Source organism: Anomalospiza imberbis, chromosome 5 (genome assembly GCF_031753505.1).
Source record: "Anomalospiza imberbis isolate Cuckoo-Finch-1a 21T00152 chromosome 5, ASM3175350v1, whole genome shotgun sequence".
NCBI lineage: Eukaryota > Metazoa > Chordata > Aves > Passeriformes > Viduidae > Anomalospiza > Anomalospiza imberbis.
Genome location: NC_089685.1, coordinates 40,315,386 through 40,387,474, shown reverse-complemented (window position 1 = coordinate 40,387,474; position 72,089 = coordinate 40,315,386). Strand labels below are relative to the sequence as shown.

At 37.0% G+C, this 72,089-nt stretch overlaps 1 protein-coding gene across 1 annotated transcript; it reads left to right on the top strand.

The window, feature by feature from the left end:
* Nucleotides 1–30,523: 30,523 nt before the first annotated feature.
* On the top strand, nucleotides 30,524–56,779 carry SLC6A15 (solute carrier family 6 member 15). Its single transcript, XM_068190329.1, has 11 exons — nucleotides 30,524–30,969; nucleotides 39,551–39,708; nucleotides 40,197–40,323; nucleotides 41,854–42,035; nucleotides 43,273–43,383; nucleotides 46,779–47,020; nucleotides 47,128–47,320; nucleotides 48,504–48,696; nucleotides 51,137–51,296; nucleotides 53,870–54,032; nucleotides 55,410–56,779. Exons 1-11 carry the CDS (start codon nucleotides 30,681–30,683, stop codon nucleotides 55,779–55,781), a joined length of 2,190 nt encoding a protein of 729 aa, XP_068046430.1. The 5' UTR covers nucleotides 30,524–30,680; the 3' UTR covers nucleotides 55,782–56,779.
* The last annotated feature ends 15,310 nt before the right edge of the window (nucleotides 56,780–72,089 follow it).

Sequence of the window (72,089 nt, the reverse complement as noted above, 5' to 3'; positions counted from 1 at the left end):
TCTGTTATCAGTCAGAAACAGATGGAAAAAATGTGGCTGTGGTGCAGAATGCATTAAACTGTGTATTGTTGGGATTTTTTGAGCATGTTTTCCCTCAGTTTTGTCTCATTGATTTGATTGTTTCATCTGCTATTTATGTCCTATCCTTCAGACTGAAAGCTTTTAGCGACACAGGCTTTCTCATCAGTTATGTTCATGCAATGTTTAGCACAAAGAGACCAAGACTTGTTTTTAAGTGGTAACAAAGTAAAAATGACTGGCAAATCATCATCATCATCATCAATAATAATAATGCAAAACATTGGCTTCTTTGTCTTGAAGAGGCCTTATTTATAGTTGACAAGATGAGATCAAGTGGGATGTCTGGAGGGACGGTTCATCTTTCCTGTGGAAACTACAGAGGGGAAACAGCAACAGTAAGAGCTGCTCAGTCTCACTTAGACACTAAAGAGAGTGCAGTGGGCAGCAAGGACAGACAGTCTTCAACCTTGCCAGACTGTGCTTCCAGGGACCAGCCAGAGGTGGTGTCACTGAGAAAGTCACTGACATTCAATAAAAAACACTGAAGGATCAAGAGCAAGGTCTGACCTTCAAGAACATAGATGGCAGAAAGAGAGGAGTGTGAAAGCCCCTAATTTCAATTTTCTCCAATTGAAAGCAGCACATCTAGTTTCAAAATGGAATTTCTATAGTCACTTTAACCAAATAAAACTGATCTCAGAAATTCTTACGTCCTTGTGGAGAAAGGTACGTACCTCTAGATCTAGCTTTATGAGCCTATTGCAAAATACATAAAATTTGTAAAAAATATGAATCTGTTATTAAGGCTATGTGAAATGTATAAATAACAAATTTAAAATGTTATAGGACAAATTTCTTACATAGAAAACCACATAGAACTAGTCAAATCTTCACTCTGTCTTGCACCTTAATTATCATCAACACTACAGCTTGCACTTACTTGGTTTAAGAAATACATGCTGGCTCATGTGCACCCTGGCTGTGAAATAGTCTAAGAATGAACAGAGAAACCATTGTTTTCCCCTTAGAACATAAGTAATTAGTAGTAATAAAAATATTTTAACAGGACAAGAACCTGCATGATACTGTTATTAAAATAACCCATCTTCTTTTTGCTTGAACACTTTGAGAGACCTTTTTCTTCAACTCTGTGTAGAAGGACATATTAATTTGTACAATTTGATGCCACATTCTGCTGCTTATTACTAATTTTATATAGCTAGGGGAAAAACTCACCTTAGTCTGTGTAGTCAAGACATTTTATAAAATGTCCTGCAATTTGTGCTCATGCTGCTTTATGCTGTGAAAGAGCATAGTGCTTTACCATGGTCCTTTCCTCACCATGTGTCTCCAAATTTCCATTCCCATTCTATGCACATGCCACCTTTGCAGCAAATTGGAGAGGAAGCGGTGAACTGAAAGCACTTTGATAAAGGATAACAGGGCTGCTGAGCAAATGCTTGGATTGCGTTGACTGCCCTTTGTAATAATGGCTCTGAACAAAGAAGGGGAAATATGGTTAGCCTTCTTTAGATGCTAATGTGGATATTGTCCTGAACTTTGCAAGATTCAGTACTTTTGCAGTCCTGCAGTCCAGATAGACCTGATCAGCAGCATCCTGAAAGAGGTCAAGGAGGTGTTTGGAGCTATGGTGCTGTCCTCCCAGCTGCCCAGGGTCTTCTGACCAAGCAAACATGTAGCAGAGTGTATAGTGCCTCATGATTTAGTGAAGGAGAAAGTCAAGGGACATGGACTACACTGAAGAAATCTGCATTAAAAGGTGCTTATTTATCACATCCCGATGTTTGATCAAAACAATAATAAACCCTGACTCAAAATGTGTCTTACTTTAATGTTATTGTAATGTTCAGGTCAGAGTAAGTTTTCGCAGTCACATAAGGAAGCCAAATGAGATTGGAGGAGTAAACAAAGAGGAGGATCACTTTAACTTTTAAACAAAGTCAGCACCAGCATAATTGCTGATCTTCACAGAGGAAAAAAATGTGTAAGTTACAGATGAATATTTATCTGCATTCAATTGTGGAATAGTTTTAACAGTTCAAAATATAGCCTGTAGTCATATATTCATATTGAAATGGGCCTCTTTAACCTGTCAGCAAGATTCTGAAATCTCTGTAGCTGACCAGATAAAACACTGAAATACTGAAGGATTCTTCTATTTCTGTGAGCTTCCCATTTTTTCCAAGCACTTACCTTGTTGCACAATCTCTACCTTCCCCTCACAAAAGAAGCTGTAGCAAGCTTCTGCACTGAAAGAGAAGTTTGGATACTGGATCTGAAGCTATGTTCATGAGCAACAGAGCACAAGGGAATAAAGTTAAGTTAGTGTCATTGTTTCTGACAAAATCTCTGTCTCAGACCTAGGGCTTTTAGCATGAAAGCAAAATTACATTGGAGGTGTGATACTGCCTCTGTTTGCTCATTCCTTTCTCTTAACTATTTTTTCCTTGAAGAGCAGAATAGAATTCCAAAAATAAGTTGATCTCAAATTGGATTTTTTCTCTGCCTTTCTTGCTGTAGTTATTAGGGCACATGATATAAGCCTTAGCTGCACAACAGAAAAATAGATTCTTTGGAATGTGTCAGGCTATTGTCTGAAATTGGTGTTGACTTTGACATTTCCGCACCCCTTCAAGTTACTATTCTGTAGTTTGGCTTTTTATTTTTGGCATGATCAATATCTGTTCATGTTTTTCATTTTAGCAATAGGATGCTAATGGGATATTAAATGTTTCAGAAATTACATTACAAAGCCACCTATAATACCCATAGTAGAAAACCTATAACATTAGTTTGAGTGTCTGACCATGTACAGTGAAACACTACCTTATTTGCATTTTCAGCAAAGGAATTTAGAATAGATTACGCTTTGGACAGTGAAACCTTTAGCTCTGATTCTCATACCTAGATTGAGATAAATCTCTCTGATTGTTGGAAACTCATATTTGCTCATTGGAACAATGAGAGAAGATAATATTGTTGTGACTCAAAAAAAATAAAACTGTAGAAATGCTTAACATATTTCATGATCAAAATTAGACAACAATTTTGATATTGTCTTTAAAATGCTTGACATGCATATATAGTAAAAATGAGAATGATTTGCTTGTTTAATATACAAGAGAATGAGTGCTTTATTACTAATCTTTCAGAGCCGCAACTTCATCTACCTTTGACTGATTAGTTCACTTGTTTCGATTACATCTCTCACACAGGATTGGATAATGAGCAGTAGTATTGGCTTTGTAATCCTACACTGAAGGGAAAGATTAGAAATTATAGTGCTCATATCAGAGATATAAAAGTAACTTTGAAGACAAGATATTTCAGTTTAAAATGGTGTTTTGTTTGATGTAGAATTTTATTCATCTTATTCAGGTTAACCCCCCACCCCCCAAACCTATGGCTTATATTAGTTTAAACTACTAAAGCAGGTGAAGCTTTCAGAGCCGATCCTTTAATCACTATCCAACATCTTCCTAGTTTGAAGAGCTTTTAAATTGAACATGAGTTACAATTTCTCACTTAATACCGTTGCAACACCTAATAAGAATAGAATAAGGCCTTTTTAATTTGATATTTCACATGTACCTGAAATTCATAAAATGCTAATTAATTCAAATGTTTTATTTTTTAGCCTGTATAAAACTTATAATCCTTTCATTCTATGATCTGATGATTATAGCTCCAAGACTTCATTTTTTTTGTTACCTGCAAGGTAAAGGTTATATTACAAGAAAAATAATAATGCACTGTTCCAGATTCAGAGTCTCAAAGCAAAACTTAATTAAAGTTGAATGGAGTCTTGTAAAGAAAATATGTCATGGAAAGCAAAAGAAAAAATCTATGTTATTTCTTAATTATCCTCTGAGGTTATACTTCAATTGTTTCCCTCCACTGCCAAGCAATATTACTCAGAGTGAGTACTGGTGTGTTGTAAATGAGCTAGAAGTAGCACACTTTAGGTTGTATATTGAGATTTGTTTTTCATATGTACTATCATCACCTTGGTAGGGAAATCTCTCTGAGCAACAAAAGGGGTGCCTGCACGAGTGTGTGTACGAACACATGTGCAAACAGAGGAGCAGACTGCAGCAGCAAGCTCACTGCTGGAGGCAGGTGAGTCACAGCAGCTGCTCCCCCTGCCCTTGGCCCGATTGTCTGCAGGTAACCGTGCCACGGGTGGCTGTGGGCAGGCTGGTGGTCACACTGGTGGCCGCGGTGTGTGAGTGCCACGGTGCAACAGGCAGAGCAGTCATGAGGAATGGTGTGTGAACACGCTCCACATGCTCTGTCCATGCAAAAGGCAAGCATTTAGGTTCTGAGTTTAGCCATACTTTGACATTCTATATCCATCTCCCTCGATGAAGATCTTTAGAATTCATGAAATTCTGTTAAGTAGCAGCAATAATTGATTGTCCTTCAGTGCTTGAAATAGCTTGAAGTAGATGTCTAAACAACACTTTTCTTGATCCCAAAATTCTGTTACTAATGGAAAACTAGTTTTCTAGGAGTACTCTATACCTGTGTGTCTGTAGTAACTGTTTAGCCAGTTGGTATCTTTGGTATTTTAATATGTTTTTAAAAGTGAAATTAAAAAAGTAGAATTTCTATACTGTTAAACCAGTGTCCAAAATTCAGGGTGACATGGTTTGGTGTTATTTCTAGACCTCAGATCTCTCCCTTTCTTTAAACCCCCTAAACTTGCAAACTTTTATTCTAGTAACATTTTGGGCATCATTTCTCAATACACACTTAGTATCACTTGGCAGAAAGTGCTGTAACTACTCATTTTGATTTGAACATCAGAGGTTGAACATCAAGATAGGTCTTCGAAAAACAAATTGTGTAATAAGCAGAGAAAAAAAGAATAAAAGAGAGGAGGATGAGACAGGAGGAACACACATCCATGTGGTATTGTACTAATAATGGAGATGTAAAAGAAACCAGTTTACTCTTGCTGACAAAATGCACAGCACCAGCCAAACATAAACAAACTTTCAGTTATGGAAAAGAGGAGCCAGGGCAATTTCCCTTAGCTGGGAGGGAAAAAATGTAGACTAAAAGCTTTTTCAGCCAAGCTAAGACATGCAGAGTAACATGTGATGCTGCCCAGAGCTTTGAACATGATGAAATACTCCTAACAAGATGTTAAAGCAGAAAAAAACCCCAACCAACTAAAACACAAAGCACTGGTGACTTTGCCCACTTTTAACTGATCCCTAAAGACATGTTATGAGCCAGTGGTGGGTGAGTAAACAGGTGAGGAAGGTGACTACCTTCTTTAGTACCACAAAGGGAACCTTGGTCTTGCGATCGCTGCACAATGGGTGTACCCTGCCAGAGTCCTTGCTCAGGATCTTGAACCTGGCAGCTGAAATTTAAATTCTGCACCTCCTTTCTGGTTATTTTATGTCTAAAGGATGATGTATCCACTTTGTTGATGCTTTTCCATTCCCCCAATATTGTCACTCACAGAAGAGAATAAAACTGAGCTCTGAGTAATAATTGTTTTGTTGTAGAGTATATGTGAAATAATCAGGGAGACAAACTGCTTTGTCTAGTCTATGCTTCCAAGGTTTCCCAAAACCTTGTGGATTGCCTTATTCATCCCTAAGACAGTCCCTCATTGCCCATTTTTTCAGCATATGCAGTTTATTTTTCCATTTCATAGCCCAGTGATCAACTTAAAAATAAGAGAGAAGAAAAAAGATTGAATTATATAAAAATAAAATATAGTATATTCAAGCTGACATATAAAATATTTCCTACTCCCCATACCCTGAATGCTGAATTAATTTTGAATTTGAATTAATTTTGAAATTGATTGTTATAATAAAAGCAAGTTTAGATGTTTCTGTGGTCAGAAACCTTTGTCTGTTTTAAATCATATATGCAACCTGCTTTTAGGTTATTGGACAATTCAGTCATTTAAATAAGGGGTTGAGTAATATTTTCATTCTACTGTTATCACTGTTTTATCTGAAATGTGACAAAAAGTATATTTTGTCCTATGGGTGAGTTGGAATATTCTCTACACTGTCATCTGACATGAAAGGAAACTAATTTTAAAGTATATCTATAATTCAGAAGCATACCTCCATTTCAGACTGATAAAAATCATACTTTGAAGTAACTTACTTATGATTTTAGAAATCATAGCCAGAAGCAAATACCTATTGTCAGGAGAACAAGGTTATATCCTAAGGGAAAGGATTATTATCTGTATACCAAAATATGGCAGAGGAATGTACAACTTTCCTGGTTGTTTCAAATGATTTTATTTCAGATTTAATTTGACACTAATCTTGATGCCCAGTAGTTTTCAGAATTACTTTCTTCTACTCCTCGGGAAAAGAAATAACTGGATAATTAAAAATAAATGTTACGGTTTATATTTAGTCTAACAAGATGCAAAAAAGCAAATAATTTTTACATATTTGCAAGTTAGGGCAACATTTTAAATCTGAGATTTGTGTTGTCAGAAGACAAATTTTATGGTTTACAACTGGGAAGCTGGCAGGATATCATTCTTTTGATTATATACAACAGACATAATGTCATCTGATATATGGTCTAGAATCTGGCATTAGCTGCTGAATTATTTCAATCAAATAAAATTAGAAAATATATTAATTAAGTAGATTTTCCGCATGCTGTTTTACCATTACCCTCCTTTGACCCGTTTTTAAGTAATTCCCACAGGAATTTACTCACAGAGATATAGAAAGCAAATAGCATTTCTACCATGCACTTCTTTATCCTGATGCCCTTTTTTGGAGGCACATTCTCTCCCTGTAGTTATGGATGTAAAGGTGTTAATCCAGGAGACACAAAGTTCCAGATTTGATGCCACCCTTGGACTAACTCTCTCCACTGATCACACTTTCAGGCCTGGCTGGTCTCCTGTCACCACTGAGTGTCAGCACATAATTCCTGAAGCAAATCCATTCTCTGCTTAGAAACAGCAGCTTGTCAGCCCCAGTCTTCACAAGCAAACAGTGCTGAGCTGTGGGAGTTGGTGGACCTGACAGATGGATATGCATCTGTCTCTGCCTCCCCACTACTCCCTTTCTCTCATTCTATCTCTCTAATATATGGTTTATCCATAGGTTAGTGTATGTATGTACACCCCCCCACAGATATCCATGTATATATATCTGAAAATGCATATGTACAGGTGTATCTATGGGTGAACAGTTTATGTATGCATTCTTTCAGAAAGAGAATATATGTCAGCTCCAGTAGAAATATGCATAATTTTATATGTACTTTATATCTGATAAGAACACCCGTTGATCAAAAAGAGTTAAATTTTGAAGCTGTTTTCATGTTAGTCCATCATTTGTAGGATGATTGATCTTATTTTTGCCAGACGTGCAATAAAAAAGCAAATGGTACAATGATGAGTAACATAAGCACTATCCGTCTAAGTACCACAAATGTAGAGTCATACTCTTTCTTTCCTGATGGTAAAACAAAATCCTTTTGCTAAATTAAAACACTACATGTTTACTAGCTCATTTGTTTTCCATGAACTTGAATGTGAGCCATAGGTATTTTATTTTATACAGAAGCATTTAGTAACAATGCTTTCTTTCTATTTTTCCCTTTACCACTAATCTGTATAAAACTATGGCTAGGTCTTTCCCACCAAGCATTCTGCACAAAATAGCTATCTATCCTCCTTTGGCTGGTATGAGGTAGTGAGTGCTATCTTTTTTTCTTCTGACAACAAAAGCTGTTTTAGTTTGAGTTTCACGGTGGTTTATCCAAATTAATTTACACAATTTTTCCAAGGGACTTAGTAGATTCTGTTTGCAGGGATTTTGTGATTTATAATCCTTCTATTTCTCACATCAAAGGAGATGACATAGAAGAGATTTCAGTGTTTTGGCTCAGATATAAGACAGAAAATTTTAAAGAAACCAAACATAAAATCTGCTAAATCACTGCAAAGCAAAAACAAGAATATCTGTTTGTCTTTATTTTTTAAAATAAACTTTCTAAATATGCAAAGCTAAAATTTCTGAAGCCATCTTTCTCGCCTTTGACCCCATTTTAGTTTCTAATGCCAATCCCTCAAGTATGTACTGTACTGTATCCCTAGCCAAATTCAAACTGCATGAACAAGAGAGCTGGCTTAATGAAGTTATACAACAGATAATTTGCTCTTTTAAATACAAAGTTAAATTGTCAAATATATAAATATTCTACTGGTTCAGAAAATAATTAGGCTAAAATAGTAACAGTTTTAAATTATCTAAGATTTTTAAAGCTTTGTCTTTATATTTTTGTTTTTAACAAGTCTCTGTTTTCAAAAAATGAGCATGTAATTTCTATTGAATAAAAACTTAACATTTTCCCACTCCTAACAGATCATAAAAGACATGTTATGAGCCAGTGGTGAGAAAACAGGTGAGGGAGGTGACTATCTTCTTTGGTACGACAAAGTGAACCTTCTACTTGCTATCATGGCACTGCAGAATGGGTGTACCCTGCCAGAGTCCTTGTTCAGGACTCTGTACCTGGCAGCTTAAAATTAAATTCTGGACCTCATTTCTGGTCTAAAGGATGATGTATCCACTTTGTTGGTGCATTTCTATTCCTCCAGTATTGTCACAGAAGAGAATAAAACTGGGATCTGAGTAGTGACCTTATACTTACACAAAAGTGGAAACACATAAACATGTATTTGAAGAACTTTACTTGCTACACTAAATCACCTTTCTCAGCATAGTCCAGTCTTGACTCTTTCAATACATGCTGAACTGAACTCTTGGTGCTGCTGCTTCTCCAAATCCATGATTTGCGCCAATGCTCCAACAAACACCAAAGTTCTTATGCATATGTGAATGTGGCTGCCAAAATTACACAACACTCAAGTTGCCACCATGAAGTATATACCCAACCTCATCCTCCCAGCTTTTGGCTTATCAATGAGCTTATTTATTTAGCAAGACAGTCTGTCGTCTCTTAACTTTTTTCCAGATTTTGACAGATTTATGAAAAGCTTTTGAAAACATAATCCTCTGTAAAACAGCTGGGAAAATACTCAGTTGAATTCAGTAGCATTTATCAGTTCTATTGGGTAAACATGATTGTAACTCTCTGCCCCCAATATGAATAAGCCTTTCCCATAATTAAAAACTAAAGTTTAATTGTTTGTATTCAGTTTACTTTTACAGGTTAAATAATAATATTACATGCATGCTTTTTCACTGGGATCCCTTAGGAAATCCATTATATATTTTCACTTTTTAAAACAAAATCCATCATTTTCATTGATTAAACAATGATATCAGCACTACGAACTAGACAAGGCTTGTTTTGCAGGGTTTTGTCCTTATTTGTCATGTTTAAATAGGGCCACTGCATTTTAAAGATAAGACACCAGGAAAATCAGCTTTCTAACTGGTGCTTTTATGTAATGCATCCAGTATTAATTGTCACTTTGTACATATTTGCAAGAGATTCATTACTTTGAACATACTATTTTTGTGAATAAAACGTGTAAATATGAGGAAGCTTTCTGTCTTTTTAATCATATACTTCACCCGAGGTATATGATTCACCTGTGTATGATTATATAGACATCAACCTTGACAAACTTTCTCAATCAGTTACCACTTGAAATGTTGGTTACATGTGCTGACTTCCTGAGATCTTTCAGCTTCAAGCAAGTCTGGTGCACAAAGCAGCAGAACTTACAAGTACTGTGTCTGTCTGCCCTGAAGCACTCATTCCTGCCTACTTCTCTTACTCTGGGGAGTTATTTCTTGCTAGTTCATACCTGCAGCAGAGTAAAGCTTTTGTTCATGTGTATTTTAACATTGTCAAGGATTGGGAAACTCTAATTGTTACTTACCATGGAAATTTTGCCATTGACTTTGCTAAGAAAAGGATCAATCCCATCTGTCATAGGCCTGAACACTGTAAACCAAATAGTATCATAAGAAAAGCACATGTACAGAGAATGAAGTTAACAATCTACTCTATAGTTTGTGATTTCAAATCCACAGTAGAACACCCCATACTGCTCCCAGGTGCAGAGTAGTGTCCAAGCTAAAGCAACAGCCCTGAAAAAAGAACTAACCTAACAAGGTCTCCATAGATACCAAACCTTGGTCTGGCATCCCAGTCCCTACAGATTTCACTATCACCTCCGAAAATTGCATTTAAGGTTTCCTTTTGAGTCACAAGCTCTGTATAGCTGAATGCCTCTCATTTTGAAAGTCTAAACTGCATTGCTAAAATGACTCTTCAAGGTCTAGGTAAAAGAAAATTCTTACCATAACAACATAAATTCCTTGATACATCATTAGTCTAGCAGTAGGTGAAACTAAATTAGAATATTCTGTAAAGAAAGCATTCTACAATATCATCAGTGTAACTATTGCTTATGTTGATTTCTGTGTACAGAAAATAGTGCTTATTTTCAGGCAAATAAGAGTTAAAAATTTCTAGCATTTGTACATGCATATTCAGAAAAATATAATTTGAGAAAGTTTTATGCCCAAATTGAATCATAATAGTCTTTTTCTAATATTCATATACTACTTAGGATGCAAAGTAATATCTATAATCCAAAGTCAATTTTTCTACAGCATGTTATTTTTAAACTAGCATTTTTACATAGCCTAGCAGTAAGTTGTCATTCAAATGCTGTCATTTTCAAGCCTTTCTTCATCACAAATTCTAATAATATGGATTTAGTCAAAGTGTACAACTAGTTAGCTTGAATCTCAAACTCACGTCAAAATATTTCTGTCATAATGAGACCAATTTAACGACTTGGGATCTCATATCTCTACCTTTGTAAAATGCTTGCGTGAGAAACAGAATTTTTTCAGCTGCTGCAAAATTAGGAGTCTGGATTAAACTAAGGTTCTTCACCTTGTTTTCAGATGCTGGACAGAACAGGTATCCACAACCAAACTTATCACATCCCCCCAGAGGAATTTAAATAACAGTGATGTTGGGCTGGATGACACTGTGTTGGGTAAATCACGTCTGTGAAGTAATTGTGATACACCAATATGTATTTTTGCATTTAGTAGCAAAACCAACCAACAAACCAAACCCCCCTAAAACCAAACCTAATAAAAAAAACCCAAACCAACAGCTGAATTTAATGAGTGAGCTAGTTTGATATTTGAAGGAATTATGAATTTTTCTAGTCCAAACGAAAGGCACCACTGCAAATTTGAACTTGGTCTACATAAACACAGAGGTTAAGCAATTCTGTAACTAACATTTTTGGTTTCAGAGGAGCCAAGAGTAAGAAGTTAGGAAACTTATTACAGAAGTTTGTGGACTTATGCAATAAGTACAGAGTGTCCTTAAGAAAAATATGCAAACATTTAAATAGCTTGCTAGAGTCTTCAAGCAAAATTGGTGGTGTATCTCTTGGTGGCAAAGGCAGCTTTGCTAATGAGAATGATTAAAATTGAGCACATCTCAACAATAAAACTTCAATTTCTGGAAGTGTAGCTGGAGACAGCTAAGGGAGGAAAAAGCCAAATTATTTCCATCCCAGAATGCCAAGAAGTACTATGCATGATAGATTCTAATACATGTTTCTAAGACTTTCTTCAGTAATTTTTGACAATGAATAAATTAAGAATAGTAAATATGTCTGAAAATAAATATATTTAAGATAAATAGTGAGATTACTCATTTGACTTCAGTCATATGCTGATTTTTCAATCAAATTGAAAGAAAAAGTAGTCAAAGAGAAATAAACATTGGTAAGCTCTGTATGGATTTGCTAAGGATAATTCATACATACTAGCTTCATATTTTTATTGAATAAACTAGTATTTTAATTATAGGAAATGCCATCGGAAATTTATTAAACATTTGCTATAATATCAGGAAGTCATACTTGCACTATTCCTCGTGCTTTTCTGTAAACATCTAGCATATAGCACTGCTGAAGACAGATACTGTCCAGGTGGACCTTTGTTCTGGTCCTGTATTTACATGGGCACTGTACTACATGGGAGCTACTTGTTGTTTCACACAGAGGTAATAGAACACCTCAGGAGTAACACTATCACAATATTGGAGTTGCATGCCTGCTCCTTTTAAGACTCAAGCTAATATCTTTTCATGATATGCATGACTAATATGCTATGAGGTTAGTTTTGTATCATCTTCCATTGCTGTAAAAACCCTCTGGTTTTTACCCTACTAAAACAAAAGGAGGGAACAATGGAGTGACCCTCCAAAAATACATAATGATACAAAAAATTGAAAGGCAGAGAGTAGTTAAAAAACCTTTTGGCATGAGAAAAAATAATGATGAAAAATAAAAATAACAGCTGTGACTGTTCAAAGAAGGTATCAAACCATCACAGGAGACAAGTTCTAGAGAAACTTCAGCAAGATGCAGCAGTGCTGCTAAAAACTAAAACTAAGTTTTAAGAATTTAAGTTTTAAGAATTTAAGAATAAAAAACTAAGTAGTTTTAAGAATTAACATGATAAATATAGGGGCAGGTTTATACAGGCAGGTTAACTAGGATATCACAGAACTAGATTTGCTAATGCCAGTTGTCCCCTCCAGTCTCTTAGTCCTGTGAATGAAACACACATCCTGATCCTCACTCCCTCGCTTTAATTGATGGTCAGCAATTAAATTCTAATTCTGTTAATGTACTATAGGTTTACATATCCTCATTGTTTTATGACTACAATGCACTAAAATAAAATTATTTCACATGAATTACTTGTGCCTTTTGACACAAGGGTCAAGTTGTGCTTGATTCAGAGGGGCTTCACCTTGAGGCATATGGAAAACATCAGTCACTCGTACACAGATTTTAAACAAAATTCCATGCAGGAGAAAAAAGTTATTTCCACCCTTGCCCATCAATAACTAAAAATGACACAGTGTGTGTAAGACATGGGCAAAATCTAACATGGATTTTATATTATTATAGAATAACCCAGTTATTAGGCTGGAAGTAGAGAACGGTAACTTCTGTGGGCAGTGATGACTCACAGGATTGCACACATTAGTGGAGCTTTACATTTGCCCTTGCCAGTCCTGGGATTAAGAAACATCCTTGGGTTTTCTAAGCTCAGAAGCCTGTCATCACAGGACATATGCTAAAATATACTGGCAAACTGGCTTGGTCTGAAATGTCATAAGACAAGAGACATTTTGCAACTTTTCTTTAAACCACTTTTCTTCATGCAATATCCAGATTAACACAGCTCACGTTATCCTAGATCCATGAATTTTAGAATTCATTTGGAGGAGACTAGGATTCCATTCTGGCTCACCTTCTTGTGCAATGATAAAAAACCCCAAAGCATAGCAAAACTTTATATTTAAAAAAAAATTACCTCATTCAAACACAAGGAACAATTCTGAGTATCATGTGCAATTTTAGGCAGGAACTTAATATGAAGGCCATTCTGAACTGAGACCTGAGTATAATATTAAAAATGTGACACATTTATCTACAAGCAAAAATAATTTTTAGATGACTACTCTCTAAGCTTTAAAAAAAAGAACAAACTTCCTGACATCATTTTACCTTCATTCAGGACATAGTACATCTATGAACAGATATGCTCAGCTGTATGTTGAAGTATTACGTGATGCCTATGTGTGCGTACATATAATGGTTTATATTAATGGCTTATATTAATTTAAAATGTGCTAAAGCTGAGTATATGACAATTTGAAAATATTAGACTTCTATGTAAACATTTTATTTTTTTGAATTCAGTGTTGCAATACAGATCTATTTTTGATGTAAAGAAAACAATTCAGTAATCTGCTGGCTTCTTAATTTTCAAAGTAAGTACTTTAACACAGCTGTAGCAGTGACACCCATGGCTGAGATCTATCTTCGATTTTCTGGAGCAGAGCACTTGTTATTTTCCCTGTGTCCTGGAGGGCACATGGAACAACCCTTCTTATGTTGGGGACTGCAAAGCTGGATGCAGCAGTCCAGGTGGGGTCTCATGAGAACTGACTAGTGGGTCAGAGCCACCTCTCTCACCCTACTGGCCACACTGTTTTTGATACAGCCTGGGATGCAGTTGGCCTTCTGGGCTGCAAACTCACTTTGCCAATTTATGTCACTCTCCTCATCCACAAACACCCCCAAGTCCTTTCTCTGGGGCTCATCTTGATCCATTCTCCACCCAGACCGTATTTGTGCTTCGGATTGCCCTGACCCTGGTGCAAGACCTTGCACCTGGCCTTGTTGAACTTCACAAGGTTTGCATTGGCCCACTTGTCACACCTGCCCAGGTCCCTCTGGATGGCATCCCTTCCCTCCAGCATGTCCATCACACCACACAGCTTGCTGTCAACCTGCAAACTTGCCAAGGGTGCCCTTGTTCCCATTGTCCATGCCAACCAGCAAAGATGTCATGCAGTGCCAGTCCCAATACCAATCCCTGAGGGGAACCCCACTTGTCACTGGTCTCCCCTTGGACATCAAGTTGTTGACTGCAGCTCTAGGCAGCCAATTCCTTATCCACTGAGTGTCCCATCAGCAAATCTGTCTCTCCAGCTTGGAGAGTAGAATTCATGCAGGACAGTGTCAAATACTTTGTACAGTCCCAGAAGGAATACTAGTTACAGGCAGGTGATGTCAGGCACAATTTGCCCTTAGTGAAGTCAGGTTGGCCTTTACCATAATCTCCTTATTTTCCATGTGCCTTAGCACAGTTTCAGAGGTTCCTTTGAAGGTCTCAAATGCACTATAAAAACATTTACATGCCTAAATACATTTAAGTATCTCTCATGGATGGCTTGCAATTGAACATCCTATGCTTTTTATTCCTTGCTGCCACAGAAATTATTTTATCATTGATTAAATCTGTAAAAGTCTTTTGAGGATTTCTGAAAATAAATGTGCTTGTTTTGTCTTCATACTAGTTTCTGCTATTTACATGGTATTCTGAATTGTAGTAATTGAAATAATAGTTTCTACTTGTTTCATTCTATCATAGAAGTAGTAATTTATTTAAAAAATACATTCCTAACAATTTTCTGGAAAATGGATCATCTCAGATAGAACACATCATGAGAGGAAATTATTTTTAACTCATGCAGAGTTTTGAGTTGCTATAATCTTTTTCTTTAGTCTCAGTGAATTTTGGGGAGCAGAAAGAACTTCTCCTGGGTATGATTTTATTGCTATGACTTTATGGTAATCTGTGGATCTCAGAGGAGAATATAGCTTCTGAGGGTCTCATAATGTGTTACATAAATGAACAAAACACAGGAAGCATTCCTTAGTAAGCAGTACAATTTCAAAACCAAAATTCATAAGTTTATGGCTGCACTTACACTTTATGTGATACTTTGTATCTATCTAAATATTTTGATTGCTAATTCTTTCTTCTCTGAGTAAAATAAGGTACTTTTAAAATTTATTCTGCTAAAGAAATTATGGTCACTATAACATTCCATTATTTACATCTAAACTTTCAATTTAGTGAAAATTATACTTCAAACACGTATCTCAAACCCTAACTAGCCATACCCTCAACTGACAGCGTTTCTGGAACTATTTTAATCTCTGTACTGGCCCAATGTGTGCAATGTACTCAATTTGCCCCAGTCTCGGAAGAATAAGGTGCCTTTCTCAGTGTCTCCAGCACACTAGAAACAGGTGCTGCAGTCAGGAAATCCATGCTTACTATGCTTGCTATGTCCAAAGGGATAATTTGTATCTTGAGCAGTAAGGCAAAATCTCCTTCAGAATCTTGACCAGATGCCATCTCCTAGAGAACTAAGAGCAGCCAGAATGATGCAGCAATAAGAAGTAGCAGTGACTTGTCAGTGGTTCTGTTCTGTTCAGCTGAAGTTCCTCAACATATTCACTATCATAAAATCAGTAATAATAGGCAACTTATATAAAACACCTTTACTCTCTTTTAAATTAATCCTACTGCTACTGTTGGAAACAAAACATATTTTTGTTTTCTTGAATAGATTTACTACAGTTCTTAACCAAAGAGGCTACATTTAATAAAATGAAAAAAAAAAGTTGAAAATGATCATAAGTGATTTAGAATTACTAGATAATGACACCTTTTGAAAAATATGGAAAAAATAGGAATGGTTGTTTTTTACACAAACTAGTATAGCTGGCAATTACTGGTATCACTGAGTTTATAATCCACAATATTCTGGAGTGCAATATTTTAAAGTAAAATTCAGTGCTGAGCTAACATTAAGACAAAGAGAAAATATTCACAAAAGTGACACACTCAAAAGGTGTAAAATGCTATACAAATTCAACATTTACCCAGCATATAAAAAGTGTAATTTATATACACTGAGAATATTAATGATACTTGCATGAAAAAGCCCAAGTGTCAGATTCTGTACCTGGGATGAAGCAACCTTGGTTATATGGAGAGACTGGGCCAATCCTTGCAAAGTACTTGATTTGCCCCAGTCTGGGAAGAATCAGGTGCTTTTCTCAGTGTCTCCAGAACACAAAAACAGGTGCTGCAGTGAGGAAATCCATGCTGGAGTGAGAACCCATCCAGAATGAGATGCTGGAAAGCAGCACCACAGAAGACAACCTGGAGTCCTGGTCGATGACACGTTGAACATGAGCCAGCAGTGCCCTGGCAGCCAGGAGGGTCAGCCCTGTCCTGGGGGGCATCAGGCAGCATGGACAGCCAGGCAAGGGAGGGGATTGTCCAGCTCTGCTCTCTACTGGAGTGGCCTCACCTCGAGTGATGGGGACAGTTCTGGACACCACCATACAGGAAAGATATGAAGCTCTTGGAGAGACTCCAGGACAAGGACAGGAGGTTGGTGAAGGGCTTTGAGGGGAAGCCGTATGAGGAGTGCCTGAGGTCACTTGGTCTGTTTAGCCTGGAGGAGACTGAGGGGAGACCTCACTGCAGTTACAACTTCCTCAGGAGGGGAAGAGGAGGGGCAGGCACTGATCTCTTCTCTGTGGTGACCAGTGACAGGACCGGAGGGAATGGCCTGGATGAAGTTGTGTCAGGGAGGTTTAGGTTGGATATTATGAAAAGGTTCTTCACCCAGTGGGTGGTTGGGTACTGAAACAGGCTCCCCAGGGAAGTGGTCACAGCATGAAGCCTGACAGAGCTTGAAAGGTGTTCAAGCCAGGACTTTGGACTTCGATGATCCTTGTGGGTCTCTTCCAACTCACGGTATTTAAAATCTCTATGTGAGAGACAAGACAGGAAAACCTAGCTGAAAAATAAAATTGGCATAACCACTTTTCTTCCAGTCATTTTCTCTCCTGCATTTTTTTTCTTTAAAGGTTTGATGGTATAGAACTTTAGTGCATCAGCATTTGGGCTTTGCTTTTTATAATAATGATTTTTGTCTTGCTGGCATTTCTTGCTTTTCACTTAGATTTTTTTTCTCTATCCTTAAATCTCCTGAGTCACATTTGGAGAGTCAGACCAGCAAATGAGGCTTTTTCTGTGTCTGTGTGTGTGTAGCGCCCTACCTCAGACCTAAGCTTACCATTAAGGGTACACAGAATTTAAAGGAATCCAGAAATGACCTCTTCCTGTTTCAATTAAGTATGCAGTCATCTGATTAACATTACTAGTTAATTTACTAAATAAAAGTATTGTTGGAATCCTAGATGCTAAGAATTTTAAACTTTCTGTGCTTAAAAGGCACAGAGCCACAAGAGAATACCGCATTTGACCTAAGGTTGTAGAAAAGGCTTTTAAAATGGATTAATAGCACTGGGATTATGGGTGTGTAGCTGGTTAGAAGTGCGTAGTATCACAGGGTAGAAAACTTAGTGTTTGGGATTTTAGAATATAGAAATAAATATGAAGCAAGATGGAGGTTTTAGGGCAGAGGCAGGTTGTTCTTCTTTACCTTCTTCTTCCTTCTTCTTCATAGGTTTAGGTGATGTTTTGTGATTAGACAGAAAAGTCCGCACTTCAGAATTCAAGGGATCAGTTATTAGGTTAAAAGGGAAAATAATCTAAGTGTCCTTTCTTAATTGGATAGTTTAGTTTTAAAAGACCTTGTAACAAGAGTTAGTTAACCATTTTGAGCCTTATTAATGAAAAAGCTGCCAAACTCACAGTAGTGCGACTATAACATAGATAAGAAATAATAAACACCTAAGTCCAAACATAGAGTACCATCTCAAGTGCCTTCAATCCCAACCTCGAGAAATCGATAAAGTATCACTCATGATCTGGCAAATGAAAGCATCAATTTTTCCTCTTATTAGTACTTAGTGTAAAATAAACTCAATACACAGTTAGAAACTCACTCAACATAAGTTCATTTTTCCTGAGTTCCAAACAATATTCAGTGAGTACAAAATCTGTTGTCCAAAGAGCTGTATAATTGAAATACATTGTGGAAATTAGTTAAGTGAACTAGCACCAATAGCAAGAAACATACAATGCTCTGATGAATTACTTTTAATGATGAAGCAGAAATGAAAATAAGTTTGTATCACAGGTTTCTCAGTAAAAGCTGAAGGAAATGCAATCATCTAGGCAGATTATCTTCCATACTCTGGAGAAAGATCTCTCCTTGATTCACGAGGTGTAATAAGGTTACGTATGTTAAGACTGAAGCTGTTGCAATAATTGTTCACACAACAAGCATTAAAATCAGTTCATTCTCCATTCAGTCGTGCCTATCCTCAGCAAAGCCAATGGGCCTTTCCTACCTGGCTGCCGCGCCTTTGAGCTCACTTCCTCATCTTTATTTCAAGTCTTCCTTGCTAGGCAGGATCGATATGCCTTTTTTTTTTTTTTTTTTTTTTTTTTTCCCTCCTCCAAAATAAAATGCAAGCAGAGAAAAAACTGACCGAATAGCAGTGAACACTTAATGACAGAATCTTTCGGGGAAGCGTTGAAGCCAAACAACGCCTTCCTGGGACTGAAGCAGCTGCAGGAGTCAGGGCTACAAGGCCTGTGCACCATCACCACGGGGATGGTCGGTGCCTTCCACTCTTCTCACCGTCCCTTCTCTCCATCCCTTCAGCCCCCAAGCCCGCTCCCAGCCGCCTGCCGGCCTCCAGCACGCAGGTGTTGCACTCGTTGCGGCCACCCCCAGACACCTCTCTTCTTTCCGACAGACCTCTCTTCCTTCCTGGGTCCCACACCCCTCATTCCCAGTAATCTCCTTCTTTTGGAAAACTTATGTGTTCCCCAAGGAAGCTCCGACCCGCGTGCCTACTTCCCGCCTCCAGGCCGCCCCGGAGGCCACCCCCGCCCGTGTGCCGCTACCCCACCAACAGGAAGGCCAGGGCGGGCCGCTCGCAGCCCGCGTGAGCGGGACAAGGGACCTGGGGACCGTCACGAGTGTGGGCGCAGAGGCGGCGGGGGATGAAGATGAGGACAGAAATGAGGCACTCGCGCTGCCTAGCGTGACCGCGGGGATTCTGGCGCGGCGGCCTCCTAGTCCTGTCGCTGCCGCGTCTGCCTCCTCCCCGCCCGCCTACGGCAGAGAGATGCTGCTGCAGGCGGGTGGGTGGGCGCTCCTCCCTGCGTCAGGAGGTGCGGCTCCCCCGGCCCGGCGCTGCCCTCCCCTTTCCTCTCCCCCCGCCGCTTTTATGTCTGTCTTTAAACGCCGCCGCAGTGAGGGTTGGGCACATGTGGCTGCCACCGCCTGCCCGCTGCTGAGCCCCGCGCCCGCACGGCTCCGTTCGCCATCCTCGCCCGCGGGGGCACCCGGCCCCCCCTTTTCGCAGCTGGCGCCCGGCGGGCGGAGGTAAGGCATGGCACGGCACGGCACGGCAGGGCAAAGCACAGCGCGGCGCTGAGCGTGGGTGCGTGGGGCGGCCCGCGCTTTCCCAGCCCTGCCATGCGGCTGGGGCCGCGGGGGCGGCGTGGCCGCCTCGCGTGTGTCGCTGGGCGGGAAGCGGCAGGATGTGTGGGGGGTTCCTTTCCGCCCGGCGTCCGCCTTCCTGTGGGTCGGGGGTCCCCCTAACCCAACCGGGGCTTTCGCCCTGGTGCCAGCCTCTCGCTGGCGCGGAGAGAGCCGGCCCCTCGGGAAACAATACCGAGCGCCGATTAGAAGCCGCCCATGTGTATTAACTCGGCGGTAGGTTAAAAGGATATACGGGACTGTTTTAATCAGCGTTATTTTTATTATTGCTGTTGGCAAGGGCGAGAAACATATCTTTTTCCGAGTGAAAGAAATTCCATTCATCTCCCGTGTGTTGCGTAAAAAATCTCAGATGCATGTGTAGCGCGTGTTCCGGGTGGAGCGGGGGCGCGGGCTGTCTGCCCCCCGGGAGCCCCGCGGTGATGTGCCTCGCCGCACGGACGAGCCCGGGCTCGGGGAGAGCAGGGCGAGCCGGCCGCTGAGGGAGCCGCGTACCATCGGGAGCGGCCCGCGGCGTCCATCCCCACCATGTGCCGCGGGCGGACGCGCCACAGGGCGAGGGCCGGGCCCGGGCGCTGCATTGTTGCTGCGGAGCGTGGGCGTCGCCCGGCGGGGCCGCACGGTGCCTCCCAGCGCCGCGCCACTCGCGTCTTTCGCCCCGCGAAGGCGGGGGCAATCCCCGCGGCTGGGGGCTGGTGTGCCCCGGTGTCAGCCATGTTTGGGTGGGTATGGTAATGAGGACCTTCTCCCAAGCTTTGTGCCTCTTGGATTTATTTTCTGTGCAGGATTTTGATGGTTGTAGCCCGCCGTGTACCAAGACATGCCCACAGGGTAGATTGATACCTACAGTGTTCTAGTGATTCTTTTTCTCTTCGATTTGCTTATTAATCCTTCTAATTTTCTTTGCCCGTATTGCCTGGGTGTGTTCTCATTTTGCTAGTGTTAGAGTGAACTGGAGTTTCTTCGTAAGGCTTTGCTTTTGTTGTAGAAGTAAATAAGATGATTGTAATATTGAATGCACAGTCACACTGGCCTGGCACGCATGAGAGTTGTGGGAATGGAGTGATGGGATTTCATCTGTTTAAGTAAATTGCACTGTGTTTTACTTGTTAAAGACCACATTATCATCAACTATTTTATTTTCAGTATGCTATTGCTACATAACAAGCTCACTGCTGTAGTGTTGTTTTCTAAGATAAGCCTAATAATTTTTAGATAGTATATTACAATCTGTGTGTCACTATGGCATATCATAGCATATGGACCCAATTTCCCCCCTACAAGGAAAAGTGTAAATGAAGTAAAGATTTTGTTATCTGATGTCATATAAATGTATACTGGATGTATTGTGCAGGCACCTTTCTCCATTTGGTTAAAAACCGATGACAACATAATCAGTTTCTTTTTGTTTAGCAGTATATTTCCCATTATCAGCATCACATTAGAAAGGAAACTGAAAAATACTTAGGAAATATTGCTTTATTTGGTTTTGGCTAATAATACAAGTTTTTTGTTTACCCACACTCCATATTAAGGTAATCATACACTCACAGCCTGCATGCAGTGCACGTTGGACACTCCCTTTGGGCTCAGCTCTGCACTTCAGACTCAAGAACAAAAAATCCCATTGGTTTTGATCTGTGCATGAAAAGCCAAACCATTCATAGCTGTTCAGATGTGTCACCAGTACAGAAAACTGAGTATGTGAAACTGCCAAGGCATCTTGAAACTAGTTTTATAGCATAATCTGATTCCTTTTGACATTTCATGTCTTGTCATTCTTACAGTTGTCTTTTTTCCATATTGCAAAAGCCCGTATGCACAAAATTTTTCAAATGCTGAATTAGGCAGAAAAAAATCACAAATTATTCAGAAACACAATCTACTCATTGCAGGTATTCCTTTTGATTCAAATGACATTGTTAAGGAGTAGTCACTGCTCAAGTGGTATGGAATTACCATTTGAAGTATTCGTGGTAGAATCTTTCTGGGAAGATTTTATTTTGGAAATTCTCTAAGAGTACTGTATCAGAAGTGTACACAACATTAAGGACATTTTTACCTGTTTTCCCAACTACTTTCCATTGTTCTGACCATTTCACTCATCTCCATTAGTAATGTTCTTAATTAAAAGACAAAATACCTGTTGATTTTGGAAGAACAGTTTTCAGTCCCAAATTTTAATAGATCAGCATAGCAATGGTAGCAGCTTTTACACATGACTTTAGAGATCTCTGAATTCTCAGTTTCAGAATAACTTTGACATATCAGCAGGTGGCCACTTGGGCGACTCCATTTGTCCTTGAAAATTGATCCAATGTAACCTTGTCATTACTCAGGAAATGTATTGAAACAATTTAGGAAAAAAAAAAATCACTGACAAATGACAACCAAATGCTATTCTGCTGAAGAGCTGGAAGGACAAATCCTGGTGAGACGGTAGAAAGTGGTGTGAAAATGCAGTGGTAATTGCCAGAATGGTTGCATTAGGCAATGGCAGTAACTGGTCTGAGCTTCCCAAAAGCCTACACTGAAACAGAGCTCTGCATTCTTATCCTTCACTCCTAAGGCTAGGGATTCCTTGTTTGTATGGGAGAAAGCAAAGAAAAAGTTTGTGTAATGCCGTGGACAACAGTGCCTCAAGTCATGGTGCCAATAGTCTATTTCCCTCTTTGGGGACAGAGTTTCTTGCTGCTGGCAAATGATAGTTTTGCATTTCAAGTGTCAGAAATGTGTACTGCAATATTAATAATTCAGCTCTCCTTAAGCCAAAATGGAGAAGGGATGAAAACTATAATAGGACATTTACAGTGTCTGATTTTCTCTAGTGGAATTGGTATTAGTAATTTTCTTTCCAAAGACATAGACATTTATTGTAACATAACTTGAAAGCATGATTCATGTAATGAAATCAAATAATCAAATGTGATAAGAAGTGTGGTTTCCACTTACCCATGTGTTCAGGTTGGCTTTTTGCTTATATATAAAAAAGAGGAAGAAGTAATCTCATAAATTCTTCCCAAGGACAACTTGATTTACTTATTGATCCATTCTAAAGCACAGAGGTCAGAGAATTAGGGTCTCGGGGCAACTGCATATCACGTAATATCTAATTTTCAGTAATTGATTTTGCAACTTAATTAACTTAAATACTTTATTGAAATATTAAATGTACTTTTACAACCTATCACTCCTGAGAAGTGTGATAAAATTGTACAATAAACTCATGCTTCTCTTGTATCTTATATGGTAAGCTTAGAATATGGAGATTTTGTTTCAAGTTGCCAGTAGTTGCACCTTTTAAGTTTGACCAACCAGGGGTAGAGTTTCTTCATAATTGATGAGATTACTTCACTTGAACGAGTGGTAACTACTGAATTTGTTCCTTCAATGAAGTACATATAAGAAAAGACTGCTGATTAAGTGATATATTTTCTCCATTTGAATAGGAGGTTACAGTTAGCTCATCCTATAAGTCTCTGAAGTATTTCAGTGAGGATGATTTGTGAGAAGAAAATACTGAGAAACCTGTGCAGAAGTGAGAAACTACACTAAGGCAAATTAATTCTTTAGAGATTATGTGCAGTGAAAAGAAAAACTGACATTTAAGAGCTCTAGGTTGTAACGTTCTGTCTCTAGATGTTTCTGTTTGGCCAGGGATTTGGCAGCAGTCATACAAGCTGTTAAGATCAAGTCTATTGATAATGAACAATCCTGAGAAAGAAGCTATGATTTTTTTTCAATTTATTGTGTTTGCTCTATAATAGTAGGAAGTATTCTTCTGTAACTAAAATTTAAGGAGACTAATCTGGACCAGAATTTTTTTGTGTTTGAGTCTGTGCAGGGTTTTGTTGTATGATAAAGCCATGAACAAGATTTTGTGGGAATGGAGAACAAATTTCCCAGCAATATGAAACAGATGCAATGTCACTGAAGACTGTATAACCACCTGTATCTGCAGCAGGTGTCAATTTGGTCTTGCATTTTTAAATAGTTTTGCTATAGTATAAATGGTTCTGTTGTAGACACCAAGATAAAAACTTTTTTCTAATGTCTTTAAGTCTCCCATAGCCCACAGAGCTCTTATTTTTTACAGAGTTATGAATGTGTAACAGATTTCTTTACATTCTTCAGTGATGTTTTCTAAGACGTGCTAATACAAGTATAATTGTATAGAATATAATTCTTTTTAATTGCAATTGAGTTAAGCACCTATTGAATCTATATCTTACTGACAGGCTGTATTAAACCAGGTAGGGAAAAATGCTAGATCATGTAGTTCATGCTGAAGAGCAGCATAATGGTTGCTTCAATTTATAGATAGAGATGGGCTTGACTAGGCAAGAAGGTTATGGTGTGTATTCCTATTTCCGCCAAAGAACACAATGCTGCATTGCAGCAGTAATTCAGTCTATGCAATAAGTACTGTAACACAGTGTAACTCTTCCTGAAATAATTATCTCTACACAGATTCCCCCAGCGATAGCTGTTCTTCAGTCACAGTACTCCCATGAAACCTGGTTTGCTCCTGCAGTCTTCTTCCTCTTTTTCACTCAAATATGATGGCCACTAGGTATTCTCCTCATCCTGTCTGCACAAATTTCTTTTTGTGCAGACTTACAGCCATCCATTGCTCCTAAAACTTTAGTTTTCATTTTCTATATTGCTTGTTTCCATCATGCTTTTTCTTTCCAACTTGTAGACTCATATTTGAGATGCCTTTTGTACATTTCCTTTTGATGCATAAGACTTCTCTTCTGCACTTTTGCCTATGATTCTTCTCCCGTGATTTTTGTACAGACTGAAGCATTAGCCTGAATATCAATAAAAATAATAAAATAAAATAATAAAAATAAAAATGAACATGTGTCATGGTGAAAATCCTGACTTTTGGTTCCATGTCCTCTGCTTAACCATACTAGTTACTTCATTGTGAGTCAAAGGGAAGATTTGGTGAACAGGAACATAATAAGATGTAGGAATCCCCTGGTCCCCTCTGAGCACAGGGTGGGGGAATCCTACATGGACAAAGATAAAAGAGGGAAAGTGCTCTTCTCTTCAGGACTCAAATTCTGTTTATTATAAGGAGCCACATCGGATGTCTCAGGGGGTGACAGAGACTGAGGCGTCTGGTGGCCTCCGGAAGAGAGAGAGAGTGAAGGTGTCCTGAGAGAGAGTGAAGGTGTCCCGGGAAGGTTTTGAGCCCAGGGAGAAGGGGTGGGGCGGAACAGGAAGCCACATCCAATGGGACACAGGTGAGGAGAGAGGGAGAGGGGAGCAGGTCAGGGAGAGACCACCACACCTGAGGCTTAGGAGCGGGGGGGGGGGGGGGGGGGGGGGGGGGGGGGGGGGGGAAAGGTATGTGGAATAGACCAATATGACATAAACTCCACAGTGCGACATAAAAACTATTCAGTGCAAATTCCCAATCACCCAGTGCAAAACAACAACTAAATAAGCTATATAGTGCATCACAACATCAAGACACAAGCTTGTGGGACTGGACTGATACACCACATTGGCATAATCTACTTTCAAAACTGAGATTATAGTGATGTGAACTGGCTGCAGTTTTTTATTGCATTTTCCCACCCTCACAGCAGCATGTTGATATGTAGCTGCTTCCTCAGGGAAGAATGCAGTGCTTTGAAGAATAGAATGTTGATCACTTTAATCCCTTCAATGGCAAACATTGAACCAAAAAAGGTATTGAGGATTATTTTGTAAAGCATTAAAAATGAAATGTAAATAATTTTGTCAAATTGCTGTGTTTCCATCAGAAGTAAAAATAAGATTATAAAAAGTACAGTGTGTTAGAAAATAATATTTTTGGCTTTCCTTTTCAGAGGGGAGTTCTGGTTTTAAGAAGAAATGTAATGTAAGAATTATTGCGTTGTAATTTATGTTGGAAAAACACATCTAGAAGTTCATTAATATTTAGTTAAATCAGTCGTTGCATTAGTATTGTGGGATAAAATTGCCTTACAAATGGCTTTTTATAGAGGTTTGTGCTGAAATTCCAAGAACATGGGGCAGCTGTACTCATTATACTTTCAAATCTGTAAGTGAGGGGTTTTTTTTGGTGCCAGTTTTTGTGTTCACGTTGTGAAAATCTGCAGCCTTGTAACTTTAATTGTTTATTGGTATTACACAGCCAAGAGAACAGAAGTACAGTGTTTTTCTTGTAGGTACCTATATATTGATTGGCATGCAGTAGAAGTGCATTGGAAGGAGCCCGACATAAGATTCAGTGTAATGGTGAAGAGGAGCAGCAGTGTTGAACAGAACCTGGACAAGGCCCTTACTGGGCATTCCATACAAAAAAGATTGTGAGAAAAGGACATGCAGCAATGTTTTTCAATGTGTCCTTTGGTGCTTTGACTAATGAGGTTCTTTTGGGTCTTAATGCAAACGTGTGCAAGTTTGGTCAGAGGAGGCATTGCAGGTCTTATCTCCTTGTGCCAACATTTCTGAATGCAGGCCTGAAGCTGAAGTAAAAGCTCTATAGCAAGCCTGGATCTCCCAGGGAGCTAATTTGGGTCTGAATTCCCTGTTGCAAGGGATTATTATTGCTTAATCTTCTAGTGATGTGGAGGTCTAATCAGGTTACTTTACTTCTGCATGCTGGTGCATTGAGTTGATTCTTTTTCCATGGGAAAAAAAAAAAAAAAAACAACCAAAATTCCTACTGTGTTCTGAGAGAGAAAGTTGGGATTTGCAGTTTGCTTAATATCAGAAAAGTCAGAAAAGACTCTCGCTGTCTTTCAGTATGTGAAAGAAATAGATTTTAGCATATCAAGGACAATGCTAGTAAGACATAGTTAAAATCTAGCTCCTATGTTTGTTTTAGTAAGGTTTTTTGCAAAAGTTTGTTTATGCCAACTCAGATTATTGATTGCTCTTATTTTAGTGAGAGAATAATTTTCAAAATGTTCCTTTAACTGAACCATGTACTGTTCATCAGTTTCCATTCTGTTAAATTCCATCAAACAATACAGACACTTGTCAGGTCAGTTAAACAGTAATTTTAGATTTCTTTATAAATGGAATTTTATATTAAAAAAAAAGGAAAAATCATTCTTATTTGTTCATTTCAGTCATGGAAAAGTCCAGAAAAATACTATGTTCTCCAATAAAGGTGGTAATAAAAATTTCCCCTCGGTGTTTTCATCTGACAGGTTGCATCATTTGAGTCATGAAGAAGGTGAGACGCTGAGAACTTAATCAATTGATCAAATTCCATTATCTAAATTCAACATAGAAAAAAAATAACCTACAAACAAACAGTTTTAATAAGGCTAACTTATATATTAGACATTTTAGTTTTAATCCAAGATATTGGTTATATCATAGTAGTGTTTTAAAATGCCTGACAAGATTTAGGACTTGGAATCCTAATATAATGATAGATTCTCCTAAGTATCATTTAAAAATCTACATAACAAATCTCCATTTTACTAAGGATTTACGGAATTACCTGTCTCATCACATAGTTCTGTATTTCAGTACAAGGCAGTGTAGAAGGTAACAAGTACTGGAACTAACTAAAGATGTTTAACAAAATTTGGTGTGCTATTTCCTAGTTTAATGCTGATGAACTTCAATACTGGACTACCTCCCAGTGATGTGGGAACATAGAATAGCATTTTATATGGTGAAGTGCTCAAGTTCAATACTCTGATGAGGAAAAAGAAAGCTTGTTCAGTGGTTTGTGTTTAGCTAATCAGTGCTGGTAAGTCACTCTTGCCCCCTATTCAGACTTCACACAGGAGCATTCATACCTAGATCTAACTCAAGCTGAGTAGTTTGATATCAGTCTTCTGTGCAGGTTTGTTCTGGATCAGAGCGGCTTCTGTGCATGTCACTGACTGTGTTCTGGGAGTGCCAAACACACAGCAGTAAGCCCCTTACACAAACCTGCTGGGTTTACACTTCAAATATTTGTACCTGATGGTAGTATCTCCTGAGAGGGCTCCTTATTTGCTTTAGTACCAGCTCCTTTAAGACAGAGAAAAGGTGTTAAATCTGACAGTAGGAGAGTGCCTTTAGATTTGTGATGTGTCCGGAAGGACTGTCCTCCATCCTTGGTGCAGTCTGGCCAGTGATAACGTATTGAGTTAGGAAAGCAGTCCTGTTAGAACCATGCGCCAGTCTGCTGAGCATGCCTCCCACATTTACTCAAGCCCTGCAAATTGCAATCTATACAGTGATATTTCTGTGGATAACATACTGCTTAATGGAAGGTTAATGAAAGGGAAGTTATTATGATACTGTGCTAGGAGTAGAAGTTTCAAGCCCAGTTTATCCTGAAGTGTAGCAGTGCAATGTTTAATGCATGACAGGACAGAGTGATGCAATTTTTGTTGGAATTGACTCATCAGTGAGAGCTCCAGATAAATCATATTACTGCTCTGCAAGTTACTCTATCTAAAATAATTAAAACAGGTATGACCTTTTACAACATTTCAGTAAATACTTGTGGATTGCTTGTGTCTTTTTGACTGAAAATCTCTTTTTGTTATTACAGTTAGAGAAGGATTTCAGACTTAGAGACAAATACTGATGTTGTTTCACATGTGCAGCTGTTTCATTTTAATGTAATCCCTGAATTTATTACTAATTACTGGAACTGAGAAACAGCTTTCTAATTTACATCAGTGGAACAAGGGGAAAAAAAAGGTTGAAATGTGACAAAAAGTTATGTTTGAAGTACCAGATGCTGTGGCTTATAGTCCCAAAGCTCCATTAGGACTGCTTAAATGCTTCTACTTAATGTATTAGATTTGCATTTTGGTTCTACATAGGTATCTCAGTTAGAACTAAGAGCCGCTGAATCATGTATGAACTAGAAGAGGGTGTAGTCCTTTGAAGACTGCAATGCGAAAGAACAGGTGAAAAGAGACTCACACAGACAATTTAGCCCAGATATACAGGATAGAGTATTAGGATTTCTCTCTTGTATAAACAACTTTTTCCATATTCTACTGTTCTCTGTATAGCTCATACACTTTTTTTTTTTTTTTTTTTTGAAAGACCTAGTACCACCAAGCAAAGCCTGGTGCTAGTCCCACTGCATGTTAGAAGGAAGGTTTATAGGACCCTGAACCATTCAGTGACAGTAGTGAACATGAAGCAGACCACAAGCCAAGTAGGTTCTAGTATGCTTAAAAAAATTGGGCTGACTGCCAGAGCTAGAATTGCTGAGAGGAGGCAGTAACAGAAGGGAAAGTGAGAAGGCAGTGACCAGAGTCTAGGGAATCAGTGAAAAGAGGTTACAATGGAGTTCAGTAGGCAACTGGAGTGAACTTCAACTTCCAAATCCTTGAAAATTATTGGAAAAAGTAATTTCCCTGTTGGCTAAGAGGCTGGTGATAGTACTTGTGGTGGCAGAGGTTTTATTTCTGGTGCTGTGAAGTCTCATTTTGATAAGCTGTGGGCTGGGTTCCAGTGGCTTAATAATCTTTCCTTTGAGTCTGGCACAGAAGCAGCCGCGAGGTGTGTGACCTCTCAATGACTGTGTGAACAGTACCTTGCAGTTCTCCACTGCATGGGATTTTGTCAGAGCATGATGCAGCCTTCATACTATGGACCAGATGTTGCAGCAAGTCCATAAGCAAAAGCTGTAAGGCCTTATGTTTCCTGAAGTAATTTCTGATTGTCGTCAGCAGCTCTTGATCAGACTTCTTGTGTATTTTTTGCAGAAGCCCTCTTTAGAGCTTTCATGAAGCTTAACATATAATCTAAATCCCTTTTAAGACTCTTAATTGTGCAGATGGCTTTGCACTCACTAGTTTTATCCCATGGGATTAGTGAAGAATTTATTGAAAAACATTCCTCCCCAAAATCTTATGGTTACCTTTTGTATGGCAGTTGCAAGCAAGTCTATTTGTCTTTTTAAATTATTGTATTTAAGAAAAACATGTATTCAAACACAGGCATTTTTGTTTCTGTACATACAAATTTGAAACAGTAGGCTTCTAAAATGGATTTGGCATGTCAGATATTTCAGATAGTTTCTTAAAAAATATCTAAAGCATCAAAGCTTGTAAGAGATGAGCATCTCTCCTTTCAAACTATGACTGTGATTGTATATTCCAAGATGAAGAATAACAAGAAAATAAGTCACCATTGCTTTTGAACTACTAGGTGCATCCTCTCTTATCAAAATTTTAATTGCCGTGTGACTTTCTGAAATGGTCTGAAAAACTTAATTTACTTTGGTTAAAATATACTTTTAATAAATTCAAGTACATATATTAAGTCAGGAAGTAAGGGAATTGGGCTCCTACATTTTATGTAAAGTGCATACCCTTTTATGCCTGATTAGAAGAGTCTTGTTCTGGTATCAAAATATGAGCAGTTAGCCTAACAGTCCTTAGGAACTAAACCAAAACAAAACCCTTAACAAGTGAATGAAATGTATTTTATAAAATATTTTAGACCAAATAGTGGACTTATTCCCTACAATTTGAAAGTGGTTTAACATCCCTGTCTTCTTACTTTCTCCTCTTGTCAAATCATTGAGCTATGCAAAAATGGGTAAAACAAAGCACATGATTTCAAAATTAAGTTTCTTCTGCATAATAATATCCTTTTTAATTTCTTTTTCTACAGATACTTTCAGTAGAACAAGCATTCAGAAACAGAAGTCCTTAAGACTCTTAATTCCCTGGTATCAAAGACCCATCAGGCACCATCTTCAGTCCTTTTATTCAATATTTTTTCCCAAGCAGAAGGAGAGTCTACTTCAGTGTCCATCTGTTTCAGCTGAACGTCTTGCTGTTTGTTTCAAATTACAAATGCCTAAGAACAGCAAGGTCGTGAAAAGAGAGCTAGATGATGAGGTCATTGAGTCAGTTAAGGACCTGCTCTCTAATGAGGACTCTTCAGATGATGCCTTCAAGAAGAGTGAACTTATGGTTGATGATCTGGAAGAAAAAGATGTAGATGTTGAAGAAGGCTCAGATGTAGAAGATGAAAGACCTGCTTGGAACAGCAAACTCCAGTATATACTGGCACAAGTTGGATTTTCTGTGGGACTGGGGAATGTGTGGCGATTCCCCTATCTGTGTCAGAAGAATGGTGGAGGTAAGTTTTGTGATGGAGCTGGCTGTACCTAGATGATGATGCTAACCTTTCAGATTTTAAAGGTGGCAGAGAGAGCCACAGTCAAACCTGTTCCAACATGTCAGGTTTTTCTTTTAGTTTTTGCCAGAGCCTATGAGGAAAAACCCACATTCTTTTTTTTTCGAAAGATGCATTTGTTAAAGTAAGTAGCAGATTCTTCTAAGATGCCATTTCTTCATTTTAGGGTAGAAAGCTCTTGATGCAACCTTAGTTACTGCTCAAACCAGTGACTACCCATAACACATAATTACGGAGGGTTGCATTGTTTAGGACCTGGTTATTGTGCTTAAGTGTTCTTTATAGTAATTTGACAATAAATCAAGGCATTAAAACTACATCCACTTTGAAGACCAAAGCAGCATTTGATCTTTTAGTATTTAGTGATAGTAAGTTTACACCTTTACTTTCTAATTGCTTTTAACTCCTGGTCATTTCATCATGATTTACGTCTGGAAAGAACTTCAGAATACTCTGGGAGGGAAAAAGTAGGGTTTTAGTTTTTTAATTTTTTTTAAACTGTGATAAAAAATTTAAATAATTCCATTATGGGACTGCATCTGTTTTTGTACTGTTAGACAGTTTGCTGTTTTCGTAAATAACAAAGTGCCTTTCACTTAAAACAATGACATCAAGCTGTTTGTTAGTTGACCATCTCTGGTCTTCAAGGCAGTTTGAATGAAGCATGAGGCTGGAAACTTTCTTTTCTCTGTGAATGAAGGATTAGTATTTCATCCAATGCTATACCATACCCAAATATACTACATTAATGCACCCTATCGTAGCTAATTACTAAACTGAATTCAAAACAAACCTGTCACTTTTTATGATACAGAAAGTGAATGTGTACAGAAAATGAAGAATAACATTCTACTCTTGCTGCTTTTTCAAAAGCTGAACAATACAGCTGATGTAATTGAGGAGTATAGAAATGAACTTAGAATATGATAGAGTGTAATTCTTTATTTGTTTTCTTTCTATTGGAGCATTAAAAATTTAATTTATGCTTTCAAATATTCTATCTTCAGGACTAAGTTAAATTATTTTATATCTAGTTACTGGGGTTTTTTACTATTGTTTAAGTTTCTTTTTTTCTCTTTTATTCTGGAGTGAAAGTCATTAAATGATTGATTTAAAGTATGGTGTTAAGATGGTAGTGTCAGGGACAATGGACTACAGCAGTTTATTTTGTGTAGTTGTGTCCCTTTGAAAGTCTGTGTCTAATGTAGTTAAGAATTTTGCAAGCCAGTTACTTTAATTCTGGTCAAATATAAATTAGTTAATAATTTCACATTCTGAAAAAAAAACCCCAAACCCACTAAAACAGTAAACCAGCCAATCTTCAAGGATTATGACACTTTATTAATCAAATTTGAAGAAGTAACTATGATGTCACTAGAGATTGTAGTTAAGTGTTTTCTCCTGTGCTGTGATTGCAGGAAATTGGATGCATAATAGAGTCTGTGGAGATAAAATGTTTTCTGCACATGCTGAGACAAGGGTGTATTTGGCTTTTAACAATAATTTTACACAATTTTAGCAAATAGCTGCCTTTTGAGCAACAGAGAAAAGGAATTGATCATTAGAGCTGAAGTTTGCTTGGTTTTCAAGTTAATCGTATGCAAGATGGAGAAGGTGACACAAAACTTGGAAATATGTAAAGTACATTGGTGCCTGTATGTGTGTGCAGATGGACAGATAATTGTCACAAGTGCATAGAAGAATAGGGGGAGGGAGTGAAAACTTCAAGCTCATGGTAAGAAAACCTACACACATTTTATATGAAGTTCTGTTTTCTGCTACACATATTATTTCAAATAAGTTTTCTAGGCAAAATCAGAGTGGTTTTATGTAATCCATGTAAATATCAGTGTCAGAGCTGTTCTGTAATCTTCTGCTGATAAAGCTTTACTATAAATACCTGTTGAAGTCTCTTGGTATAAGGTAAACTTTCCTAGTGTATGACTAGGTCTCTACCTTCATTTAGACCTTCATTTCCTTCCCTGTGTTTAAGGAACTTATATCTGGAAAATGCCAGATAAGGTGAGGGAAGGGAAGTAGATTAAAAAGTAGTAAACCAATAGATCCAGTTCCAGTTTAAACCAAAAAGAAGTGAAAAATATTCATTAGTTTCTTTCACAGCCTTCTTACAACACTAAAGCCGGCAGTAAAAGAAAAGACAAATTCTAACTGTGAAGTAATCTTAATTTTTATTTTTTTAAAACTTCTGTGACAAGAACAGCAAAATAAACATAGATAAGACACAGCAAGGTTAGCCCAAATAGATAATGTTATTTGAGAATTTTGTGGAAAAAAATTGTGTATTTCCCACCCTGTTTTCAGTAGAGATTGAGTTTGTTTATGGCTGTGGCCTGTGGTATAATGACACTCCTAACGTCAGAGCTCTCTACTGCTTCAATGAGATACCTGTGATACCATCTTTAAAAGTAACTTGAGTAGCACTACACTACAGTGAGACTTTGGATGTCTGTAGATGTCTTTGCAGTCTTTGTTTCTGGGTCTGGTCTGTTTTACCAAACCAACTTCCTTCAATTTATTTCTGTTATTATTTAACACTTACTCCCATTGCTTTAATTCATACCACCTCATAAATATTTAGAGTAATACCTGGTATTTTTTTATAGTTGACTAAATTACAGCTAGACTGGGTAGCTCTTTGCTGACTTTCACACTTGTCTTATTCCCAGAAAAATATTTGTTGGGAGAGGTGAGAGAAAAGGCTGGTATGCAGCTGGGATGTACTTGGATCCACACTGGGGATGTAGCTGTAATGCCGAATATATCAAGTGGAAAAATAGTTCTGGGAGCAGGCTGAGAGCACTTGAGGGTGCTGGTTTTCTTGACTTTGAGGGCAGGAGGGCGCAAGGGAGTTTTAGGCGCTGTGAAATAGGGGCTGAGGATGTTCGGTAAAGTTTTGAGAACTGACTATAGATCTCTCTGTCCTCACCACAGGCCCTTCTTACCCCTGCCCAGACCCTCTCTGGCACTTAGGGCACCTGTTCCACTCTTTGCAGCCTAACAGATAAAAAAGCTATTTCATCCTTGATAAAGAAAATTTGTGCTGGAGCTTAGTATGCTCAACTTCATTTTTGCACTGTAGGATTTATTTATTCCTCCTTTACTCCATGAAGGTGAATATATGTGTTTGTTCAGATAAGCACAGTTCCTGTAAAACAATTTCATAACCTCTGTTAGCATATCATAGTTTCCGAGCTGTCTTTGCTTTCTGTGGTTGATAGCCTTAAAAATGAACTGCTCAGGTCTACCCAGTCTTGCCAAGATGCTCATAAACAGTGACAAACTAGATTTATAATTTCCTGCTGCTCCTAACTGTCATCTGGAGGACAGCTTGCACACGTTTCACTATTTTCAATCAAAGAAAATATTTAAAGTTTAGTCTCTTTGGGATTTCCCTTTAGAATTAGCAGAAGTATAATGATACTGATAGATAATCAGAAGTAACAAAAGCAAATTAAATTAGCTGTTCTGTTAAAATGACTTAGTGTTACTTTGAAGAAAAGTGAGGACTCTATGAGGTACTATATGCCTAAAGATTTTGGTCATTTTTGTGAGCATTAACTTAATTTTTCTGATTTTTCTTTTTTTTTTTTTTCTTAAGGTAAGTCTTTTTTAATATCTCTGTGATGTAAAAAGTTGAAAGAATTAAACAATTGCAGATAAAAGCTGTGAGCAAAATAGGAAAAATTGTAGCAGATGATGCTGTCATTATGTTTTGAAAAGATTGACCAGGGTAGAGTCACATTGTGAGTTTTTACAGTTAATTAGTCGGAATTTTTTACTGAAATACCAACAGATTGACATTAAAGTCTGTATTCTAATGAAAAAGCGCGGCAGTTTTACTTTTTCCTCTGCAGTGCTTTTAGAAGCAAACAACTAATACAAGGGAAATCAGGAACAAAGCAAATATTCCCTTGTATTCCAACACTCGAGTATGGATTCAGAGGCTTTATTGTGTAGCTTTGGACCAGTAATTTATATTCAGTGCCTTGAATTCACTGATGACTACAGTATAATTTTTTGAGTTCAGTATTATCAGAATCAAAATTTAGTTGTACTTTAGTGTCCTGAAAATGTCTTCTTTCTATTTTGCAAGTGTAATTTTTCATTGAAGCTATGTGGCTAAGGTGTTATTCACCCTTTAAGAACAATTCTGTAAACAGGCACACTTGAACATACTGAAACTGAAACTAGTGACAGGAAGACTATTCTATCAGGATAGACTATAAACCTACAGATAATATGTAAAACCATTTATCAGAGTTTTCCTGACAAAAGCAGTTTCCATTTTGTAGTGGTAAATAATTTTACTTACTGAAGCTTAGCATACTGTTAAATTTTAGTGTTTTGTTGCTCACTTGTTGTTACTTCAAAAATTTTAGCATTTGACATTGTGAAATGAGTTTATCTTCATCTGAATGTCAGCTTCTTGCTTGCATTCTGTTAGTAAGTGTCTAGTAAGTGATAAGAGCTGGGATCTCTCTTCAAGACAGGAGTAAACCTTACCTTGATTGATTAAGAATTAAATCAGATACCAGACACTTAATTAAAATCTAGCACAGCAGCAGCTGAAACAAATGTGGAAAGTTAATACGTTTTTCAGGTTACAGCAAGAATTGCTAGGAGAAGAAAATTCTTCTGTAGTATCAAAGTGATAATGGTTATGTTGCCTTGTGTTACTGCTTTTGAAAGTATTTTCCAGCTCTTTAGTCTCTAATGAGTCATGTAATTTTATGAATTTTTGGAGCATTTTTAAGAGCTTAAATCAAAACCAGTGTCATTATTCCACTTCTGTCAATAATATTGCCAAAAGCAATCCTTATGGTAATTTCAAGAAAAGACAGTTTACCAGATATCCCATTCTGGTGCTTGATTAAATAAAAAAATAAGGAAATCAAAGCAGTGCACAATTTTAACAACCATGAAATCTTCATGAAATCTCTTATACCTTTGTCATTCTTTCTAGTAAAGAAGGATGAGTTTTTTTTTTCTTATTGAGATGAGTTTTTTAATATGAAAACCAATGTTTAAAACCAAAACAGGCAAAAAAAAAGTGACTTCACAGTTGAATAATTTTGTAAGTGTAGAAAGGAGACCTGGGGATCTTGAACTACACAGAATTTTAATATTCAGAAGGCAGCTTAGCTGATAGGTGTAGCAGACAACTGATTATAGGATGTTGTTCAAGGCCAATTTACTATTCAAATTCGAATTAGAAGGGTCCTTATCCAGTGTTGTAACTGCAAGGTCCCATGTTTTCATGCAAGGAGGCATGAGATGTGCTGCGATGTTTCCATAGTGATTCTTTTTTAGGATGAATTTAGGATGTCATAGAGTTCTTTGAAGAATGTCTAGCTTCAAGGGAAGACTTCAGCAAAATACTTGCCCAGAGATGCTGTGGTTTCATGTTGGCTATGGGGCATAGAAGCCCTTTGCAGCTATGATACAGCTGTATAATCCAGCTATGTCCAAGCTCTATCATACTGAAACTCACACATGTACAATTTTCCATTATGTCCATTTTGGTGACAAGAATAAAATCAGAAGGAAGCTCAGGAGGATTGACTAATCAGAAGAACCAGCACTTCAGGTGCTTTGCACAAACCTAGCAGTATAGAGGTGAACTCTGCTGTCTGGCTACCTACTGAATTACAGAGTTGTCATGTCTAATTTAATGTGGATTAAACACCACATTTATTTAGAGTCTAACTGATAAATCTTGCAATTTACATTGATACTGCACCATAAAACACCCACATCAGCCCAGTCTTTAAACGTGTGCTTAACTTTGCAGCCTTGTGATTAAGGTTGTGGACTGGGACACTGAAGAGCTGGGTTCAGTTCCTGCTCTAGTACAGTCATCCAGTGGGATACAGGGTAAGTCACTAGGCCCCAATTTTTTTGAGCTGTGTAGGTTTGTTGCTGCTCAGCTGTGGCACATCTGTCTAATTAAGATCTAAGGTATCATTTACGGTAGCAGTATATGATATAACACCTGTGTACTGTTGGCTTTCAATGAATTGTATGAGCAGATTTTTTAAAGACAGTGATGCCAAAGCTTCTCACTTGCAATGTAAATTCTGTATTGCAGAAATTTTGAGAGTCATCGAGGGGTGTTTAATGGTTTCTGTGTTGTATGTTTTTAAGACAGATAGTCCCCCTCATTTTTGAATGTGGTTGTTGCTCTGTTCCTCAGTTTTCCTCACATTTATTTTTTTTCTATCTCTTTTCTTAATAGCGAGTAAGTCCTTTGCATTCTTTCCATTACGTGCACATAAAAGATGAACTGCGAGAGACACCAAAGTACTGAATAGGAATGTAGCTGCCACCTCAGTAAAAATAATGCTTCAGTAGACACTGTCAGACAATATCATTGCATAGCATATTATCATGGAGCTACTTCATTGATAACAGAGCCTATAGACTCTGAGGTACATGAGACTAATATTCTTTGTCTGGTGCAACAGTGGTTTTTCATAGAATCGAGGAATGGTTTGGTTTGGAAGGGACCTTAAAGATCATCTAGTTCAAACTGCCCTGCCATAGGTAAGGAGCCTTCCACTAGACCAGGTTACTCAAAATCCCATCCAATTGGCCTTGAACAGTTCTGGGGATTGAAAATTCAAAACCTCCCTGGCCAACCTGTTCTAGTGCCTAATCAACCTTATAGTAAAGAATTTCTTCCTAATATCTAATCTAAATCTACCCTCCTTCATCTAAAGGCCATTCCCCCTTATCCTGTCACTACAAGCCCTTATTAAAGGTCTCTAGCTCTCTTGTATGTCCCCTTTAGTATTGCTGTAAGGTTCTGTAAGATCTCTCCAGAGCCTTCTCTTCTCCAGACTGAATAACCCCAGCTTTCCCAGGTCTATTTTGCAGTCCTGTGACCAACATGGTGCCTCTGGACTCATTTCAGGTGGTCAACATCTTATGCTGGTGCTCCCATTTTTCTCAGATTTTATTTCTTCTTTTTTCCCCTTAGTCTTTAACTCAAGACTGCAGTTACTCCATGATTAATATCTTTATAAAATCTTTGTAATGGAAGGGGATGTCCAATTAGTGTGTGTATACTTCATGAGGAGCAAAATAGCAAGTGGACCTAAACAGGAATGAATGCTACCAGAACATCTGAGACCTCCTGCAGAGCCTAGGAAAGTTTAGCTTTCTAACATAAACTGTATTCCATGAGATAAATTTCCCACTAAGGATATGAAAAAGCCAGTGCATTTTGATAGATTCCTAAAAAAGCCCTAGAAAGTTGACTCTGGATGAGGGAACTTGAAGTAGGTCTTAGCTGGAATTGAGGATAAATGCCAAATTGGTTTCTGAACTTTGCTCAGCTTCTCTTTCATCACAGGATGAAGACATTGATTATAGAAGTTAGCAGCTCTGAATCTAAGCTTCTGAGGTGTTCAGATCTTTGCTTTGTAGCTTGCTTCAACACGCTGCAGTCTGCATCTCTCAAAGGTTTTTCCTTAGCCTTATAATAGTTTCAAACAGAAGTTCTAAGGCCTTTGAGTAGTTGTCCAGCATAGTGGTCTATATTGCAGTATAAGAGCCACACAAAGTCAGGTGCCACATTGCTTATGCTGATGCCTCCATGTTTTGTTAGCTCTGGTACTAAATACTCCACAACACCAAGGAGGAAGTTAGGCTTGGAACTTGTCAGTGCGCTTAGTGTATGGATATATTTGCTTGTAATTAGACTTCCTGAAATAAATGGAGATGCATCCTTAAGTTAGAATTGTGTATGATCAGTTCCTGGGAATAAAACCTTAAAAAAGAGGAATTGCTTTTAATATATATGTTTATATAAAGGTGTTACAGTTGCATTTCCAAATATGACTTGAAGAAGAGAGTTGGTGAGTACTACAAGATACAGATCTACAATATTCCATTTTGCTTCCATCTCATGTTCCTGCTTTCTGTCTGGAGCCCTGTGGCTACAGGCTGATACAGTTTTCTTGCTTAGCTGGGTAGCATCATTATTATATACAGTATGAAATCCCCTTTTTGAGCATCTGAGAAATGAAGAAATCAAGAGATATCTTCTGAAACTTCTTATGATTGAAGCTCACTCAGAACGTTGTGGAGAGAGTGTTTTCTTTATTTCCTTTATAGTCAGTCTTGCTGCTCTGTTACAAGTCATGATGTAACGTTTTCTAAGAAAGGTTGATTTAGCTTCCAATGATTCTGTATTTCTAAAAAGTTGATTCAATGTCCAATATTTCAAACAAATAACTAATTTCAGTAATATCTCACTTGCAGAAAGGCTTGCCTCAAACATGTTATACAGTGCTTTATAGATCAGATGTCTTTGGGTTTTTGATATCTTACAAGACTTATGACTGAGGTTCAGCTAAGATTATTCTTCCATGTGATCAAAAAAGTTTTGCAATGAGGGACACTAATTTAAATTTGAAGCTATTAGAAATTTTCACATTTGTTCTGTCAAGTTCTGACTCTTCTTCCATTTACTGTGATTTATTCTTTGTTCCCCTCATAGGTGCCTATCTTGTGCCATACTTAATCTTGTTACTGGTAATAGGGATTCCACTCTTTTTCCTGGAGCTTGCTGTCGGGCAGAGGATCCGTCGAGGGAGTATTGGTGTGTGGAATTATATCAGCCCCAAACTTGGAGGAATTGGATTTGCAAGTTGCGTAGTAAGTTTTTTAATACTGTGTTGTTTGCTTTCAGATGTTATGATTTAGACTTCCTGTTTTGCTGCAGGGAAGGGTCATTGATTTATAGCTGGGCATCAAGGTCAGCTTACAGTGTTTTCAAAGATCTTAGAACTTGAATTGATCCATTAAAACTGTTTGCATATATGTGTTTGTTAAGTCAGTCAACTTGTATTTTGTGATTCATTTGAAATTAGGAACTGTGGAACAGAGTACCCTTCTGGAGGAAAAATGCCTTTAAGAGTATAGATGCAACATAAATAAATAAATATGGAGAAAAGTGAAAATTTAGAAAATGTCAGGTACTTTAATGGGACAAGTTGTTCCCTTCTTCTGATTTAGTTGAATTAAACTAAATTTAGTTAATTAGGTTCATTGACTGATGTACAGAAATATGCAGAAGTTCAGCAAGCATTTTTCTATTTACTTCATAAATGTAACTTTTTGGTTGTTTTTTTCCTATTTACTAGGTATGCTTCTTTGTGGCGCTGTACTACAATGTCATTATTGGATGGAGCCTGTTTTACTTTTCCCAGTCTTTTCAGCATCCATTACCATGGGACCAATGTCCTTTAGTTAAAAATGCATCTCATACCTGTAAGTCTGTGTTAACATAAGGTTCTTAAAAATCATATAAAGTATATAAAATTTGAGATTTTCAAACAAAAAGGAGAAAAACTACAATTTAAGAAGATACTTGTTTGCAAAAGTGTTCTATTTGTGTGTTCTTAAGTGTCCTATAAGAGCACTGTTTTCTGTGTAAATTAATAGAAATTATATAATCAGTCCTTTGAGTTTTGCTGTAATGAGATAATCTCTTATGGACATATTCTGTAACAGCCTGAAAAGTTCCTTATCCCTTGGGTTTGGTTATCTTATAACAGTACATATTTTGTATTATTATTGCTATTGAAATATGAATTATTTATTCTTTTGCTTTTTTCCAGATCCTAAATTTTCTTTTATTATCTTTTGTGGGTTTATTTACCACTTGAATAAAGAACAACCGGGGATGTTTGAAAAGTTGTACTTTTTTGTAGTGTTTTTTCCAGAGTTGCTTGCTTCAGTTGTTATTCAGAAATAGTACTTGTGAATGTTGACACACAGTCAAACTGAATGTATTCCACAAACTACTGTCCATTAATTGTGCAGCAGTGGTTGTTTATGTACTCTTACCCTTCCTAAATATTACGACACAGCGTGTCAACCTAACTTGAGCAGAGGCCATCTGAACTAAGCTTAAAAAAAGAAAACTCTCATATTTGATAACATCTTACCTTTTTTACTAGATTATTTCAGCGAAGATCTGTCATCTGTGTTAGGTTTCTTAAAAAGAGTGTATGTTCCCCTTTTTTTTCCATTAATTATCTTGACTCAAGACATGCTTACATGTATGGTTGATTGTCATGTATAAATAATTTATAAAGAACTTCAGTAAATATTTTCTCTGAAGAAATCTTTCTATTTATGTGTTATGTGTCTAGATACACACAGTTTCTTAAACTGTTTGGTAACATGACTATAACAGAATTACAGTATGATCCAAAGAATCACTTTTGGAATATACATAGCAACTTCCATTAAATATATCTGTGTAGGAACCACTTATTTCCTTGTCTTATCACTTTGGTATCATTATGTTATTATTTTATTCTTTATAATGGTAGTTAAGTCCCTGTTAATTTGAATGTCATATCAAAGCAGACACAATTTGTTTTCCATGTCTTCAAATTTGTGTTAATTGCAGAGAGATAGTTTTCATAGTATGTAATTCTTAGTATCATATGCAGACAATGTAATTTTATGTGTGATAAATGGAATATATGTCTTCATCTAAGCCTGCCTACTGTTTAGTTCTGAAGTGAGAAATAAATTCTGCCTTGGAGTAGGTTTAATCATAATGTAGAGGAATACATTATCCCAAAAGGGTGTTTTAAAAAAATATACCCAGAAGCTTTCACTGATAGCAGTCACTTTTTCTTTTAGACTATATCTTAAGACTGTTTTGTGAGTTTAGTTTTTTAATAAATGATGGTGGCACAATTAGAAATAGTGGGAAGTGATAGAACACTGTTACGAAATATCTCTCCTGAACCCATTCTTTACTTGCTAACATCTCTTTGACAGTTGTGGAGCCAGAGTGTGAAAAAAGTTCTGCAACCACTTATTACTGGTACAGAGAAGCACTGAATATTTCCAGCTCTCTGTCAGAGAGTGGGGGTTTAAATTGGAAGATGACTATCTGCTTGCTGGCTGCCTGGGTCATGGTATGCTTAGCCATGATCAAAGGCATTCAGTCTTCAGGCAAAGTGAGTATACTGTTTACCTGCATGACATTGTTTTATTTTGAAGCATTTCAGGACACTTCTGTTCACCAAACTGTCTGTTTACTCTCATGAAATCTGTAGGAGCAGGTTAAGTGCTTTGACTTAACCATGCATTTTTATAATCTCAAATAGAGGAATATTAGTAGTTAAGCATTAAAATTCTATCAATTGTATTGGAAATGGTAGTAAATTAGTGGGAATTGAGGTCTGAAGAATCATTTTGCTTCTCATCAGCGTAATTGTTGCATGTAACTGTTCCTCAGCTTTATTGTGCAGCATAAGTTTCTGTGTTTTGAGTGTCTAAGGAAATAAGTTTCCATGTGTACTCACCGTATGACTGCAGTGCATTCACATATGCATGCTTCTAGCACTACCACAGCTGCTTTCCAGGATTCTGGATAGTTTCTTTTGACTAATGACTTACCATCCCTTTGCAGCTGAGTACTGTTACCTTGTCTTCTTTCCTGTGCATGCAGCCAGCTGGATTTGCTGGTGAAAGATTTGCTAGATCTGTTGATCTCAGTGGGATTTTCAGAGGAAAAATAATTTGTCCCAGTAGCAAAATTCTTTGCTATTAAAAAATTTGGCACTGACATGGCAATTTCTGTGACCTCCTTGGGGCATTTCAGTTAAAGAAATAAGTAGCAAGTTTAACTAGAGAATAATTTTGCTAAACTTTACAGAATAAATTTTCTTTTCAATGATGGGTAACAAAAGATCAGATTTGATTACTATTTTTTGTTGTTTTGACGGTAAGCATGTGATTGAATTAATTGGTTATGTACTTTCTATTGATTCTTGTTCTCTTTCCTTCTGAAGACAAAATTAGTTTCTATTCATGCTGCATACCTTTGGCATACCCAAAGTGCTTTTGTAAAGAGAAGCATTTCTGCAACAGTTTACTTCTGTCTTTGTTTTCCTCTCATAGAATTAATTCTGAATTTCCTTGGAAGTCCAGAGGGTCTTTGGTTAGTGATAAATACATCAGGCAGTTGTATTGCTTTTGTACAGTACAGAATTTAATGTCTTTTACAGTCATGTGATTTTGCTTTCTTCTGCAGAGACAAGGGGAAGGGGAAGTGTTCTGCATATTTCTTAGAGCATATGATTATCAATTCAGTCATACATCCAAAGGATACTGTGTAGTGAATGAACATATTGAAGAGAAAGTCCGTGTTAAATGTCATGTTACATTTTTTCTTGCCTTCTTGTATTTCAGATCATGTATTTTAGTTCTCTTTTTCCATATGTGGTACTTTTATGCTTTCTGATCAGAGGACTGCTCCTTAATGGGTCAGTGGATGGAATTCGTCACATGTTCACCCCTAAGGTATGTACTTAATTTCTGTTTGCAGGGTATTAAAGTTTCAGTGGCAATTTGACCATTTATGAATGCTCTCATTTAAGCTTATTGTTTTCATAGAACATTTGGCTGTATTTCTGTTTGCTTAAATTGCAATTTTTTTTTTATCTCAGTGGCACAATACCAAGCCCAAAAGTCCAAAGGCTCTAGGTGTTCCAAGGGTCTGTAGAGTTTCCTCTCTTAGGTGAGGGTTCCCAGAGTTATACACCTCTACAAAGCTAAACAACTGTGAGTGCAATGTAGAGGATTCAGGAAGTGTAGAGAGCTCTAAATATTGAAAAGAGAAGTTTGCCATTTTCTAATATTGAAATGTCTAGTTCTGGGTTGTCAGTGCCTTACTTTGAACTATCATGATATGCATACTTAACTTGTCCCTTTTGGAAAGAGCATTTTGTTTTCCTCCTTTTTAGAAAATTAATGCTGTTTACATAGTAGCACAAAGTATTTAATAGTGAAGTAGTGTAAGTACTCACCACTCAGCTTTCCTTATCAATTTTCTTATGACATGCCAAGATAGCGGCAGTTCTAAGCATATTTTTTTTACTGCCAATATTTTTGCTCAGAACATGCCTTACAGAGCTTTAGATTTTCTAAATATGGAGGTGATGTTATGAATCACTATTTAGCTTGAAGATCTAAACTGTACCTGTACCTATCTCAAATACTTGCAACTACATACTATAGGAACAGCATGTTTGAATAGAGCCATACTCAGATATAGGTCTGGGCTTCATATTGTATTGTGAAATGGGCTTTCCAACAAGTCCAAAATACAGTTGAGAAGAACAGGACTATTATTTCAAAAATGAAAGCTAAATAATAAGATAATCAAAATCAATGCACATAGTGGCTAATGCCAGATGACAGGGTGTTGTCAGTTGTTTTGATTCCAGGTGTTTTGAGTCTGGAGAACTGTCATCCTATAAAAATGACCTTTGTCATCTCTCATATTGATTCAGTCATGTTCTACTTCATTCACTGTCACCACTTCAGAGAGTCATGCTTGTGCAGAAACTTGCAGGCTGCTCGGGCAAATTTGGCAAACCTGAGGAAGAGAGAAAAGTAATGCCTACTAGCGAGAGAAAGTCTAAAGCAAAGGTGAAATACAGACCTCTGTAAGACATAATTTGGTTTCTCAACCACAGTGTTAATACTTTCTTTGGCTGGAGAAGTACCACTAGATACTGAGGGAAAATAAATAAGAAAACTCCCCTTGTATCCCAACACCTCTTCAGTATTCACTACTTCATGAGTTATACTTTAAAAAAGTTGCAGCTGGTGCTTACTTTACAGTTACAGTATAATTAATTATACAAATGTTTCAACTGATCATTTAAATGATATCAAAGGAAAAAATGGTTCTTAATTTCTTTTGATAGTTTCCAGTTTTGTATCAAAATTTAAGTTGTAGGATAAATTTGAAGATAGGAGGCCTGTATGTCATATGTATTATAGGTGAATATAAACTTTAGAAAATATTTCCATTATAATTTTTTGGACTTGAGCACTAATTGTGGGTTCATATGAGACTACCTGAAGAAATTCAGACTCCTGCACCTGTTGTTTCATTCACTCCACTGTGCTAACACTTTATTTGGGCTTCTGGGCTCTAAAAAGGAATTCTAAACCAATCTAGCATGAAAATTGTCCAGGTAGATAGATGTGAGAGGGGAGGGAGAAGCATCTTTTCAGCCCAGTTAGCTGAACAAATGACCACATTTTGAGCACAGACATTTGCAGCAAATTCCCATCAGTTATGCCAGCATGGGAGAGGACTGGCAGACATTGGTGCAGGTGTGAGAGTGCAAGACTAATGTAGAAGGGGAGAATTTCTCTGTTTGGCATGGCTGTTAAAGCAGAAATTCTAAATAAGAAACTTCGTGGACAACCTAAAGAAAGGTATGTGAAAAGCTCACTTAACTACTGCAGTTAAACTGTGGGACTGTGTGAAGCTGAAGTACAGAGACTCCAAAATTTCACATACAATACCTAATAGCAAATCAGTCTAGAGTTAATTTTGAAAGTCTGGGCTACATGTATGCAAAACCATACTACTTTTGTTGGTACCAAAGATATGTTATAGGAAGTGGGAAGTATTTTGGTATTTCAACCAGTTCTGGATTTGTTACAGTTAAGAATGTTCCTTGCGCTCCCTCTGGTGGGAAAGCTCTGGCATGACAGTGGCAGAGTTGGAGTTATGTGCAGTAGCCACTTGTGCATTGTAATTATAATCTAAATTGAAAGTCAGGAATATGTTTATTGTCATAAACACCTTTTCCCAATTTTATTGTATTTCATCTATATATAAGTGAATAAAGATGCTTTCTGCTGCCTATCTGTAATAAATATATCTCCATGGGAAACAGACATTTTATTCAAAATGTTTATTCAAAATGTTATAACAATAGCAGATTTATTTCTCCTCAGAGTCTAATAATGCTGGTATCTATGCTGATGCTTTTTAGTTTTACTTTTATGAGTAAACCTAGGTCTTAAAGAAAACAAAAGTCACTTGCATTAATGGAGGCCCTGAATCAGCTTGAGCAAATCTGATGTTTAAATTTGACATGTACTTCTTTAATTCTTTTTTGTGGGTCAGTATCTAGAAGAATTTGAGATAGATGATGACTCGTAACTTTTTTTGGTTTTGTAACAAAGTTTTTTGTTTTTTGGAGCAATGCAGTTGATCTGAGTGAGCAATACTGTTACATTTTTTGATAAAAGACTTAGTTGCCCCTGAAATACATGACCTATTTAACACAGGGTTAAGTTCAAGGCATCTGACTTAAGAGATTTGACTCATGCACTATACAGCTTGTGGTGGCAAGTGTTCATTTCATATATTTGTTCTGTTTTACATATTTGCATGTAGTAGAATTCCATATAAGCATGTGTATCTCATGTTCACCTTTTTGTACATTTGAAAAGTAACAACAAAGCAACTTTAATCATACTTGTTGCACTTATTAAGTGGGTTGATCAATTCAAAATACATCTTAAGTCCAACAGAAGTCAGTACATATACTGTAAATAAAAGACAGTACTGTAAAAAAAAGTTCTCGTTCCCTCTTATTTCTCCGTATAACTAGCTGCTGTTTCAGTTACGTAGCTCCAGTAGTGTGTTGTTGTTGGGAACATATGTATAGCATGTTTCTCCTCAATGTTTAGATAAAATAAATAGAAATTCTGGCCCATAAGTTTGCCAACTTCAGGGGTCGCATTCAGCTTTCATTTTATCATAATGATAATACAGTTGTAGGGGAGTATTAGCATTTTTATGATGTAGTGTTTATTCTGTTGTTTTTTTCATATAATAGAAATGCACTTTATAGCTGACATCTATTATATCTAATTTCAAACAGCTTGAAATAATGCTGGAGCCCAAGGTCTGGAGAGAAGCTGCTACTCAGGTGTTCTTTGCCTTAGGGCTTGGATTTGGTGGAGTCATTGCCTTTTCAAGCTACAACAAGAGAGACAACAACTGCCATTTTGATGCTGTACTGGTGTCCTTCATCAATTTTTTCACTTCTGTGCTGGCAACTTTGGTGGTGTTTGCAGTTCTGGGCTTCAAAGCCAATATCATAAATGAAAAATGTGTTACCCAGTATGAATATCCATTTCTTTTTTTTTAAATTATTTTTACAGTTTATTTAATTTATGAACTAACACAGACCACTGAGTTTGTTCTCTCTGTTCTATTGTGTTTTACAGAAATTCAGAGAAGATTTTAAAACTTTTGAAAATGGGCAATCTCAGCCAAGATATGATCCCACATCATATCAATTTCTCAAGCATTACAGCAGAAGATTACAATTTAGTTTATGACATTATACAGAAAGTCAAAGAAGAACAGTTTGATTCTCTTGGTCTGAAGTCTTGTCAAATTGAAGATGAACTTGACAAGGTGAGATTAAGTCTTGAATACAGAGATTAGGAAGAAATTAATATTTGTAAGCCTGAAGTAAGTTGTGATGTGTACCTACACAGAGTATCAGTACAGTGTTACCTGTGAGCTGTGCACCTATAAAGATCTGAATGAAAACATGGTTGCATTCCAGCTCACTTGAGGACTTTTGGGTCTGATGTCTTAATATAGTCTTCACTGACTGATAATATATTTTGATCATTATATAATTCTTCTCAGGAGGTGATAAGTTTTTTAAGCTTCAGAAGAATTAAGCATGAGGGTTTTTTTCAAGGACTAAGCAGGGATGTTACCCATTCAGTGTCTCAGACTGATGTTCCAGTCTCTAGAATATCTTGTCTCAGACAAGATTATCTAGTGCTATGATACAATTATTAGATATAAATACTACTTCACTAAAACTGAAAAATTATTATCCACTTATTAGGTAGTTGTTCAATGAGTAACATCCTGTTTTGAAATCTTACTGTAAGCCAAATCTGTAACAGGAATTACAGTTTTCTACCTTTAGAGGGGCAATTGCAGATTGAAACACTGACTTCTATATAGTTGCACCAGCATCTGAAGATAAAATATAAAATTGGTAACTTAGACTTCTAAAGTTTCTATACTATGGCCACTGCTTAAATTTGAAACAAAAGTATAAAAATTAAATCCTTTATATGCTTACTGGAGAAAACAGAGTGTATTTTGTAGTGGTCCTATATAGTAGCTGTCATGCAAAATTATCAGTGAAGGAGAGAAAGAAATTCTGATTGGACATAAGAGGAAAATTCTTCATAATGAGCACAATCAGCCATTGGACTAATCTGTCAGTGGAAGTGGTGGTTTCCATGTCGTGGGACACTTTCAAGATTCAGCTGAACAGGGTGCTGGGCCATCTTGTTTAGACTGCTTTTGCCAAGAAAGTTGGGACCAGATGTTCCTTCAAACACCTTCAAACCTCGTAGTTTGATTCTATGAAAGAAATATGTTAATGCTAATCAACTTACAAATTCTCATGTTTCAGTAAATAGTATTAATTGGAAGAATTATGTATTAGATAGAAATTTCCCACTCTGCCTTCAAGAGTTCACTGTATGAACACAAAGTCAGACTTGTCAGGCTTTCACAATGCCAAAAATCATGAAAAATGATACCATTTTTTTTCCCTCACTGACAGGCAGTTCAAGGAACTGGTTTGGCTTTTATTGCATTTACAGAAGCAATGACCCACTTCCCTGCTTCTCCCTTCTGGTCAGTCATGTTCTTTCTCATGTTAGTAAATTTGGGACTTGGAAGTATGTTTGGAACCATTGAAGGCATTATCACACCCATTGTTGATACCTTCAAAGTCAGGAAAGAAATTCTTACTGGTGAGTTATACAAACTTCCTTTTCTCCATAGAGCAGTAAGCTACATTTTTTGACACTATGAATTTTTTTTTTTTTTTTTTTGACATGAAAGTTTACAGAGCATTTTACAGAGCAGTAAATCACTATATCACAGACTCCCATGCACGGGCACACTATATCTGCCAGTAAAACCTTTTCCTGAATGTTAGAGTAGCATAAACACCCTAAAACTTAAATTTTAATTCAGTTTCTGTTACAAGTGTCTGTATGGTCAGTCCTTTTGGGCTCTTTCAGAATACTTTCCATTCCAGCCTGTGTCACACACTGGAGAAACAAAGAAAAGAGTGAAAACACATTGCAAATAACTACAAATTATTCCTGAGTAAGCCAGATGAAATCTTAATTAATAATGAAACTTTTACTATGCTAAAATCAGTACAGTAACTCTCTAGAGAAACATATTTTTCACTGTTAAATGTTTATAAAGTCTTAAACAAGACGTCTGGTTGTTTTATTTGGGTTTTTTTTTAATTACTTGAATGCGTAAGTTATTTGAGGTGTAGCAGGTTCGTGTAGCTTCAACTTGTAGGGATTTCTTTTTTTTGTGTAAAGCACGAGCAAAGGTGTGAAGGTTAGGTTTCTGAAAACCTTCAAGAGAGCCGCAAGAGACTTGATATGTTATGCACAAATTCAGCTTTCATATCAATGCCTGTAAAAGGTGGGATAGAAAACAAATTTTAAAAAAAGGTGCTTTAACATTATGTAACTCTATGAAGAAAAGAATAAACTCTGTGAGAGAAATAATATTGCATTTTATAAGAGTTAACTCCTAATGCAGGACAGCAACTGCTTTTTTCCTAATTGCTTTCCTTACTTTACTGAGTTAATAAGTAATATTTGATAGATAAAAAAATCAAATTCTTAAAAAAGAGAAATCAACTGATTTTTTAGAAGTGCTAAGTTATTGAGCATTTTTTGGTATGTTTGGTTTTTTAATTAAATCTTAACTTCTTGCTGAAAAACCAGTGCAGCAATTAGAAATTAGCTGTTCTTCCTAAGTATGTGTGCAAGTACCATGATTTATAGTCATTACATTGGAGTAATGGAGCATTTTACAGTAATTCCTTGTTAGTCTGTTTGACAAAAAAAAAAAAAAAGAAATATTCAAGAACTGCCTTTCTCTTGTAACTTTTTAAAGTGATGTGCATGCATGATTTTAGCTAAACTCAGTTGTACTTGAAAGATTACAACTTGATGTCATGTTTTGTTAATTAACTGAAACAAATTAAATATCTGGATTATTTTTCATGGAGTACTGGTGGTGTTTAAGAAGGATTATGGCTACAGTAGATTTTGTGCTTACAAGACAGAAATTTTGAACTTCTACAGAATTGTTAGCACATTTGCAACTCTTTGGGTTCAGGGAAACAAGCTGAAATGCTTAAATTTATTTTGCATTTAACAATGTCATGCCTCATGCTGAGTGGTGGAAAGTCTAGAAAGACATTATAATAATAGTTCCTACAAGGTTCAAGAAAGTGATTAGACTTCTACCACAGTATTTGAAACAGTGTCATTGCCTTGCTTTTAGTGCTATATCAATAATAATTTACTATCTTGGATTCATGCAATAAATGTATTCTGTAAAGATATTTTATATTTTGACCCAGATTAATTTCACATAATTTTGGACTACCTAGGTGCATCCTTAACCCAAGTTTCCTGTGAGAAAAAAAAAGGAGCACTTAAACTGTAAGAATCTGTCTTACTGATGCTCAGCCTGGAAGTGATTCCAGGATTTATTGAAATGTAACTTACTTAAGCATTAAGTCCTGTTACTGACAAATTTAACTGGAGAAAATTACATTGAGATCCATTATGCAGGATCAACCTTTCAAGAAATATATTTTGGATTGTCCCTAAAGAAGGGATGGAAATGTTGCTTAATGTACAAATAGATTTAGACAGATCCTAGTAGACATTTACGCTGTGCATGGTCTTTTAGGAGCAGTCTATTCAGCCTTTGTATTTTTTAGAATCATACTCTTTTTTAGAATCATAGAAACTTCTTCATATTATTTTTCCCCCCATATTTTCACTTCTAAGTTATTTTTATTTCTGAAGTCCAAAAAGTGAGCTGGTGGCCAATTAACATGATGTATGATGTTTTGCCTACTGGTTGATTTTACCTTTGCATTTACATTACGTTTAGTGAGAAATAGTCACTTGATTAATCTCTGCTGCTTAATCAGGACTGCTGTGATATGATGATTCTAGTAATTCTAATTTCATAACTTCTCTGTTTTGTAGGAAAGAGGTAGGATTACTAGTATTCTTAAAATTGAGACCCCCTAAACAGTAAAATGTTACCAACTTTACTTTTATGAAATAATGTGTTAGTTCCTCTTTCTCCATGGAACTTTGTTTTAGTTATAGCTCACATTTCTGTCCTTTATTCCAGTCATCTGCTGCTTGGTAGCATTTTTTATTGGCCTGATCTTTGTGCAGCGCTCTGGAAATTATTTTGTGACGATGTTTGATGACTACTCAGCTACTCTGCCCCTGCTTATCGTGGTCATTTTGGAGAATATTGCAGTCATCCGAATTTATGGAATAGACAAGTAAGTGAAGTAAATGTATCTCCCTGTCCATATCAACACTATTCTTTACAATAATTATTGCTATTTTAATTAAATTGTATGAAGCATTTGCATTATACACAGAAATACAAGTAATTAAAAAGCATGACAATCTGGTCCAGAATCTAGTCTGTTATTAAGAATAGGTTTGGAGCAAGATACCCTACATCAGAACAGTGTACTGAAACCCAAAAAATGATTGCAAGAGATCCAAAAACAGGAGAATGCAGTAAAGGAGACAAAATTAAAGATTTAGAAAGGAGGCTACATAGAAAAGTATAGGGAATTTGTATCAACAAAGACATCAAGAAAAAGATTTGAGAAATAACCATGGTCTAAGCAACAGATGAGGATGAGCACTTCAATGCAGTATTCCAGGCAGCCTGAGAAGGAAACAAAGCAAGCTCTAATAGCAGTAAAAAGTTTCAATTTATGAACTAAATTTAGTTTGGGGTGTTACAGCAATTAATTTTTTTTACATTAGTTGTGAGAGAGGAGATGATAGCAAAAGCAGGGTCAAAGCTTACTTGGAAGCAGCACAGCTGACAATGAAGTAAAGTGACCTGTTGGGAATGAGTGAAGAGGAATGACCATAAATCCCTCTTTTTTTTTTTTGTTTCCTTTCTTTTGTTGAATTCATTTTATATCCAAAATCAGCAGAATGTGTTCAGTAAGTGAGATCAGTATATGCCATGCTTAAGAAATAGAAGAGTTTGTATCAAAAATAACTTGTGCCATGTACAAGTTAAACAGAACATGCTGTACTAACATGTTGTAGTAATTAAAATGTCTGCAATTCCTTTGCATGAAGAAAAAGTGTGACATAGAATGAGTGGGATTTCATTTGACTATTCACTTGTCTGATATGAGTAATCAGCCAATCATTTGTCAGAATGAAACAAAACTATAAGAAAATTTAATTTTACGGTTTCCAGACATTGTTTCTGGTCTATGCAAGTAGTACTTGGTCTGCTTGCTTGTTGAAGGGAGAATTCCAACTTGGACCACATATATAATCCTATAATTGATCATTTAGATATAAAAACACCACGTAGATTATTTTACACATGGAACCAAAAGATAAAACAGATGAGCTGGTTATAAGGTTGGTAATATCCAAGCTCCACTGTGAATGGAAGCAGACATGCCAAAAGTCAGCAGATTACCTGTGAGGAAATTGATGTTTAGGCATAGCTAAAATATGGTCATTCTTTGCTTATGACTCACAGTGCAGGCAATTCATGTTTTCAGAAGGGGTTCTGACAGGATACAGTGAAAAGTTAACAGCCAAGTTTCTCATTTATAATGACCACCTGAGTATTCCCTCTGGAGTATTCCTCATATTTCTTATGATGTATGTTTCTGCAGAATATCCTTCAGGAACCTAGCAATTCAGTTTGCAAAAACTGTCAGTATCAACAGCCTCAGGTTGCCATTGCCTGTGATAGTACCAAGGGTTCCCTCTAGATAAGGTTCTGTATAAATGTCTAATTATTAGACATTAAGTCTTCGATCACATAGTAGAAAACCATAGCATAGCATCCAAAGGATGCTATAGGAAAGAGACAGCATGTGAATTTCTGTAGTCAGGAAGGAAAATCTCCCACACTGGAATCAGTGCTATAAGGAGCTTGAGCTAAAGGAGACTTTTCGAAGAGGATGAGTTGGAAGACTACTTTAAAGTAAGGATAACAGATTCATGTTCAACTGGAAGAAGAACTGGAGATCTCAGAAAGAGAAGGCTACCTATAGAGGGCACGATCCATTTTAAAATTCAGCTTCCTTTTAATGATGTGTTTTATTTCAGTGTAAACAAACAATAGATTGTGCAGTTAAAATATTTTTCTGAGAGTTTACATGACAGAAGCTTCATATGTGTAACTGCTTGGAAAACATCCTTCTGTAAGAGCTTTTTTGAGATGCACATTTCAAAAGGGAGTGGGACCACAAGGGAGTTAAAACAATCATTGCTTGTGCACACTGCAGGAATTACTTCTAAAATAATTCCCTGTTAGTACTGGCTCTGGAACCATGTACTCCATCATGAATACAAAAATAGGAGTTTTGTTATGTCTTAACTTAAAATTTTGAGGAGAAAGGAGGCAGTTTTATAGCTTGGCAAAGTCTTATTTCAGCAGCTTATATGATGCAAACCATAGCTTATGCATAAAGTTGGTTTTTTAGACTGCAGCACATGTGTGGGTTCAAAATTAATATTGCCCAATCTGTAAGATGGGCTGGAAAACACCCCAGTAGACAATACAAGAAAATGTAAAAAAGAATCTTATAAAAGAAAAGTAAGTTTAAATATCTTCCAGCACAGTCCAGCAAGCAGCTTACTAATTCACTGCACTGTGCAGGAATTCCTTCTGTTCATCTGGTCTGAACTACTAGAATAAGGTCTATTTTTCAGCCCATCCAGTAATTTAAACTACAGCTATTTCTACATATACATTTTTTCCAGTGTGTTGATTCCCTCAGGTTGGATGCTGTGTATCAATTATAGTGCTCAAAATCTCAGTGTCACTAACGATAACACTTTAATCCCTTCACAGATTTATGGAGGACCTGAAGGATATGCTGGGGTTTTCTCCAAGCCAGTATTATTACTACATGTGGAAGTATGTTTCACCATTTGTATTGTTATGTTTGCTGGTAGCCAGCATTGTCCAAATGGGATTAAGTCCTCCTGGTTACAATGCTTGGATTGAAGATACGGTATGTATGTAGTATGCATGTGTATATGTAGGGTTTGTATGTATATATGATACCATCATCATCATAGACAAACACATGAGCAGACAAAAAAATACTACAATTGGAAATTCAAAATCAGTATAAATAATGGCACGGTTGCTTTTATCTCAAGTAACTTTGATGTGAAACCAAGAGTTTTTTAATTTTAAGTAGTTCTGCTTTAAAATATAACTGATTGACACAAACCTGTATGCTCTGGGTGACTTTTAATTTGTAACATATGATAAAGAAACTCTTTATGATGGAAGAGGTTGTACACATTTATTAAATCTTATTTTACTGCAGAAAACAGATGATAACTGCATAAATAATTTCAGATACCACATCAGGTTTTTTTATATGCCATAATTTTTTACCTTTGGGAACACATATCATGATGTAGGTAGCAGCTGTATTAAAACCTGTCTCTGATAATAACTTACCAGGGTGAGTGGCAAGACAGTTCTGAGCTTTGACTTCAAAAAGAGATTCAGTCAAGGGAACTCTGAAGACTTCAGCTAGTTGTAGGCTCATGAGCCCTCAGCTATTTCTACAGGCTTTTTATGCAAAATAGAGAGAGAGAAAATGTCAGAGACATTCATCTAACGAAACTTTCCTAAATTAGCCATGGGGGGAAGTCACAGCAAAGACAGGTAAAGGATAAATACAGGAGGTTGGCTTTATTATTGGTAGATAGTATGCCTGCCTCTATCCAGGCAACTACATGATTCTCAGAAAAATGCTCTTGTTACATCTGATTCTTGCCCTCAAAAATTAGAAGGAGAAATACCTTAGTATACCAAATATGCCATTCCTTTCTATATACAAAATTTCCTTTCTGTGTACAGGCAAGTGGAACCTATTGGCCATGGATGCAGTAGAGGTGTGGGTATAGTAGTGCCCCAGCATTACAGCTTACCTGATGTTTATGCAAAGTGCAGTAACTGAGATGGTTCCTGTCTAGACCAGCTATTAGCTTACAGAACAAGGGCTAATTTTCCAGGCACAGTTACAGATAACCACTGCACACTTGTCTGTTCTGACATTCTTTAAAGGATGAGAAAACTACAGAGAAATGTAGCAGAAAGCCTAAGGTGAAAATCTTCATTTGTGTGCTGCTGAAGTGCTCTCAGAAACTGTTCAGCAGTGTTTTAGTCCAGCTCACTGGCTGAAAGTTAGCAATCCTACATCACCATGACTCTTCAAGTTTGAGATCTGCAGTGATGCCCACACTGAGTGCTGTGGAGTATGTGCTTGAAAACTGCAGACCTCAATGAGGACTGCAGGTTTTCGTTTTTTTTTTTTTTTTTTTTTTTTCTGGTAAAGACATATTAATCATTTTTCTATTGTGTTTCTCAGGCTATGGAAGAGTTCCACAGCTATCCAACATGGGGAATGATTGTTTGTATATCTTTGATGGTGTTGGCCATTCTGCCAGTGCCAATAGTCTTCATGGTACGCCGTTGCAACCTTATTGATGACAATTCTGGTAGTTTGGCATCTGTATCCTACAAAAGAGGTCGGATAATAAAGGAACCTGTTAACCTGGAGGGAGATAATACAAGTCTGATTCATGGGAAGAGTCCAAGTGAAGTGCCATCTCCAAATTTCGGCAAAAACATATATCGAAAACAGACTGGATCGCCAACTCTGGACACGGCTCCCAATGGACGTTATGGTATTGGCTACCTGATGGCAGATATGCCTGACATGCCAGAGTCTGATTTGTAACCACAGAAAAAAAATTGCTGTTTGTTTCTTCTCTCACTGATCACGGCCCTGCTGTGAGAAGTGGTCAGTGTCACTTGCTAGGGTGCAATCTCAGGTGCTCCATAGTGACAGTCTTTAAAATGTCATGACTGTATGTACTGGTTGAGAAAATTCACGTTGGATTAATTCTCTCAGTTTTTATTTGCACTGAAGGAAACATTCAAATGCAATGGCAGCCTCCATCTGCCAGCATAGCCAAGAATTTGATTTTTTAATTAACTTCTAAATTTAAAAGTTTGTATTTCTGAAGCCCAGGTCTTGCTCAAATGATAAAATATTTCTGAGGTTATATCATTGAAAATCAATTTTTCTTCTGCTGAATTTCAGGTTGACTCCCAAGTATTAATGGTGAGCTCAGTAGTAGTTCACCAAACCTGTGTTTGTGTAAACACCTGTATATACCTTATGTAGATATGCTGTACTTATTTTATTAGCTCTGATAATTATTTAGGCTATTAGCTGAGTAAAAAACAAACCTGCAAACTATTTTCTTATGTAATAGCTGTATAGAGGAATAGTATTAGAAAATCAAGGAGTAGACTTATAGGAAGGCGATCAAAGATTCCCTGTTCACTGGGGACTGCGTAAACTGTGGCTGTATATTTTGTGTAAAATATTTGCTTTTTCAGTGTGAAAACAATGTTAGAGTGAGTCACTCCAAGAATCTTAAGGATTGTGCAGATTCTGCATTTTTTTCTATGCTGTGTGCCTAAAAAAGACCTTGATATTTATTGTGGTTACAAGATTACATATATATTATATTTATATAATATACTTGTAATGTAAATATGTATATTATTCTGTATGTAATCATTTCAAAAGTTTTAGCAAGATGGTTTTTTTAATTAGTCTCCTTCAGTTTTGCTTCTGTTTTGTGCAGATAATTTTTTTCAGTCAGTAATTGTTAAGAACTGTATGGCATTACATTTTAACCTACGAATAAAGAGATTGATAAGGTATTTCTCTGTGATATCCTAATACAGCCTGTTTTTTCCTCATCTGGACTACCTGATAGAATGACATTTGCTAGATGAATAGAGATGCTAAAAGAACTTGAAAACAAAAAATCAGTTATAATAAACTTTTCGACAGGGCTTTTTACTGTGAATACAGGGGGTGATGTAGCATTGTAAACTGGCAGGATACTCTGGAAGCCAATACATTATCTACTCCTTACCTTAAAGTGTTTTGCAATTAGGCATAAATTCTGACTTTTTTACCTCTAATAAGCAAAGACCTTACATTGTCCCAACATGAAAGAGCTAGATTAATTTATTTGAGGTAAATGCAAGTCTCTGAAGCTCTGTGTCTCAAGATGACAGTTTTGAGCATGTCAGTATGGAAAAGCTATGACAAATAAATGGAAAGAAGCAGCTTGATAAAATTCCATATGGATAACTGTTTGTCACAGGAGAATAATCTCAGATAATTTTCCACTTTTAACCTGAGAGTTTTTGAAATAGTTTCCAATCATCAGAAAGTTGAACAAGTAGCATTAGTTGACAAAAAGCTATATTTAATTATCAGGCTTATTTTACATGTGATAGAAATTGTGCATCTAAAAAAGCATTTACAAAAGTCCTCTAAAATGCACATATTGGAACATATGGGGTAGAGTTGGCATCATTTAAGCAGCTTGTTCTTTTATAACTGATGTATTGGCAAAATTAGCACATGTGTAATGACTCACCATTAGAGACAGAGCAAGCATGTACAAAATGTTCCTGTTGTGGCGGAGCAACAGCAAATTTCCATCATCATACCACATCAGGCTTCTGAAATGACTGTTCAGGGTAGTTGCCATGCATCCCTCTGTGCCCAGTCCACAGAGTGCAGAATTCTGTTCTCACAGATGAGTTACCTGTACTGACACACGCTTTTACTTTTATAAACCCTAGTTTTCAATGTAGAGTCATGGTCAAATGTTTGCTGTTACAGAAGAGCTCTTAAAATGAATGTGACCAAGATCATACTATTAAAGTGCAATAGCTACTTCTGTTTAATGCATCACAAAGGGGACTAATGCTGCTTTGGCTGACTGCTGAAGATTATTCTGCTGGGAATATATGTCTGCCCTTTTGCTCTTTACTTCAACACTTTTAATGAGTATTAAGATTTTCCACTCATTTAAACCACTAGTTCTCAATTGATTGCTTCCTATTAACTCCAGTTAGCACATCACCTCAGCTTCATGAAATGTTTCAGGCTCGAGAAAGCCCAGAATGTATGTCCTGTCTTCTGTCAGATGTTCAGTTCACAATTTGATAATAACTATGATTGAACATGCTCAAGTGCAGAAGTTCTTTAGCTGTGTTTTAGCATGATGGTCTCTTAAAAAGGCACAATCTGTCCAGCCTAAAGAAGCAGTACTGGTCAAAAACTCACATACTGTCAGATGTGAAGATTTAAAAAATCTAAAAGTAATTACTAAACAGTGTGACATCCAGGTTCTTACATATTAATGAAAGAACGACTGAAGCAAAGAAAGAAACTGAATGTACATTTGCTGGTAAAGCCAAGGGAATTTTACACTGCTTTGGTACTTCAGCTTTGGGAGCAAAGTAGTAAAAGAAGAGGGCAGAGGAGAGAATTTTCGTATTTATCTACTTAAAAGCCAGAATGTCTGTGTGTCATGTCAGTTATAGCTACAGTTAATCTGGGGGGTGAGTGGGCTGGTTTAAGGAAGAGATCATTGCAAAAGTCAGTCATGCTTAAAAGTAAAGAAAATCCTAATTGAGTCTTATACAATTTTGTTCTTAGGAAATGGCCTAAGACCAAGATCCTCTAACCAATATTTTTTTTTGGGATCTGATTTTGCTACAGAAATTTAAAAGAATCAGTCACCATTAATATGGCACAAATGAAGGCCACATAATTACCTCAATACTCATCGCTGGAGGTTCCCGAAATTCACTGAAGTGCAGGATAGACACAGAGTCTTGATGCCTGGTCTTAGTCTTTTTTGATGGATCAAAATTTTATTGATACCTTACAGAGTACCACGCAGTGAAGAAAAGAATGAGAATAGGGAGAAAAAAAAAGAAAAATATGAAAGCATGAAAAAGAGGGGGGGAAAAGGGTTGAACAATTGTAACCCTGTTCTCAGGAAGCAGCAGATGCAGGTTAGTTGATGAATCCTTATTCTGCCACAAGGGGAACAATGGTCTTGTCACACTCGGGAGGAATCAGTTATGATTGTGACTGCTGTGGCAGAGGAAAAAAAAAGGATGTGTTTACAAAAGAATTTTAGATACTCTGAAAATACTTGCCTGTATTAACCAGCATGGAACACTCAAGTGCCCTGTTCAGGTGACATGCAGAGTATTTTAAAAAAGCTTTATACTTCTACCACATTTTTGAGAAGTTAGCAGAAAGACGGTTATGCGAATTTTTAAAAAATGCAGGACATTTATTATCAGCATCTAAATGCCTAGTTAGATTCTGTGGTTTGAGGAAAAAGGAGGAAGTCCAAATACCAGCTGTAATTTACCTGCCTTGCCACTTGATGGTGCTCGTATGTCATGTCTGGTGGTGAAATAGACGGCTCAAGAGTTTTGAAAAGGGCAGAATAATGTATTTTTATTCTCTGTCAAGACAAGACTGCTGAATGATCATGATGTTGCTAAAGCTCAGAACTTTAATAAGCTGTTCCTTCAGCAGCTTTCATGCATATTTTTTTTTTTTTTTTTCAAAATCCCCAAATTTTTAATGCTATCAAAAGCCAAACCAAGCTGTGAGTATCCCATTGCCAAGTAGTACACTTTTGGGTCCTGAGAGCAGGCAGTAGGTTCTTGAATCAATATTTTTAAACAATACTTTCTAACATGCTTTTTTATTATTATTTTAAAATATCTTATTACTTGCTATTTTTATTTCTTAAATTAGCAAAGTAATTAGTAGACAAATCAATGGAATAAGAGAATCTCTGACTCTACTATTACTACTAACACTGACAATTAAATTAATAACTTCAGTGCTTCACACTGCCATCATCAGTAAATGATTAATGTTGCCAGGAGGTAGATGAAAGGTGTTGGGGAGGTAGCAAGGAACACTGAGAAGAGGCAGCAGCTGAAGGAGTGACTCTGGCCTGCAACATTGCTTCTGAGGAAAGCAGCTACTGAGATATCTGGTACTGTTTTTAGAGTAGTACAGCTGGTAAACATGCCTTGGGCATCTCGTTAACCCTTTGGTAAGGAAGGTGGAAAGTATTTCTCACTAGCTCTGACAAAACCACCGTGTCTTCCATTTATACTGACATATGTATACTGTATTCATCATTACTGACAACTGAGTGAAAGAGACTAACCAAGACAACCTTGTCTGAAATCAGCAGCAGTATATGCCTTTAGTGATTTTTATCTAGCAAAGTACACAGAATGACACTGAGACCTCCTGTGTCATAGTCTTTAAATTAGGGTGTGAAAGAATACATTCAGTGAAAAACCAGATGTAGACATTCTCCCTTTTTATTCAGTCTGATGTCATTTTCTTGTTTTATGATGCCCTCTGAATCTTTCATGTCCAACCCAAACTCAACAGGTGAAAAAAAAGGAATGTTTTCCAACACTAGAAATTCAAAGATGTGAGATATTCTCTAAACTGAAAGAAGTTGAAAGAAGAATGGTGTGAAAAGGCAAAAGAAATTTCCTTCAAAGCAAGTCTAGTAGATTTTCAGTTTTTTGATTCAAGCAAAAAGGAAACACATACAAAGAAAGAGTCAGGTTTGCAATCCTGAAAATAAAGAATTAAGAAACATGTCAAAAGATTGATGAAAGTGGGTGGAACTAAAATAGAACACATTAAAAGAGGAAGGAAAAAGATACTGAGGAAATAAGACTCATTCAATAAATGACAAAGTGTAAACAGAACAGGTAGTAGTTGATCAAAAAGATAAAGGGGTAAGGAGGGGAAAAAAGGACTTCAGAAGCAAAACAGATTTTGATGGCTGGTGAAGTATGGTGTAATCAAGCCTTTAGATGAAATAGTCTGCAGTAAGATACAGCTGTTAAACAGAGGTATGAATCAAAGGTAGTTGAAGTTTTGTTAGCATAGGAGAAGAAGGAGAGAGGAGGAATGAGTCAGGACAGAAGAATGCTGGGCTGGGAAGAAAGACTTGAGCTGTGCCATAATTTCTCTTCAAGTATTCAAGTGTTTTTGACATACTGAAGAGTTTAATTATTTTTCATAACACATTTTGAGATATTCTGGGGAAAGATGTTAAGGAAATGCAGCCTTCCAAAATTACTTCATATTAGCTGTCTGATCTGAAGACAAAACTATCAGGGTAAAATAGCAGTGAAATTTTGCCATGTATTTAAGGTTTACGAAGAAAAATAATTACTTAAAAGCACAGAAAACTCAGTGTATGAGAATCTGAGGTGAAGAAAAATGAGTTTGTAACTAAAAGCTCTGACTTGGAAACCACTGTGTTACTGTGATTTAACGTTTTAGTAAATCTCTTGGGCATTTGCCTAGCATCAAGGATATGAATAGTTCCAACCGTTATTCACAGACTTGAAATTAGCCAAAATCTCAAAGCACCTAAATGATATGGCTTTTACTGCCTGGTCCCTGGAATGGAAACCAGATACCCAGCCTCCCATATGCAGAGCATCTGTACAGTGAAGTGCTCCAAAATTATATGCCTTTAAATGGGCAACTATTGATGTGAGACTTAAGTGTGACAGAACCCCTTGTTATCAAAAAAGGAAGGAGCTGAGGCACTCTGGAGAAACTGCCCAACAGACGGGTGAGACATCAGTGTCTATGGGTCACTGCAGAAATTAAACGTTCAGCTTTGTTCAAGTATAAACTATTTTGAATAAAACTGTGTTTAATTATACGTATATTGTATATAAGAAAGCTGTCATGAATGTTCTGCTCTCCTGTAGGCAGCAAAACCAGACAAACTGCTTAACTGACACAAAAAAATAATCTAACTTTCAAAAATGTTGCAAATATTTTATGCACACATTCCCTTTACCTATATGTATACATAAACATATATATATGTATCTACAATTGATCTTACTTTCTGAGAAGAGCAAAAGGGAGATGGAACAATTGACACTTAAGGGTCTGTCTTAACTCCTCAGGAAGGTTTATTTTTGAGTAAGTTTAATATTGCTCCATAAAGAATCTTCAAAGCAGCAAACAGCTAAAAAGTAAGGTCACTAGAAAGAGGTTTTGAATTAAGTAAATAAGAGAGTTCTTTAGACATATTTTGAAATTTCATAAGAGACTCTAAAAGTTTCCCTAGACTTCAGATCCTTTAGGGTCAACTTAACAAGGCCTCCATAGACCTCACAGATGTCACAATGCAAGGTTAGTCTCTTGCACATCTTAATTCACATGCTATTATAAGCTTCCTTTTGATTTTGATTCCTTTCTGCTGCCCCAGGATTTATCAGATGGTTCCCATTTTCACTACAAGCTGCACAAGCAGCTGTGCTGGCACAATGGATGTGGTGGTGTGGAGACAGGGAGGAAGGGCTGAGAGCAGAAATTGCTTAAACCCGCACTGCCACCAAAGAAAGAAATATGGAATTTTGCTTTCAGCTTCAGAAATATTCAGTATTCTCTATGAAAACTACATTATGAAGAAATAAACAATTGCAAAAGTATCCAGCCTCTTAAGGGTTTTACATCATTTACAGTTGTCAGGTGGCTGAAAATTAAACAACACATGGAGTACAGATATATGGCCATACAGCCATATAAGAAACACTGGTGGCAATAAATCATGACTTTATAACAAACATTAAAAACTAAATCAGAATTCTTAAGCTTCATTACACAGCCTTTTTCTTCTGTTTTCAGGGATTACATTTTGTATCCTTCCATATCTGTCTTTTACCTCTTACAGAATCAGCAACCTTCAGGACTCATCAGTTTGTTGGAGTATCTGGAATTCACAGAAGCAGCCTCACACACGCACACAAAAATCACTGTTGAATTATCTACATTTGTTTTCTTAATTGGAGTTTGAATGCAGAGAAGCTGAGCCGGTACTGCTGTGCTGGACAGAAAACACTTGTGCCAGCACTGCACAGGTCAGAAGGAGTCTGGTCCAGAACACACTCTGACTGTGTACTCATCCTGCAACTCTTTGTATTGGCTGTGTAAAGGGCACAGGGATGTAACTGTGATTCTCTGCAACACTTCAAACCCATCTTAGCTGAAGCACCTGTTGTGGGGTGTGCTGAACAAGCAACTGAACAAATCTAGCAATCTGGTGAAGGGGAGGAGGAGGAGATTCTTTCAATCTTCCTACTCTCACTCCTGCCCACTTCCATATTCATCAGACCTTCATGGACAGATCATTTCATTAGCCCAGAAAACTGCTTCACCTGTTATTCCAATTATTTTTTTAAAGTTGTGAATCAAACTGATTCATGACAAGACAAAATGAGCACAAGCATAGATGCAGGAGGGAGGAGGTGCTGTGCAGTCAGGAAAGAAATGGACTGCTGGAGTGGGGTAGAGAATGGACATCTCTCATTCATTAGCAATGAAATTATCTGCTCAATCATGTAGCATTACACCAAGTGAGAGATGTATGACTGGATAATCTAAATTTTGGCCTAGAAGGAGCAGTTCTCAAATCCCCTATATCAATAAAAAGCCTATCTTATGTGTACATGAATTTTCACAGTATGTTATAAATTCATAAAGCACATTCTTATTAAGGCACATTAATAATCTCTGGAAAAAATTGTGAGGGAAAAATTAGAGCCTTATCCTGTCTTCAAAGTGAATAAAATAATTTGCCACTCCTTTAGTTTTTAAATCTGCTGAACTCGGGAAGTTTCCCTGTCTTGAAGTGGGATTGAGTGTGCTGTTGACCTTTCATCCTCATAGTCATAAGACTGAATAGCTAATTTTATTTAACAGTATATCGTTACTTAGCTATGGCAAATCATTTCTTTAAAGACTGCAAATGTGTCCAAAGTCAGATCTGAGATTTGACTCCTAGCACATTTACAGACATGTATGAAGTTTTGAGTGCTGCCCAGGCCAAATTTTTTCAGAAATTCAGCATGTGGTGTAACAGATTTTAAGACTGTGACTAGAAATGAAGAAAACTGGGGTTTGCTTCAGGCAAGGGACTGACAGGCAGTGGTATAGATAAGCATACTCAGTGAGAGATACCTACTGTTCCCTCAAGACAATGTTTTATTAACAAAGGACAAATGAATACTGATCTTTAGTGAGATGTGGATATAATTCCTTAAAGCAAATAGAACAAGAGCCAAGCTCAGAGATCATGAATACTCTTACAGTTGGCCTTTTGGAAAGAAGCAACCTGTGGAGTAGCATCACTGTTGCCCCAGTCTGCATCTCCCTAAACTTAGATTTATTACAATTGTTTAAATGGGGAGAAAAATGGAACAGTAACAAAATGAGAAGTTAACTGTGATGCTCACTTTTATTCCTCTTTACTTGCCTTTCTTGAAAGATAAAATAATAAGTAAACCACTCCAAAACCGAGAAAATAATGCCTGTCTTCATCTTTTTTTTTTTTTTTTTTTGTGTATATCATGCTAAGGATGTAAGGTAGTGCATCATAAACTAAAGGGATTAAGCCCTCATTTTGTTGTCTTCAGGTTTTAAGGGGAAAATATGATGTTTCATTCTCTGTATGAGGAAAATCATGCTACAGTGTGGAAAGTCTTGAATGTGGGACAGAAGATATAAGCTTTAAACGTCTGTTTACTTTAATGCGTGTCAAAAAGCTTAAATCTTTGAAGACATGACCCTGTGCAACCATTAGGAATGAAGATTTTGATTTTTGAATCTTTCATGTACTACACATCCTGACTCACATGTCACATAATTGTGCCAAACTGTGAAGTTTGTGACAGTGTCTTTTTGATTTACAGTACTCTGGCTCCTAATTTATGTTGACAGTCTAGCCTTGAACTAATATAGCTGCATCATCAAGAGCATTAGAAAGAATTCATCTCTACTGGCAAGTGCTTCCTTTATACATGGAGGAGATAGTTCCACTCATTGATAGGTGCTATTAAAAACAATTATTTGAGTTGTAAAAAAAAATCCCTTCCCAAGACAGTATATTTCATGGGAGGGAAGAGTATATTTGTAGGTGGTTGTGTAACTTGAAATTTCTCCACCTTTAACTTTTCATCTCTTTTCATAAAAATACATTAAAAATTTAAAAAATAAGAAGAATAAGATAATAATAAAAACAGATTACAGATTTGGGAATTGATTCCAGTGAGGTAGGTTTGTTACAAAACCTGAGAGATTGTCATCTTTGTCATGAGTAATGCTTGGTAACCTTGTAAAAACCTCCAAATGAGCAAGTAGGAGGATTTTTCTTGTGCAGATAGAACTATACAATTTCCATGGGATACACCTTCTTCCCAGCCACCACACTACTCCTGGAAAGGGGCAGGTACCAATCTACAGGAGGCAGGATGCTGTCAGCAATTGGGAATGGGTGGGGTTGTTACTGATGCTCAAACAACAGGCAGAGCACAAGTTGTGCACAGCATACACAGGACTTCCCTCTTTGCTGATGTTATGATAACACTGATTCTCCAATATCTTTAAGCCTATGAGAATGCAAGAATAATTTGGAGCATTTTAGCCCCTTCCCAGTACTGTGAGACCCATGATGCATGCTTTTTATTTTCAATTTATTTTTTGTTTAAATCTGTACTTACACAAAGATCCCATGAAGTAGGATGTTTGATCTCTATTTTGTAGGGCATAAAAAAACTAGAAAGGACACAAATGAAGTTTGTGACAGATTTAGAAACAAAGATCAGATCATGGTCACTGGAAAGTAGAAAACAAAGCTGAAACTTTCCTTATAAAGACAAAGAAAGAAATGCGTCCTTACTTTAAAATGTATTTTGTGGGATTAAGAGATGATGGATACTGATACAATTTCACATGCCTAGTGCAGAGCTGACTAGCCCTGCAACCCTTGGGAAATGTGTTTAAGGTAGGTTTGCTTTTTTATAGCTTTTTTGAACTAACAGAAGGAGCAGGCAGTTTCCTAGTTTAATTGAAGGGCTTAGCTATCTTTTTCTCCTAATAGTTTTTTTAAGGTGGATAAAAACAATTGGAGATTTTTGCTTTCAAAGTAGAAAACTGAAATCCATGTTGACATTTCCTGATGATGTGAAGTTATATATAGCACGAGTGTGCTTTGGGACAATGAGGTTGTCCGGCAGCAGGTGCTGCACAGGGAAGGCACATGTGGAGCTGTGACATAAGGTGCAAAAATATCCAAACAGCTGAGCATCAAGAATGTCAGAACAGGTAAACAATGTAAGCTTGAAACCTGTTCTGCATATGCAGCAAGTAGCTGACAGGAGAGAACTTCTTAAGGTCCAAGTACAGAGCTGTGTGTCAGGGAGTACTAGTTCTAAGCCTAACTTTGACTGAGATTTCTTGTGTGATTTTGTTTAGTTCATCTCTCTTCTACCTGTCATTTTCTGCATAAAGTCTGAATATGTTGCCGCCCTTATCCTAATACTCCAATAATAATAATAATAAATTTTTCATTGTTACTTTGAAGACAGTCAAAATAGCAGAGTGAGTATTCTTTTCCTAGTTAATAATTAGTATTCTATTTTTATATTGAGTTTCTTTTAAAGAAGGCATAAAGAGTTCCAGGTGCACTCAAGTGAAGGAAAGTTATATTGGATTAGCAGTGATAAAGTCCTAGGTCTCCTGCAGTCAGTATTAGACTCAGCCAGCTCCACCAGCAGTAGAGAATCCCTTGACTTTCCCTTTCCACCAAAAACAGTCACTTTCATCAGATTTAGCTAAAGCATAGATTTTTCATAGACTGGGATCTCAGGTACTGCTGAGGTTGCTTGTATCTTAAGCTGAGGTCACTCTGAGACATAAATATCCGCTCACACTTTCTCTGAAGGAAGCTGGCTTAGCACTTTCATACTTAGGTTCATAAGTGATTCCACTTTCTTCTTTAGTTAGGCTGTGGCTGGTCAGGACAGAAATTGTCTTTGTAAAGGCAAGAGTCATTAATCTACTGATTCAAATTTCTACCAGTATATGACTACACTGGGACTGAAATAGCACAGCCGTAAATCTGATCATTGTAATAATAGTAACAATTGCCTGGTCTGTAGGATAATAACATCATGTCACTCCCAAGGCAGAATGAGATTCAGGTTAATTTTTAGCCTTTCAGTCAAAATTTTGCTCACAAATTCAAAACAAAATAGTAAAATACCATCTGAGATTAACAGATTTGTAAGCAAATGTAGATTTTGATTTATTGTGAGTCCTTCACTGTTAAAGTGCTTTGGGTCAAAAGCTTTGCTGAAAAGAGTACAGATTCCAATGTGCAGCACATCTGGAGAAACACTGCATATCTCTTGTGAAATAGATTAATGAAGACGGAAATATGGATTAGTACAGAGATAGATAGATTAGTCAATCATCATGAAAATCATTCTTCTCAGTGACAGAAAAGCCTGAGAGTTTTCTGTGACACTCTATTATGTTTTCTTCATTATGGCAGTATAAAGTACTATATTCTGGGCAGAGCCTCTACCCATTTTATTTTAAAGTGTAGTCATAAGTGTGCATCCAACCCATTCAATACAGTGTTGTGCATAATATTTCAGCTTTATGGACAGAGTCTTGAGGTAATCAATTATGAATGGGTTAGACAGCGTGATACATGATGCTGCTCCCACACAGAATGGAACATGAAAAAGCATCCAGCAGGGATATCAGCTGGAGCTCTTCTCAAGAAGTTCAACATCATAATTTGGAACTCTTAATTCAGACTTAATTCACATACAGGGCAATGCGGGCAAAGCTGCTTTCACTCAGAAAACTGCAGGACAAAAAGAATGGTTTATGTGCAGGTTTCAAGGAGGGTTTGGGATTTTGTAATAATTTTATGAAGTTGACAAACTGAAGTTGATAGCTGCTTAGAAATTCTGTGTGGTAGAAAGATGCTTTTTTAGTACTGAAATGTCCTTGAAAATATCACATTTTCCCCAGTTATTTCCAGTAAAAAAAATTAGAAATCAAAGAAACAGGGTGAGAAAAGCAGATATTGAAATCTTTTATTAATGCCTGATTTTATTTACAATGGAAGGATATATTTAGCTCTTTCAGAAAAACTCTACCATGTGTAGACTGGAACAAGAAGTTTTGGTGGCTTTTGCATGAAGTAAAACACCTCTGTAGCTAGCATACATGCAGTTCTTCCTAGAAATCCAGGCCGCATGAGACCTGGATTTCTTATTAGGACTGTTGTGTAACGGGGATCTGTGAGTACTCAGCTCACAAAATCAAAGCATTTTTTCTCCACAGTGTTGTGGCTAATAGTCATATTTAGATGCTGGCAAGTTATGCAGTCATAAAAATGAGACTATTTTTGGCAGCAGGGATGTTCTAATGCTCATGGGAATGAGGTGTTTTGTTGATAGTTTTCCTCAACTAACTACAGAAACTGCTGGTGATGAATAGGTCATCCACTTGGAGACATTTGCCAGAGCTGTGGATTTCATGAGGCTAAGTTTCATTCCAAAGAAAGTTTTCACTGTCCTCGTAAAATGTGTTTTTTCTTCAGCATGATTTCATTCTAACTGATAGGCTTGGACTTCAAATAAAAGTATCAGTGTATTAGTAATATCCCTGCAGATAACTTGTCAAGTGACCACCCACACAAAATAAGAGGAGTCAGAAGTCATGGCTCCCATCCATCGTGAACCACAGAAGATATTGTAGGTTGTCATTTCTGCTGCCTGTGCATTTTCATAGTTTCTTTGAATCAGACTTCTAAGCTTTGGAAATGTGCAACTTGTGGAGACAAAAGGCACAGTGAAGCATAGCCATGTAGCTGCTGAAAGTGTACAGGACTGCCAGCCAAATAAGAAGAAAAAAATTACATAAGATTTAGTGTCTCATTCTGTCTAGTAACAAGGGACTATAGAAACTCCCTCAAATGCAGAAAAAGCCAGTTTATCACTGGATCTGCAATTTGTTTTCTCTATATATAGAAAATAAATTTAATTTTAAAATATGACGGGAGACATATTTCTAAAGGTGAAAAACATCCTGCCTTGAGGACTTTGTACCTATTTGTTTCAATCTACAAGTATGAGCCAGAAAGAAATTTCATTATCTATGCTACTGAAAAGAAATGCCCTCTTACTAGCTAGTCATATTTTGCTATGAGCAAATCTCAGTTTTCCTAAATCAACTGCATGATCTGTTTTACAACATTTCTAGTGAAATAGCTTTTTGTTTTTGTGGATAGAGATGAATTATTTGCTATAATAAATGGTCTGGGTTTGTACTTGGAAAGAACTCTTTATCCTCATGCAAAATAGGAACCAGATAATAGATAACTTGAAGCAAACCAATTGGATGCATCATAATTTCATAAAACCACACAATGAGAACCCTGATGTATCTTCTAAAATTTCACAAGTAGTGATATACTTTCCCTCAATGACTCACATATAGTCAACACCCAACTATCAGGGTAATCGCATGTGGAAGAGATTTCTAACTTTTTTTGAAGAGTAAAAGATAGTAGAAATCAGCTGATACTTCTAAACATCCTTTAGAAGCAGGATATAATATTGGAACCTGTCAGTGGCTGCCACTCCATCTATTGCACAAGGAAAGCATCAGTTCCACTTGTTAAAATTCCTAGATTCTAAGAGATGCAGAGATGGATGTTTAGTGCCAGTTTAGTTGAGAGTGAGTTAGTTAGTTAGTTAGTTATCTAGTTAGTTAGTCAGTGAGTAAATTAATTGGTGGACCCCAGAAGAAGAGAAAGAATCAAAGGATACTTATAATAAAATTATTCCAAACTGTGCCTGTATTTGAATCCACATTGCTGTGGTTTAATACATTGCTTTTTCCTGCAGTCAAAGAGAAAATGAAAAAAGGTTAAGATTGCTGCACCAATGCGTCTTTAGTACAGCAAGACATCCTGATCAGTATCCAGCTCTTCCTTGTCTTAAGAGACCATCCAAAATCCATTTAGCAAAGGGTCTAAGAACATTTGAGCTGTCATCCTCAATTCTGAGAAAGAAGAACTACTCCAGGAAAACTCTGTTCCAGTGTGGAGCTCAAAAATGAGCTGCCTGTGAATGCCATCCAGAAAAGGAGAGAACATGGTTGGCTAGACCAGATAGGCTGCTAAAGCCAGGGGGAAGAATCAAACCAGAATGGAAAATGGACTTCATGCCAAATAACTTTCACTGTGCATGACTCCCAAATCTGAACAACCCTCATATGAACTGGGAAAAACCCTAATTTCTATTTGTCAGATGAGGAAGTGCATAGCAGGATGTCAAACTTCAGACATTGCTTTTCCACAAGACACACTGTCCTTAAAAGAAAAGGGAACTGTACTGATCAACTTGGTCAGCCCTCTGACAGACTAGAGATGTGCAGCTCTTGTGTGCACAGATCCTATGTGAAAAGTTTCGCCTTCCTTTGGCATTTTTCCTTGCTATTCCTACTGTTTAAAAGAAATCTTGAATGGATGTAAAACAAAGCTGTTGGCAATAAAACCTGCATTTAAATTGAAGCATAGCAAGAACCACGTGGTAAAATACAGAACAATGGCAATTCAATCATTAATCACGCTTATTTTCTGGAGCAAAGCATTATTGTTAATATAATAAAAGCATATGGCTACTCTGATAGAATACACAGACTGGAAAGCAAAAAACCCAAACATTTGCATGATGTCAGCCATAACAGTTCTTACACTCATTTTCTTAATTGTAAGTTTGCTCCATGTTTAATGGTAGACAACTTATTTTTGCTGGTTTCTCTTTCTGCTGTCAGCAGTTGCATAAAAGTCAGCTTCTTGTTGTTGAAAAGTTCAGGGAGAAATGCTATGCTAGTTGTTCCAAGCTGGATAAATTTATGACCAATTTCTTCTTCGTCTTCAAGCATTCTCTAAACACCTCAAAAAAATCAGTGAAATTTTCAGCCTGAATGGAGGTACTTGGCTATAGTCATAACAAATGATCTGCGACAACATATGCAATATGGTTTGTGATAAACACCTGGCGTCACCCTATTCTAGAGCTTTTTCTCCAGAAAATATAACTTGAATCATGAAAATTGAAAGCATCAAAAATCTGGATGTGATGAGGTGCTAGTGATCCTACTTTTAAACCAGTTTTTTTGGGGGTAAGTATACAGAAAGGTGAGCATCCTGCACCATGTTTTCTTTGCTTTCTTTGCCATTTTGTACCCATTGACTGAAATGTCACAATTCAGACATGAAATGTACACAATTAAATACAAATACCACAATAAAAAAGAAACTCTGTCCTATAGAATTGTTGATTTTCTCCAAAATCTTTCCAGTTTGTCTTACAAGATAACACCCATAGTAAGATGCATTAAAATGAAATCATTAGCCTTGCACTGAATCCACACATTTTTTTGGATGTCAACCTTTGTGTTTATAAGACAGGTCTGTATTTGCCTTTTTTCAGTTTTACAAGCACTTCACTAAATTTGTGCCTAAGTTTCCCTGTTGTTCTTGGCAACTACTTTTCCAACCTATCACTCACATTTAATATGCCTCTTAAGAATTAACACAGATTTCAAGTCTATAAGGAATCATCATAGCTTCACCTGCTTGTAGAAATTGTAGACTTTAAACTGGTAAGTGATGTATCCACTCTGCAACTTCTGAGCTAGACACATTTTAGAAAAATGATCTACCCTTTATTTTAAAGACTGCAGATTTTATAAAATTCAATGCTTCACTAGGAAAGCTATTTCTATGGCTAGCTACTCTGTTAAAAAGGAATTCATCAATATTAGTCTGACTTTGTCTTATATAAGCCTACAGCGAGTGTGTACTGTGAAATTTCTGCTTGTTACAGATGTCTGTACTTTAAGAAATTTGTTCCACACTTTCCTACAGAAAGTAATGCAAATGTCTTATTTTTCTCTTGAATAAACACCAGAAGTAGACATCATCATCAAAAAATGATTTCACAAGTGCCACACAGAGGAAGGCAGCAGAAAATCACGGTATCTACACTTGCACCTTCCAATCCTTATGTTCGGCTTACACACAAGAAATTCACCATGATATTCCCAAAAATTGCACTTACCAGAAAGCAATTTCAACCAATTATCCTCCATTTGGTTTTCTCAGTATCTTTTTCTTACTCACTGCTTTTTAAAAGTTGCCCTTCAGTTTGTGTAGCTTATTGACTTTATTTTTAACTGCACAGACTTTACCGAGAATAGGGATAT

Bases quoted from the DNA above. Each gene is read 5' to 3' on its own strand.
- SLC6A15 (XM_068190329.1), top strand. From the start codon at position 30,681: ATGCCTAAGAACAGCAAGGTCGTGAAAAGAGAGCTAGATGATGAGGTC. The intron at 40,324-41,853 runs GTAAGTCTGTGT...TCTCTTTGACAG, and splicing joins TAAAAATGCATCTCATACCT to TTGTGGAGCCAGAGTGTGAA. The intron at 47,321-48,503 runs GTGAGATTAAGT...CCTCACTGACAG, and splicing joins TTGAAGATGAACTTGACAAG to GCAGTTCAAGGAACTGGTTT.